Below are 72,089 nucleotides of genomic sequence, written 5' to 3' on the forward strand. Positions count from 1 at the left end.
TATATCTAATATCTTAGAGCCTTTGGCACAGATCAAACCGAAGTAATGGTCAACCAGCACTACCTAATAAGGTTACTGTTATCTGCTCAGGAGTGGAAGGCATATATTTCCCTAGTCTGCACATGTAAGCAGGAATGCAGCTTCATAAATGCATGAATTTCAAGCATTTCTGGAAAAATTTCTTGTTGGCTTCTGAGCCTTTTTTTTTCAAGTTTATTTATGGATACAATTCTTCTTTTTTTTCCTTTTCCTGCTTTAGGGTTGTCTGCAAATGTGAGTTCTGTGGTTCAGAAAAGCAAGCCCTTAGTGAATGGGAACGACACACAGGCTCCAAAATTAAGAATTGGAGGACCAGTATTAGGGTGAAAGATTCCATGCTACCGCTAGAACAATGGGTTTGTACAGAATCTTTTGAGCTTCTTTCTTTATGAATATTTCTTCTTTCTTTTATGGGTAGGTTTGCGTCTCTAGATGGTTACATGCTGCTGTACTTCTAAAAGTATATTACTTGCATTTAGAAAGAATAATCATGAAACATGGGTTCTTACAATCATCTTCAATTGAACATTAGAGCTGCTTTTCAATACCTTCTTCTTTTCTTCTTATATACTTTCGATATTGATTTGTATGTATCTCCAATATGCTCTTGGACTTTGCAGATGATGCAGATAGCAGATTATCATGCACGTGCTGTTTCTACTAAACCACCCAAGCGACCTTTGATTAAAGAGCGAAAGCAGAAGCTGCTTGCTTTCTTGCAAGGTATGTTGCTATTGCAACCTGATCAGTATGTTATCTTGTGCTGCACTGTGGGAATTCCTCACTATTCAAGTCGTTTTATTATAATTTTCGTGACAGAGAGATATGAGCCTGTTTATGCAAAGTGGACAACAGAACGTTGTGCTGTATGTAGATGGGTAGAAGATTGGGACTACAACAAGATTATTATCTGTAACAGGTACTGAGACAATTTCGACTGGGATTCTAGTTAGCATGCACAGAATACTATGTGTCAGTGGAAATGTTTGGTGCTAAAGACACCAGGCAACTTTGAACTGTATTTTAGACACGTTCCTGACACTTTGAGAAATCTTTATCTAATTCTAAAGCAACAAAGCTATCTTAGTCAGGAAAGAAGATTATGGAGTCATTTGAATAATTTAAATACTATGAACTCATTAGGAATTCATTCTTGCTGCAATTATCTGCTTTCATTTACATTACATGATGCAGTTTGCTGAATAAAATTTGATCCCGAAAGAAAAGAAAACAATGTCCTGCTTATATATGTGCTAATTAGAGCAAGGCATTTCTTGTTGGCTGGAGATTTCATTCTAAGATTTAATGTCATTATTTATGCATCTGTCAGATGTCAGATAGCTGTTCATCAAGAATGTTATGGAGCAAGAAACGTGCAGGATTTCACTTCATGGGTTTGCAAAGCATGTGAAACACCAGACATTAAGAGGGAGTGTTGCCTTTGTCCTGTTAAAGGTTTGTTTTTTGGCCAGCTGCAGGGAAACTCTCTTTTCATCTTGGGTTTGAGCCAGTTACAAATAGAGGTTGCTTTTCATTATTTGATCATAGCTTGCTTCTGCATAAAGTGGTTTAAAGCGAGTTCTTTGTGTGCTATTTTTCCAAAAAAAATGTACTATGTACTGATAGTTTTATTAAACTCATATGAGAATTTCTGCAGTTGCTTTTGATTGTAGGTTGTGATTTTTTTCCTTTATCTTATGTCTGTTTTCTCAATTTTTCTTAGGTGGTGCTCTAAAGCCAACTGATGTTGAGACATTATGGGTTCATGTTACATGTGCATGGTTTCAACCTGAAGTTTCGTTTGCAAGTGATGAAAAGATGGAACCTGCTCTTGGGATTTTAAGCATCCCATCAAATTCTTTTGTAAAGGTAGAATATTCGTTCTGATAATTACTGAATTAGAGCTACTCAAGTTTAACTTGTAAGAACCTCATGCATTTCATACTTGACCTAGGAATCCATGTTAGAAGTTTAATTAGCATCATATGAGGACTGGTGGCTTTGAAGCATTATCCAACTTTATGCAACTATGCGGTGAATAGTTGAAGTTGGTCTTTCTGCATTCAATATTTTTGGCATTTTTTTTGCTTGAGCTTTGTGCCTGCTTTATTTTTCTCATTCCTCATTTTAATCAATGACTATATTGAATCGTAAATTGTGAGCTCTTTTATGCCTCTGAAAACATAGCTGATGAAACTGGAATGTGCGTTTTTGAACTCCAGATTTGTGTTATTTGTAAACAAATTCATGGCTCGTGTACTCAATGTTGCAAGTGTTCCACTTATTACCATGCAATGTGTGCTTCAAGGGCAGGGTATCGCATGGAGGTGAGTTGCTCTTGCGCCCTTACTGTCTTGCTAGAAGTACTTGCTGCATACACCTGTTTTACCTTAGGCATGTAAAAGAAAAAAACAATACACTATTTTTCATCTGGGAAAATTTGTTCACAGTTTATTTTGAGTTATTGAGCTTTTCAATTGGCAGGGGTTGTATTATCTCTCTCTCTCTCTCTGGTCAAGCTTCTTGTTATTAAATTATCTCCTTCTAAATTGCAGTTGCACTGCTTGGAGAAAAATGGGAGACAGACAACAAAAATGATTTCATATTGTGCATATCACAGGTACAGAGTCCTTATATTTTATGATTAAACCAACAGCAGTCCCCTTCCAATAATTCTATTTTCAGAGTTAATTTGCACATTAAAGCCTCTGTTGACCGTCATATTTGTCAATAAACGTATTCTAATAACTTTGTGCTTTCTTTCATGGTGCAGGGCTCCAAATCTGGACACAGTATTGATTATACAGACTCCTGTAGGAGTGTTTTCTGCCAAAAACCTTGTTCAAAATAAGAAAAGGGCTGGTACGAGGTTAATTTCATCTAATAGAACAAAACTTGAAGAGGTGTCAACCGAAGAAGCTACTGAATCTGAGTCCCTCTCTGCTGCGAGGTGTCGGGTCTTCAAAAGAGTGAACAACAACAAGAAGGTACCTGAACAAGAGTTTCGCTACCTATTACTTCTATTATGTGTGGATTTATCTTCCTTCCTTCCCTACTTTTTTTCATAAGGATTGTTGATGCATTTATTAAACACAAGAAGGTTAGTTCGGTCGCCCAAATTGTAGCTGGTGCAGCTATAGTATATTCTGGGTACTTTTGGAGGGACGTGGGGTTGGGGATAATTGTCCATCAGATTCTAAGGGTTGTTTGGTGGGCTGATAAGTGATTAATCCTATCTCGTGAGTTTTGAGGCTCCATATCATATGGCTCTTTTGCCCATACTTCCTAGAAGCAGGCACGTTTAGTCATTTTTTTATGAAGGGGATCATACAACGAATAAAGCACACACAAAAAAAAAAATCCATGACATGAGAAAAATCAGAAGTTCAACAAGTAGCTAGATTCGTTTCTTTGTAAAACAATTCACAAGTTATGGAGCGAAATTCATCATGTCCATATGCTTAACAAAGTGCTTGATTGCTGTTAAAAAGAGTGAACAAATGATAATGTAATTATGGAAACCTACTGTGGTATTGTTACTTGGTCTAATTGTTCAATATCAAATTTGTGCTTGAAATATATTCTGGGGCTCTATGTATTGGTATAGTTATGAGTTGCAGGTTAGCAAATAATATGCCATAACTTGTAGGTTCTTCTATTTTTTTAATGGATTTGAGTATTTTTTCAACACCAATAGCTGGTTTAAAGTTTAGATTTTCAAACAAAAATGTGAATTAAGCTCTATTCTGATAAGTTGTGGGCTGTTCATTCACAAGCTCTATGTAATGATCCATATTATGCAACGAATTTACATTTGTTATGGTTTATCCTTCAAATAGTAACAGAATTGATATACCTCATATACAGATGCTACATGAATTAACAAACCTTTTTATTTTGAATTTTCCAAATGATTGCTACAATAAATGTTCTTAGGTCTTGAGATCAAATCTATCCTCACTTTATTTTTTATTATTTGCTAGCGAACAGAAGAAGAAGCCATTTCCCATCGATTGACAAGACCTTGTCATCATCCTTTGGGAGAGATACAAAGTTTGAATGCATTTAGGGTAAAGTTTCTTTTTCCTAGCTTTCAGTATTATATAAGATTTGTTGTCTTCTCATCTTTTTTGACATGGAAAATGAGAGACAAAGCTTGTAGTGATGTGCTTGGTTTATTCTTCAACAGGTGGTAGAGGAGCCTAAAAGTTTTTCTTCTTTCAGAGAAAGGCTTTACTACTTACAGGCAAGTCTCCATCTTTCTGTTAATATAATTACTTTCTAGATTGCCTTCTAACCATCTATTGGGTGTGCATATGATCTCAGAAAACTGAGAATGACCGAGTTTGCTTCGGGAGGTCTGGAATACATGGATGGGGCCTCTTTGCACGAAGAAACATTCAAGAAGGAGAAATGGTATGAATAATTGTCATGAATTAGAAAACCTTGATCATTGGATACGTTTTATGAAATGCAACTCTGAAGTTTCACATATGAATTGCATGTCTGTATAATCATCAAAATACAATCCATCACCGGTACTTGATTGTCTCCAGGTTCTTGAGTATCGTGGTGAACAAGTGAGAGGCAGTATTGCAGATCTTAGGGAGGCACGCTACCGATTAGAAGGCAAAGACTGCTATGTGAGTTATTTTCTTCCTTTACACTTCATACTAAGTAAAGGATGATGGAAGCTGTGTGGTTGTTAGAGAAACCCTAGAATCTGCTTAAGATCATACTAGTTTTCAATATATTGAAAGCAGTCTTCTAAGTTGAACTTGCTTTCCACCCCTTCCCCGCTTTGGTTTTGCCTCTTTTTTCCTCTACATCATTTTTTAGAGTAAAACTGTGGTCTGATTTTCTGTTGCAGCTTTTCAAGATAAGTGAAGAGGTAGTGGTAGATGCCACTGATAAAGGAAACATAGCACGCTTGATAAACCATTCTGTGAGTCACTCTTTTTCTGCATTCTGTCCTTTAATATTCACGCAGTTCATTTCTGCAATGTATATGTGAATCATCAAGAAGATTCTTCCATCGGTGTAAATGATTGGATATTGTGAAATACTCTAGTAAAAGGTCCACAAATTTCATGGAACAATAACATCTTTCTCTATGTTGTGAGTTGGGACACTCTCTAGTTTGTGATTGATTTCACATAATAACATTTCTAATTTCTCAACGTATATATATTTCATCTCTTCTGTGTCAGTTTGGTGACCTTCACTCTTCCTTATCATGATGTAATTTTGCTTGCATCTGTTCCAGTGTATGCCCAATTGCTATGCAAGGATCATGAGTGTGGGTGATAATGAAAGTCGTATTGTCCTCATTGCGAAGACAAATGTATCTGCCGGTGACGAGCTAACGTCTCTCTCTCTCTCTCTGTCTCTGTTGGAGCTCATAAATTTTAAACTGTTCAATTGCTCAGTATTTGTTATTGTATGTGGCAGGTATGATTATTTGTTTGATCCTAACGAGCCTGATGAATTCAAAGTTCCGTGTTTATGTAAAGCTCCAAATTGCAGGAAGTACATGAATTAGGATACAAACACATCAGCCATTGTTACTCCGCAAGGAGCACTAACCCAATCCCATGCCGGCGGGATCTTACAGTCATACTGAATTTGTAATTTTTTTATTCCAAAGGAAAAATTTAATTTTTTGTTTTTTGTTTTTGGCATACTCTGAGCTTTAATAAAAGTTATAGGTTTGCCTGCTGTTTTAGTTCTCAGGCATCGTGTAAATTTACTGACACAATTCCTTATAGTTAAAAGCTAATCAATTATATGATTAACTGAGCTTGTTAATCAGAAAGCTTTGCACCATAATCTGATTTTTACATCTGCTCTTCATTAATTATATATCTCAAAAGGAAACGAAAGGTACAAGAATAACGTAAAGATGAAAGAGCTTCCAATAATGGGTTGACACGAGTTGGTTAATAAAAATTATTTACTGCCACTGTTCACATATCCTTATCCTTTTCTCATGAACTATTATCACTCGCAGGGCTCTAGTTCATAACAAATCCAGCTCAAGGGACTAACCTAGAGAAGAGCTTAGGTTATAGTTTTTCGTGTTCTGTTCTTTATTCGGGCATGGATCGGCTCAATTTAACAAGATCAGCCACGTCAATTAGATTTCACCCGATCCATATTTTTGTTTTATTCAACTTGAAACCTGAATCGAGTGGCGATGCTGAAAAGAACCTGCGCAGGCTCCAATGCAAGTGATTACAAGTTCAATGTGCAGATGCAATCAGATTGTAAAACAGATCGACCTTCTGGAATCAGTATGCATGAAAGATGAATTACCTGATGCAGGAGCAGGAGGCCCTAGTATGGATGTCAAACATGTGATCGTCAAAGCACAGCGAAGGCAAACCAGAAGTACTTGAAGAAAAAAGCATGGAGTTGCAAGTATGCGGCAGATGATATGAAGGGCATGCAAAACCCCTTATCCAGGGAAAACCAAAGAGCAGATTTCCTTTTATTTCCTTGATAAAAAGAGAAGCAACAAAAATTGGAAAAGCAAACGATTACGAAAAACGCGCATTAAAGAACATAGAGAAATTGTCTCAACGTGTACTTTCAGGAGAATGATGTATCCGACTTAAAATTACCAACTCAGACTCATTTGACCCAGGCATCAAAGCCCCGGATGCCTCGGGAGAATCATCCGAAAAAATTAAAGGACCACACATTGTATCACCAGACCCCTGCCCTTCTTCAGCACATTGCAAAGAATTATCATCTAAACCTTTAGCAGGTGAAATGGTATCAGCTTCAGGTGCATAATCAGGGTTTGGGAGGCTGCCCGCCACACCTGAATTGAATGGTTCGGATGGCACCTCATCAATCTTATTACCACTATAAATTTCCACGGGCTTTTCCACACAATCTTGTTGAACGAGAGCTTGATCAGGCAATTCCTGAGAGGAGGTGCAAGCATGAGCATGTTCCTTCAGGCTAGGAGCGGAAACAAGCTCTTCCGGTATCTCCCGGGTATCAGCAATGGCAACCTCTTCAGCTTTGTTCTGATCTAAACTCAATACTGGAACATCTGGCATTTCTTCATTCTGATTTAAAACTAGCTCCTCTGCTTTGTGCACATCATTAATAGGTTCATCCTTCACTTTGGACGTTGAAATAGCATCTATTTTTCCACCATTAACAATTGGCAAGCCACTCAAACCTACTCTCTGCTTCTTGTAGTATTCTATGGCTTTCTGTGAGCAAGGAAACAGAATGTCAGAGTGAAAGAATTGGCACTTCAGAATTAATCTAAAAACTATTCAGAAGCATAATATGAAAAATAAAGTTAATACAAATCAATGCTGTTTGCAGTTAGAAACAGGGTGGGAATGACAATGATATGCAAATATAGCATCACAAAACAAAAACATTTGTCTCCCTCTCACAGTAGAGGAAGTGAAGCCCAAATCCAACCGATCAGCCTTTATACATGGTCCAGTCCTTTGTTTATTACCCTACATCCCACTTCTTTCCCCCGTGTTATCAAATCTCAATTGAAACAGGCATTTTCCTCGTTGCTACATGTAAAAGATGCCATATAGCTGAAGGAAATTTCTGTCTATGAATAATAATTATGCATGGGCTGGAAAAGAAAAAAAAGATATACGAATCGTAATTAGCTGCAAAATCTCATCAACTACATGCCTATACAGTCTTCGCTTTCACTTGCCAAGAAGGAAATCCAAGTAATTTCCAGAAGGGAAAAAAATAACAATCACCATGCCGCTTCAAATGACCCCAATTTGGTCAATGACTGATTTATCAACAAGAACAATTATGAACCTGGGCCTCAAAACACACAGAATTAATCACAAAGAATTAGCTATATAATCCTAATGATTTACCTGAAAAACAGAATCTTTTACAGCAGGAAGAAGTGAAAGACTGAAAATGGAATCAGAACTTTTCGGTACTGCTCTTGCACCATCCTGTCACATCAAAATAGCATAAAGAACATTAAAAACAGAATAAGGTACAGATACACATATATGCGGGTGCATGACAGATGGAGAGTCTACCTTTAAATTTACAAGCATTATAATATCTTCATCTGCATTTGCACTCTGCTCCATGCTTAGCAAACTCATACACTGGCTATACAACTCTGGACTAGCAAGTTCTGTTGAAATGTCCAGCTTAGAAAGATAAGCACGGGCAAAATGAAAACTGTCATCACTACTTTGCGTTCTAGAAGGATCAGGCATCTTCTCATGGGTAGTTTTAGACATAAATTTTGAAGGTTCTTTTGCTGAAGCAACTGCTAATTTTGTTTCAACATTTTCTGCTTGGACCATTTGATGAATGTTTTCATTTTGCAACAGGTGACCTGCTTGTCCAGCCAGAACATTCTCCAGAGGTGCCTGCACTGGAAAATCCTCCTTCACAGAAGTTGCTGGCAAGTCCATATTCAAATCACCATTTTGTGCTTTCCACATGTCCGTGCCAGTTTCCCATCCCTGACCATTCAACTGATGCCTATTCTGATCCCATTCTTGCCCAAATGCATGTGTTTCATCCCTAAACACGCCATTATTTCCATCCCATCCATGCATGGGAGAAGGTCCTGATCCATCCATCATATTATGCCACCCAAGTGGGCGCAAATGACCAGAGAACCTGTCAGCATCAGGTATATGGTAAGGAATCCCAGAGTGATTAATTTCCATTGAAGGCCTGGCACTGAACAGCGGAGGAGATGGAAAATGAGGCATCATTGCTTGAAAACCTCCATGAGCTGGTCCATGTTGGAAAGGCATGTAGCCATTTGGCATTGGTGAAGACCAGTTTGGGGTACCTCTCCAAGCATTTCCTTGGCCTCTTCCCAGACTGGGATCGCTGCCTCTCTTGTAGCGGGTGTTACCTCTACTATCTTCTTCTAGTGAACCCATAAAAGACGGGCTGCCACCTCCACCCCTGAAGATGGATGGAGGAATCAAAGAACTGTTCTGATTAGTTCTATTATAAAAGGATGAATCAGCTGGAGTAGAATCATCTGCTAGAGGCTTCTCCAATGGTAAATCCCGACCTAGTCTGTCTTCAGCAGAAGGCAAATTTCTAGCACTGATGGAACCACTTCTCCTCCTCGCTGATTCTTCAATGTCAAGACTCCGTCTGACACCAGTTCTGTTTGCATATCTGTGCTCAAGGCTTGATGAAGGAGATCTGTCAACCAAGCCCCGGGGTGAAGCTCTAGAACTTGAAGTCCTCTCAATTGACAACTCACCTACATGGCCATCATCCATTTTAATAGGTTTATCAGATGACCTATGCTTGGAAGCTCTCTCTGATGTTGCTGAAAAATCAGCAGCCTCTCTTGAAGAAATTGCTTTCGACCTCTGTTTGGTCACAGCATCCCTGTACTTCAAATCTTCTGCTTTGAAATGCCTATAATAGAACCAATAAAAACCATCATCATCTTCCAGTTCAACTCAAGAAACTACCAAGGGCATTAAAAAGCAATATAAATTCATCTTGAACATTGAAGCAGGTTCCATATAAAAATGATTTAATTAGGAGATTAATTTCAGAAATAGGTCAATGGATGAATGCAAGGTCACTTGTGCACTGAACCACAACAACATTATTCCCATAGTTAAAACCTGTTGATATAAGAAATTTTTAACTGCATACATCGGGTTTTGACCTTTCTACTTGTATTATATTCCCTTCTGGACTGGGACAGGAAAGAATATTGATAGTTCATAGTTCATGATATCAGCCCCACAAGTATGAATCTAACTGTACATGCAAGAGACAGTGAATAGACTTCAGTGAAAAGACATTTATAAATGTTTTGTAAGAAGGATGCAACCTTAACAATGCTGCAAGGAATACCATATGAAAAGACAATGACAGTAGATCGAAGAACGCAACCCAGTCATGTGGTTTCTCAAAATGATAAGAGGATAATATTCAAAGAGACGGGTTCTTTGATATACACAAAACCAATCTACCTACTACTGAAAGTGAGAAGCAAATGACTGCCACTGAAAACAAAACATTCACCTATACAGCATGACCCCTAGGACTTCACAGAAAGATCAAAATATATTTGTTATATTGTTTGCATTTCTTTCATATGTATTAGTGACATGAATATGACTGAAATAATAGTCCTGCAACCATCACCAATATATGGATCTTCAGATTTGTACCAAGTGAAGCAGAGAAGCAGTTCTCATAAACTTAAGAAATCATTGACTTAACCCAAGAACTGGTAGTCTTATATAAACCCTACTTTTGAAGCAGAAATAAAGCACATGTCTGAAAGTTTACAATTTCCACATGATAAAATATCAATTTGGAAAGATTATCCATACAGCATCCTTACATTTTTTTTCACTAATTTAGAAAATATATGCAGTTACCTGTGCTCTTCAACAGCTCCATGTGAACTGGTGTCCGGGGAAGTCCTCCGCCTGTTGCTGCTAACATTATTGTCTAGATGGGCTTGATGTGATTGAGATCTTCCCCTGTCATCTGACTCAACTCTCCCACTGCTCAAAGATTTCTTTTCCACATCAGGATAAGGTGCCTTTGAACCTTTGGATTTAGCATCATTATAGTGATCACGATCCTCAGGAGATCTTTTCCTTCCCCTGCTATCTTTGTATCTGGCACTACAATCATCAATATGTGACCCATCATAGTCAAGATTACGGCCATGGTCTCTATCACGGTCTCGTTCCCTATCTTGGTCCCGATTTCGATCCAAATCCCAATCATGATCTTGGTCACAATCACGATCCCGGTCTCGATCATGTTCTCGCTCCCGATCCCTATCACGATTACGATCATGGTCACGCTCTCTTTCACGGTCATGATCACGATCAGTGTCTTGTGGCTTAGATTTCTTCCGAGCTTCTGAAGCATCCTTCTCATCCCTTATGTGCTTCTCTTCAGACCTGTTGCTAACATAATCTCTTGCACCACGCTCATCTCTTTGCTTATCATCTCCATGCCTATTTTCCCTGTCCACGACCTCATGGTACTTGTCTCTATATCGATCATCCTTGTGCTTCTCGTCCTTCGGTTTTTCTTCCTTAACATCTTCCCTTGAGGATAATCGTTTTCCATTAGCATCTCCAATATCATCATGATGCTTATCCCCATCAGCAGAATCATCTTTCTTTCTCCTAATTCGTCTATCAGACCGGTTCTCTGATTCAGGACTTCGCAATTGATCATTTGCTTCCACAAGACATAAATCAACAGGTAAGCTGGATGTTCAGAAAGAAGAGCCAAGATAAAATAAAAAAAATAAGGCAGATTAAATAAACAGGACCATCATATCCCAACTGCAAGGAGTGTTCAGCCAGCTAAAGCAAAACAATAAGGCTGCTTGTAAAGAGGAAAGGGGGACTAGAAATAAATAAATTATACTACCACGAAAGCTTGAATAATGGAAACAGGTAGCAAACCCCAGAGTAGACACATAGACAATATAATGTATCATCTGCCTTGCAATATATCTCATCTAGACAATCCAAGTAATATTAAAATAAGTGACTGGATAAAGCCTTGCATTATAAAACCATCCAACACCCAATGCAAGATTGTCAATAACATTCACTTCATAATTAAAAAAATAAAAAATAAAAAGGGTTGCAATGACAGCTTCATTAATATAATATATCCAACAAAATAGCACGGAGATATAGCCATATCATGTTCTCCTCCCAAAATTACTTTATTTCCAATCTAAATATCCTCTTTGAATAGAGGATAGGAAAGTCATTGCAACAAAACAACTTGTAAGGCAATTTGAAACCCGTGTGAAGAGTACTGTGACATTGCAATGCCAGGTTATATTGGCATACAGATTTATACAGGAAACAATGTCAAAATACAGGAAAATTTCATATGGTTCCAAAATCTTAATAACTAAAATAAGATGATGCCGATAACAGGTGGAGAAATATCATAAAGAACCAATAAAATCTTATAGTGTTACATTCAATAAACATGAGAACTTTTGCTAGATTGTTCCAATCATAATGACTGTCTATCCCTTTTCAAGGGAATCCAAATGACTAAAACTTGCATGAAATGAGACTTTAGTTCTGGATATGGAGTTGAAGGTTGCACATCAAATACACCAGAAAAACTATGCCAGTTTTTTTTTAAAATTGAGCAAACAGGTATATCTACAGTTATATCAAGCAATCTAATAAAACCCAAAATCCTCCAGCACGTGATAAATATTAAAGTAAAGGACTTGATTAACTTCATCTGAAGTGGTCGGAGTGGAAGTAAATGGCCTTGATACCAAAACAAATGGCCATCAATAATATCTTCAGTGCCACATTCTATAAATAGTTGTAATTGTTTAATGTACAGGACCAGAAAATCAAACAGAATACTTTGTTTATCTTGTCTCCAAGGTAACAACTTCAAATAAAAAGAATGTTTAAAAATGCTATGAATATGTGGTGGAGCATAATGGAGTGTGAAGTGTGAAGTAATCTAATAGAAGAATGAAACAAGTACCAATCTTTCCTTCCATAACATTAAATTACACAATATTATGTTCTACCAAGCATTACATAAGGACACCAAAAGTTGATTGAAGACAAATAACTCTTGAGGCCTCAAATTCAGATAAAAGTATGGAGCATTTACAAGAAAATACCCAGATTGGACAGATACATCTGAAGTACTTGGAATATAAATCAGAAAACCGAATTGAAGATCAACCACTCAATGTTCAATGGATAACTATGTCAGGTCACCTATATCTAAGGTTACAATGAATGGGACGCGAAGTACTGACATACTTTCTCCTACTGTCAACTTTTTCTATCATCAATTAACTAGAAATCATCCACAAAAGACATGAGCATGTCACTTTTTTATCACACGAGCGTCACTCAAATCCTTGCTAATTTTTTAGTAAATAAGAGTTAATTTTTAAATACATTTAAAATATCATAAACCAATTCCAGAAGATGATAGAAATCATCTTCATCAACTAGTAGAATCTAAATCATTTTATCCTATTGAAGACACTTCAACAGACAAGAGTCAAGAAATAAAGGTGATTAAACAAGCACTTCAACAAAGAAAAGAAACCTTGAGGCTAAGTATTAATGAATTGAGCACTCCAAGGCCCAAAAAAAAACCCTAAATTTTCCCTTATTTACTTGAAAAGACAATTTCTTTCAACAATTAATATCAATGATAAGAAGACGTACCTCTAACAATTCAAAAAAGCATTCAAATGGTAAAACAAACAGCAAACAAAATCAACACACAAATTCACAAACATCCACATTTAAAGAACACATTGCAACCATTACAAACCAATCCATTGTTACCTTACCAGTTTTTTCAGTAATTTGTTTTCCTCCACGCGAATACTCTTCAACCTCACTCCTACCCTCCATTCCTTTCTTCTCCTTCTCCCTTACCCTCTCCCTTTCCCTCTCCTCCTTTCTACTACTCTCCCTATGCCTTCCCTCACTCTTCTTCTCCAAACTCTCATCCCTCCTCTTACTCTTCAACTTCTCCTCGCCCCCTTTCTCCTTCCCCTTCTTCTCCCCCCTCTCCTCCTTTCCACCATTCCACCTATCATTACTTTCCTCTACTCTCTCTTTTCTCCTCTTTGACGAAGAGGAAGAATATTCCTCTAAATATTCCCCATTTAAAGATTCCTTATTCTCCTTCAAATCTAACTTCCTCTTCTCGGTCGAAACCCTAACACTGCTATTATTACTGACACTCTCCTCTTTCGCCGCCTTCTTCTCTTTCAAGCTCGAATCTTTCTCCGAATCCGAATACTCTCTCGAGCTATGCTTGCTCGATTTGTGTCGAGAGCTTCTCGGCATCCTTATTAAATCCTCGACTCTCCAAAAACCTCAAATTTAAACCCTGGAAAAATTGATACACTCAATAGAAAATCGAAATTGAAAGGAAAACCCTAATCTTTCAAAATCATCGATTACCAATCTCTAATCGAATCTAAAACCAAACCCTAGTCTTCGAGCTCTCGAATGCTCGAGGAGTAAGTTACAAGCCCTAACTAGAATTGGACAGGAGAGGTTTTTATCGTAAATGAAGGCGCTGAGTGGGTAACGGAGACGACAGATCGTCGGCGGGATGGGGGTGCGAGAAAGGGATTGGAGTTTGTGAAAATTACGAGAGAACCAGGTGGACAGAGGGTGGGTATGGAGTCGGTTAGGGATAAATGTGGAATAATAAAGGTTGATGCCAATTTAAAGAGGAGAGCAAGAACGCATGTGTGTCGTGTTTTCAAACTTTTGAGGGATTTTTGGGTTTTGTTTGAAGAGAGGAGAACTTGGATTGAGATGATTTTATGCAAACTACATTCTAGTCCCTGTAGATGCTTATATTGTTTATTTTAGTTATTCTAGATTGACATTTTCTAATATATCTTATAATTTAAAATCCTAATAATCTTTTCAAATTCACTAGTTAGACACGTTGAATGAGTGACTCGTTGACGGACTAGTGTTTATATTTCGGTTTTAAAAAAGTTTCACGTGAGATAATTAACAAAAACTAAAGTAAGGAAAATTATTTTCGGTTTAGTTTGGATTAATATTTAATAATTATTTTGATTTAGAATTTATTTGTTTCATATAAAATATTTTAAAGAAAAATATTTTATAAATTTTTTTGTATTTATTTTTTGAAAAATATTTTCTTGCATTTGTTTCCTGTAATATATTTTATAGGAAAATTTGTTAATGTAAAATATTTTACAGTCAATTTTTAAACTTAATTCATTTACTGAAAAAGTTTTGTAAAATATTTTATGAATAGTAATTCACTTATATTAAATATCATTTAACTATTTCAACCATTATCTTTATCTCTCAATCACCACCACAATCAATTTTGTTGTTATTACCATTATCTCACCAACATCTAACCACTATTATAATTACTTTGTTATTATATTTTTTATTATCATTATTATTATTAAAAAATATTTATATTTAAAATACTTTATGTAAAAATATTTTTATCCATATTTACACGAAACAAATGTACCCTTAGACATTTTAGCTCACACGAGTTTCTAAATTATGTGTGAAATAAACTACGGTATTAGTTGCTTGGTTAATGAAACAAAAAGAAAAAACAATTCTAATGATGTCATGCAGCAGACATATTACCATTGTGGGAAGGAAAAAACACAACGAATTTATGTACAAAAAGATTTTTGGAGTATCAATTTAGATAAGAAAAGGATTTGGTAAAACATATATAATATGCGTGTCAAAAGCATATATTATAATGAAAAATATTTTTTTATTCAATCATAACAAAATAATTTCTTTTTATTCCATCAACCAATTTGTCTATTGGTTGTCTCTCTGTTTTTTTTTTACAAGTTGAATAAAAAAAATAATGTTCTTTCTCGTCTTCCCAAATCCGATTTCTAGATTAAAGTTAAACAAAATCATGTCTTTTAACAATTTCTTATCATTGTTCCTTCCTTTCCTATTTTGTATCTTTATCTCTCTTTTGAATAATTTAACTGTTTTTTTATTTATTAATATAGGTTTTCAAGTTAACTTGTGTATATCTTGATTAATTTTACAGGTTCTAAAGTTAACGACTATATAAGTTTCCAGCGATCCTAAAATTTATAAAACTTGAATTGATAATTTTTAAAGATCAAATTTAGAATCTGAGCACTTAAACTATACCTATTAAAATTTTTATCCACCTATCATGATTGACCCCCGATGATGCATGGAAAAAAAAAATATTCAGCAGCTTGAGCGGCAGAGGTTTTTCCCCTAGACAAGTACAAGAAGTCAGATAAGTAAAAGTCAAGCCAGGGGAATTCCAAGCCATTCAACAATTCAAGAACAACATATTCGTTTTTCATGTAGGAGTTCCTGCTCCCCTTTGTATACACTTTTTCCTATTCCTTACATTTTTTCAACAATTCAAGAATAAGATATTCATTTACAAAGTAGAAGTACATGCTCTCTTCTTTACATACTCCTCCATACATTATTTCTTTTATATATATATATATTATTTTTTCTTTTATATTTACTAACTTAAATATTAAGGATCTCATATCTCATATTTCATGAAACACTCTAATATTTAAGTTGGTAAATATAAAAGGATAAAATAATAGATAAAAAAGAAAAATAAAACGAATTTGTAGAGACTATGTATCAAGCTGTAATGACTAAAAATTACAGAGTCCAACTTGGTTTTGACTGGCTTTTGTATGGCTAGAACTTGTGTGACATGCATCTTTGCGTGACTAGCTTATGGCTTGACTTTCTATGGCTATATTTGTGCAGCCAAAGTTGAGATCCTCTTGTTTGCCTATTACTAGGTATATTTATACATCGAAGTCTTTGAATTTGTTCATGGAGAATGAGAATGTATCATTGGTGGAGAAAATTGATTTGTTACCATTGCCTAACTATGGTGGTAGTTGATTATTGTTACAAACTGTCATGTCATAGTTATTGTGTTATTTGCGTTATTTGTGAAAAATATTGGTGTTAAATAATGTTACTAGCACCTAAAATGGTACTTGCTCTACAAAAAAAAAAAAACTCGTGTGTATATAGAAAATTTTATGAGCAAGAAAAGTTTATGTGCACAACTCTTAAGAACTTGAAAAAATACACAGTTGGGTTTACTAGGGCAAGATTGGATTGACTGGTCCAATGTCGGGTGTTGGGTTGAAAATTCTAATGGGTTGGAATTTTAGTCATTTGGGCTGCTTAAACAACTAGAAAACTATTCGAGGATCCGTGCTACGCAGTGTGGTCTTTTGTTTCTCGTAACAAATGATGTTTAAGTGCCACAAACATATTTTAAAATAGAAAAAACAATATGTGACTCTGTTCATAAATCTGATTGGATCAAATTTTTTGGTTCTATTTTAATTAGATGATGGACAAAATAAGTAACGACAACAAATGAGTCAAATCTTTTAAAAAAATTGATCACATAACCTCAAGAAAAAAAAATATTTTTTTCAAAAGGATAAAAAAAGATGTAGTTTAATTTCTATTACATTAAATACAAAAGGACAAAATTAGATAAAAAATAATAAAAAAACCCAGTCCGACTCAACTTGAGTTAGCATGACAAACTTGTAATCCATGTAATAAGGGTTGAGCCAACCAAGGTTAACTCACTAAATCCGTAGCCCGGGTTATAAGATTGGGATAACCTGGTAGTGAAGAAAACGAAGAAAATCTCAAAGCCTTTTTTTAAAAAAAAAGATTGTTAAATGATGAAAACTAAAAAGAAAATACGCAATAAAAACATGATTTTCAGGGGAGTGGTGGGGGGGAAGAAAAAAAAATATTGATAGCGACAAACTACACTACTTCTGACCACACGCTCCGTCTCATAATAAAAAGGATGTGACAACACATCTAATGACGTGACAAAAGATGGTTTTTGGCTAGTAGTTAGTGTTGCATAAATGCCTCTTATTTTTTGAGGTATGCTTACACGCGTTAGAACTTTTTATTTTTTATATTTATTAAAATATCAAACTTTCTTTTAACCAACTTCATTATAAGAAAAAAAAAATTAGTGTGAAAAGATAAAATTGTCTTTGAATATCAATTTTAAAACTTTTGATTTTAAGGCGATTTTGGTTGATTTTTTGTTCTTTTAAAATAAGAAAATACTTTCTTACCCCTACACTATATAATAATGGCTGATAAACCTAATGCAAAGATCAAAATACTCTCAATAGCAAATTGCTAGTTTAAAGATTTTTTTATGTGAATAGCACATCGGTCATTATACTATTTATGTGAATACTGCTCTAAGTATGGTGGATCTAAGGGGTTTTAGCTTCTTTTTTTTTTTAATTATTATTATTATTATTATAGAAAAACTGTGCACCATCATCAACTATCCTGTGTCATTTTCTAGTGGTCTCGTGCTCTTATTGAAGGCGTGCTTTCCAGTATTTCTATTTTCTTGGTTGCAGTATTGATGTTTTATATTCCATAAAGCTTCTGCTACAGATTAACATCAAGCTTCCCCATTTTCTGCTAGTCTTGTACTCTTGTTGAAGCTGCATGCTGCGTTTGATTTCAACCCATAAAAGCACAACGCATATTCCTTCCTTGGATTAAAAAAAATAAAGGAATGGTGATTAACTTTTGATAGGACAAAAGGAGGTTTCATCCAGTAAAAGTAATAGAATTAGTAGGATTCTTCTTGTTTTTCTTGAAAACAAAAATCCCAGCTTACATGAGAAAGAGTGATGAAAAAAAAATGAAGAAAGAATTGGTGGAAGAGAGAATGGAGATGGGTTTTCTTATTTTAATTTCCAAATAGGCTAATAATTTTTTCCTTTTTAAGAGTGCGCAATGACTAATTTACTTGATTGTGCTATATTATAAATCAAATTAAAAAAAAATATTGTAAAAAAATGTCTAGATTGCAAGGAATTTTTTAATATTATTAGTAAATCTAATCCGATAAATTAATCTTAAAATTTCTAGACCTGATTTCTTGTCTAATCAAGGTTTAAAATTAAATCATATATGAGTTGTTCTGATATGACCTAATCAATTTGACAGATCAATCCAGTTAACTAGTAAAACCATGATTTGACTTTAAATTTTTTTTCAAAATGATATCTTTTATAAAAAAAATATTGAGACGATGACATATTGAATCAACCCGAACTTGGTTGTTTAACCTGTCAAATTTACGATTTTGGTTATGGGCTCTACTTGGTTTAATAAATCTATTTTTTAAAATAATTTTTTTATTAATTATATGATAACAAAAAATAAATACTTTCAAAATCAAGTATCAACCAAATACCTTGACATTTGTGTTTTATATTTAATTAACTATTTATAGAAAATATTAATAATAGTTTTTAAACCCGATCTAAGGGTCACCTAGCGCAAGTCTTGGATCACAAATCAGGTGGGTTGATCCGAGTTAACTCGAATTAACCTATATTTTTAATTTATGAAAAAAAATAAAAAAAAATCAACAGGTTTTGACCAGGTTTTTCCTAGACTAACTAGGTCATGTGTTAACCTAGGTTTTTTATCGGATCATACTAGATCAATTCTCCCTCTATTTTTATTGAAACTCGACTCGAACTAGAATCCGAGTCATCCTGGTCATGAGTTGTATCAGGTTCTAAAACAATGATATTAATTAAATTAATAAAATTTCAAAAAGGAAATAAGTATTAAAATATGTATTAAGTTAAAAAAATCAGAAAAGATAATAATTAAATTTATATATGAAAATGGAATTAAATTAAATATTAAAATCCCTAATATAATCATCAAGTTCAAAAAATCAACAAGAGTTAATAAACATCGGGGAAATGTAGTAATTAACTTTATAAATAGAAAATAAATTTAAAAATATAAAATATTATTATAGTCATTAAGTTAATAAAGAAAATATATATTTTAATTGAATTAAATATTTCGAAATACAGTTGGTGCTTGTGATTTTATATATAGTTATTGATTTTTTTTTCATCAATAAATGGAGCTTAAGCCCAAGATACAAAGACCATTAACAAAGGTTGGGATCTTCAGCCCAATATGAAAGATTAAATAATATAAAGCTCAAATCCTTTGCTTTACCATAGATGTAGTTGTTCGAAATTGCTCCTCTTGATTTTATTTCATGTGAGCATTTTTGATATGAGAACAATTTAGAACATGTTTGGAAATGTGGTGTAAACCGTGTTTCTAAAAAAATTAATTTTTTATTAAAATTTAATATGATTTGTACGTTTTGGATTGTTTTGATGTATTGATATCAAAAATAATTTTAAAAAAATAAAAAAAATCATTAGCATGCATTTCGGCACAAAAAATTATTTTAAAAGCAACAGCTACCACACTGCCAATCACCCTCTTAATCATCACTAGTTTTAAATAATAATTAAAAAAATCACTCAAATTACAGACAACACTGATCACGTATATTAGTTGTTTCAATATTTTGTAAACCTTTTGAATTTTTTCAAAAGATCTAGAAACCCAAGTTGCGTGCATACATACCATAATCAAAACCAAAGTTGCAATAATATTAATCTCACATTATTTTATCTCATGGGCTCATCACATACCACGTGGAGAGTGAACCCGCGTGCTGGCTGCCCACATATACCTACCTGTTCAAGCTTTTAAATCATTTGAATCTCTCCGATCTTTGTTCACTTCACTTGTACCTTCACGAAGATCAATAGCAGAACTCTGGCTGCTCTCTTCGTTTTGATTCTTGTTCACATTCTTTCATCATCCTCGCTATGTCTTTGCCATGAAGAGAGTAGTCTAATCCCAAGCAAAAGAAGCACATCGAGGAAGCTACTAGCAACGCCATTGAAGTCAATATCTACGAGTGTTACAAGAGAGAGCAAGTTGGGTGATGGAACAATGAAAGAGGCCGAGAAAGCTGTGGAGCAAAGCCTAAGGAAAGCGCCACCAACTTGAATTAAATATGTAATGTAGTTTCTAAGTTTGAAATGTAGTTATTGTAAAGTATTTTTTATATATTTTTTTAATTGAGTTTTGTAAAATTCTATTTGTTTTTGTGTTTTAGAAGCACTTTTGAAAAAAATTAAATTTTTTTATTTGCTTTAAATAGATATATTTTTGGTATTATTAGATCATTTTGATGCATTAATATCAAAAATAATTTTTTTTTAAAAAAATATTTTGATACATTTTTAAGTAAAAATACTTTAGAAAATAATCATAACCATACTTTCATCAAATATTTTATACATATTTTTTGATATATATAATTTCAACTATATTTTTTACCAAACACGTTTCTAAGTCCAACTAACCATATATTTTTTAAATTTATTTTTTTAAACTACAATTACAAAAGATATCTAAAAAACAAATACATTATAAAATGTCTCCCTCTTCCTTTTTGGACTGGTTAAGATAGTGCCAATGAAGATGGACTAAGGCGGTGGCCAAAGATTCGAAACAGAAAATCATATATAAAGCGCATAGCTAAAAGTATACGGTCGTCGGCAAGTACTAAATATACGTACGTTGAAACATACCGCCGTCGGCAAATACATAAAACACAAAGTTAGGAATATACCGTCGTCGGCAAATAAATAAATATATTTACGTTGAAATATACAGGTATAGAACACCCCAAGCTAGAGCCAAGCATATGATCTTAAGATATCGCACGATGAGCTAGCTTGAGAATACAGTGTGCTAGCTCCATTACAAGTCAAAACCAAAGCGTAGGAGTCATCACTAAACACGTATAAAGTTATTTGAAAAGTACCCGCAACCACACTATCGAACACACTTTAAAAGTATACTAAAAAAGCACCTCTTCTTCTGATCAATTGCCCTAACCAATGAAAAACTTCTCAAAGAGACTTAGCAAAACGGATATTCACAAGAGGCTCTCGGTGCCAACAAGGTATCTTGAGTTTCTGTTAGGTCCCAGTCAAAGCCTTTAAGAAAATAAGAAAATACTCTGCTTAAGGTGAGAATAAACCTTGTAATACTTTTCTTCCTCTCAACTTGCTGGAAACAATGATTTAAATACAAATAAAAACTTAACTACTTCGCTAATTAGAAGGACATGGAACGGCTAGTTGACAGAGAAATAGCCCCCACTAATTGACTTATTCCTTCTAACTTTATTGACCAATTCAAAAAAAACAAATTAAACAAAATCAGCAATTGCCCACAGCTGAATCCTCATAATACGTGTCCCAGCTCAACCCTCATATCTTGGATTCTTGATAGGCACCCTATTAGACCTTCGTGGTTTATCATTGCCCCTGTCTTGAATTAGAACCTTGTCCTCAAGGTTGAAGGACAAAAACTTGTCACGCAGCTCCTGTGCATTTTCCCACGTAGCATCCTCCTTTGACAAATGTTCCCATTGGACAAGGAGTTCCTCAACAAAAGTAGACCCTTTCCGTACCCATCGGGTTTCCAACACAGCAATAGGTTTTAAAACAAACTCACCATCATCAGTAATGGGAGGCAGTTCTGCGCTGGTGACCGTGGACTCTCCAACTTGCTTCTTCAGAAGTGAAACATGAAAAACAGGGTGTATTCGAGCATCTGTAGGAAGCTGAAGCTTGTAAGCAACCTTTCCCACCTTTTCCTCAACCTTATAAGGACCATAAAAATGGCTGGCCAACTTCTGAGCTGGTCTCCGAAACAGAGATTGTTGGCGATAAGGATGTAGTTTGAGGAAGACTAAATCCCCCACTTGGAAGTTCACGTCCCGTCTTTTGGAATCAGCCCCCTGCTTCATTCGATTAATTGCAGCCTGCAGATTAATTTTGAGCTGACGTAAAAGAGAAGTACGAGAAATCATAGTCTGATCCACCTCGTGCACTGAAGAGGTCCCAATCTGATAATTCGGGATGCTCGGTGGTGGTCGGCCATAGAGAGCTTGAAAAGGAGACATCCCGATAGAGGAATGGAATGTGGTGTTGTACCAAAATTCAGCCCATGCAAGAAAAGAACACCACTTTCGAGGTTGTTGAGAAACAAAACATCGAAGATACTGCTTAACACACCTGTTAACCACCTCCGATTGACCGTCGGTTTGGGGATGATAAGCGGAACTCATGTGCAGCTTTGTCCCTGACATCTTGAAGAATTCACGCCAAAAATGACTGATGAAGATAGGATCCCGGTCACTAATAATGGACTTCGGCATGCCATGAAGCTTGACAATCCCCTCCACAAATTTCTCAGCAACCATTTTGGCCGTGTAAGGATGTGCTAAAGCCAAAAAATGAGCAGATTTGCTTAAATGGTCCACGACCACAAAAATGGTGCTTTTACCATTAGAAGGTGGTAACCCTTCAATGAAATCCATGGTAATATCGTCCCAGATTTGACAAGGAACTGGCAGCGGTTGTAGAAGCCCGGCTGGAGATAAAGTATCAGCCTTATTCTTTTGGCAAACCGTGCAAGAAGCAACATATTGCTGAACCACTCTATGCATGGATGGCCAATAAAATTGTTGCGCCATTCTTTTGTATGTGCGTAACACCCCCGAATGACCTCCAGAAGGTGAATCATGGAATTCTTGTAATAGAAGCTGGACAAGAGTTGAATGAGGGGGAATGACTACTCGGTTATTGTAACACACCAAACCATTCAACCATTTATAGGGAGCTCCCGGATTGGCAGTAGCAAGTTTGCCAATACGGATCATGTAAGGATGCTGGTTGGCTTCCTCCTTGAGAGTCTGCCACAAAGATGCTTGAGGAACAAATAGTGCATTAAGGCTAGGGCTGCCAATTACTCTTGATAAGGCATCAGCGGCAGAATTCTCCTTTCCCGGCTTATAAGTGATTTCGTAGTCATACCCTACTAATTTGGATACCCATTTCTGCTGTTCTGGGGTGACAATGCGCTGCTCCATCAAGTACTTGAGGCTGCAATGATCAGTGTGTATGAAAAATTTCCTGCCCAGCAAGTACGGACGCCACAACCGAATAGCTTGAACAATGGCAAGCATTTCTTTGGCATATGTGGACCATGACAGTTTAGTGACCCCCAATGCTCGGCTCATGAATGCAATGGGTCTCCCGTGCTGAGTTAACACCGCCCCAATACCAGTACCTGAAGCATCAGTTTCAATGACAAAAGGTTCATTAAAATTAGGCATAGCAAGCGTAGGAGTTGAAGTCATCGCTTGCTTCAAGGCAAGGAATGCCGCATCTGCCTCCTCTGTCCACCGAAATAGCCCCTTCTTCAAAAGGTTTGTGAGTGGTCGGGCAATGATTCCATAATTGCGAACAAACTTCCGGTAGTAACCTGTAAGGCCTAAGAACCCTCGCAATTCAGAAACATTAGTTGGGCAGGGCCAATTAAGCATAGATTGAATTTTGCCCTTGTCGGCCTTCACACCTTGGGACGTCACAATGTGACCCAAATACTCCACCTCTTGTTGCCCAAACACACACTTATTCAATTTGATGAAAAACTGATGATGCCTTAATATTTCAAAAGCTGTTTTAACATGTTCAATATGCATGGTCCAATTGGGGCTATAGATTAGAATATCATCAAAGAAAACTAATACAAATTTGCGAAGGTAAGGACGAAATATGGAATTCATGACAGCCTGAAATGTGGAAGGAGCATTACATAACCCAAACGGCATAACCAAATACTCATAATGACCATTGTGTGTGCGAAAGGCAGTTTTATGGATATCTAAAGGATTGACCCGGACTTGGTGATACCCAGAACGTAAATCAAGTTTAGTAAAGAAAGCAGCCCCATATAATTCATCAAGCATGTCATCAACAGTTGGAATAGGAAATCTATCTTTTATTGTTGCAGCATTTAGGGCTCTATAATCGGTACAAAATCGCCAAGTGCCATCTTTTTTTTTAACTAACAACACAGGAGAAGAAAATGGACTTGTGCTAGATCTAATTAGCCCCAATTTTAACATGTCATGAACTTGCTTTTCAATCTCAGCTTTTTGAAAATAGGCATACCTGTATGGCTGGACATTGATGGGCTCAGTTCCTTCTTTGAGGTTGATGTGGTGGACTATTTCTCTTTGGGGAGGAAGCTGTTGTGGTTCTTGATGAATGTCCGCAAATTCTTGTAACAATTGTTGCATATCAGGTCGGTTCATCTGTGGTGTTTCTTCCCCAGCCGGCTGTAGACACACAGCAAAAATAGAATTGCCCTGCTTCAGCTCCTTTGACAGTGCTTGAACCTGTATCTGCTGAATTGGTTGATTGCCAATTCTTCCAATTGATGATGCTGATTCATCCATGAAAACTTCATCGTCATCCTTTTCCAATCACAAACCACCGTTCCCAACTGTTCTAGCCACTGGACTCCCAACACCATATCCAACCCAATTAGTGGTAACGAATAAAGAGTTAAGGGAAATGGAATACCTTGCAATAAGACGTGCACATTGTCAAATCTCCTCTGACACCTTAACGGAACTCCGTTAGCCACTTTCACAGCAAAGGGTTCAGTGGGCACCACCGGTAAATGCAATATTTCAGCTACCCGTTCATTGATGAAATTGTGGGTTGACCCACTGTCAATAAGCACAATCAATTCATGATGTCCCACTTTGGCCGAGACTCTCATGGTTCTAGCTGTTGACCACCCCGTGAGAGCATGGAGTGAAATTTCAGGTTCCTCATTATCAATCTCATCATCTTCATAACTGCTTTCAAGCAATAACAGCTACGGCCCCTTACATTTGTGCCCCAATACAAACCTTTCATCACAATTGAAGCAAAGGCCTTGAGCACGCCTTTGTTGCATCTCAGACCATGTTAATCGCTTCATAGGTGATGCAGACTGGGTTTTAAAAGGTGAAGAGACGCCAACAGACCTGGTGAATGGACGATTAGAGACGTCAGTGTTCTTGAATGGTCGATTAGAATTATCAGAGGTTCTGTAGAGTGGCCGATGTGGTTTCTCTTGACGAATTATCTGCTCATCTCTCATCCGTGCCAAACTGATGGCTTCTTTCAAGGACTTTGGCTTAAACATCCGAATTCCATCAGCAATTTCAGGCTTGAGACCACCCATAAAAGTACCCACCAAAGCCTTCGGAGTCCACCCTTGCACTCTGTTTCCCAGCCTCTCAAATTCTTTCTGATATTCCCGTAAGGATCCCGTTTGCCTTATTTTTGATAAAGACTCATCAAAATCTTCGCAATCCGTGGGACCAAAACGAGCCCATAATTCTTCCACAAAAATCTCCCATGATACCTCCTTTTTGTCCTCATGATAAGCCTTGCGTAACCACTGCCACCATTGATTTGCTTCGCCTTCCAAATGAAAAGAAGCCAAAGACACTTTTTGTGCTTCCAAAGTGCCCTGGTATTCAAAAAATTGATCAACACGCGTGAGCCATTCAGTTGGGTCAGTACCAAAATACTTGGGAAATTCGAGCTTAGCCAATTTGGAGGAGAACATTGAGCGGCCACCATCTGTGGTGTCACGAGATCGCGCACCAAAGGCTTGTCCACTGCGTTCTTGGACATTGCTAGAGTTCGGCTCTTGCCTTGGAAGCAGTACTTCAGAAATTCTGCTAATAGCAGCCTCTAGCTGTTGTAATTTGTCAGTAACACCCATTTCCATCTTTTTGAAATTGTCTTGAAGTCCCCCAAGAGCTGCTTCTAAATTCTCGATCCTCTCTTTATTGGTAGTCATAGTGTGAAAGCTCTGATACCAATGTTAGGTCCCAGTCAAAGCCTTTAAGAAAATAAGAAAATACTCTGCTTAAGGTGAGAATAAACCTTGTAATACTTTTCTTCCTCTCAACTTGCTGGAAACAATGATTTAAATACAAATAAAAACTTAACTACTTCGCTAATTAGAAGGACATGGAACGGCTAGTTGACAGAGAAATAGCCCCCACTAATTGACTTATTCCTTCTAACTTTATTGACCAATTCAAAAAAAACAAATTAAACAAAATCAGCAATTGCCCACAGCTGAATCCTCATAATACGTGTCCCAGCTCAACCCTCATATCTTGGATTCTTGATAGGCACCCTATTAGACCTTCGTGGTTTATCAGTTTCTCCCATCTTTTACAGGAAGCTACGCGGTAGATTTTCAAGCTATAGATGAAAGGGGCCATGCTTGGACCTTCAAATGTTCCATTCGCAAGAGAAGGCATCCAAAACCAGTTCTTGCTAGGGGTTGGCTTGCATTCGTTGCTAGCAAGAACCTTAAAGTTGGCGACAAGATAAAGTTTTACGAAGAGAAAAACAAAGTCACTGCAACACATGTTTTCAGGGTTCAAGCTGAAAAAAGAAATCAAGATATTTGGTGCTATTCTCGGCTATGCGCCCATGTAGCCCCCTTTCCTTAATTTCATTCTTTTCTTTGTTGAAAAAAACAAAAGCATGGGTGTTGTAGAAGATAAAAAAATAATAATGGAAAGTTAAAAGTTTAAAAATAAAAAGAACTTCGAGAGGAATGTATATTTTTATTAAATATTTTTCTCTAAATTTTTTTAGTTATTCTTTTTTTTATGTATTTTTTTATAATGTTGAATTACAAGCTTTTTTTATAGGCATAAAATCCTAGACAATTAAGAAATTAAATTAATATATATAAAAAATTCTAATTTAAACAAAATTTGTATTACACCAACTAAACCGATTAACTGATTCAACTTATTCTAGCTAATCGACCGGTTCTCAACCAGCAGATCAATTCTTTTGTTTTTCAAAATTAAAATCTAGTTTATTTTCAACCTTTTTTCTTTTCATTTTTGCTTTTGTTATCCGTTCCATTTCCTTGATGAGGATAGTAAGGGATCGTATAAGCAATTAGTAGCTAGCCTGGCCTCAATCTCATGGTAGGTTACATAATGGTTTACGCACTTGGGCAAAAGACATATAAGAGAAGTTTGATCTCAGTTTAAAGACTTCTCAAAATGGAAGCTTGATGATAGTTTGTAATGTTTCAAGTGAAGAAGCTTTAATTAAAAAAAAAAAAGGGCTTTGTAATGATTTACTCTATTAAATATTTTTGATGATTTAGACTGTTGTTGCTGTGACAGGGAGTCTTCGAGGTTTGCTACAGTGGTTAGGCATGTCTTGGATGTATAGTTGGGAATGTGACATAGATGGAATCTTAGACATGGTGGGTGCGTTTGCAATGGCTTGTTTACGAGATGTTTTTGGGATGGTGATGAGTATGTAGTTGATGTTGATGAAATGGGATTACAATTTCATGCAGCTTATGGTATTGGTAAGGACAAATTCTTGACAGAATTGATGTGGATGGGGAGATGGATGGTGTCGGCTAGCTTCATTCCACTTCTTGCTGTTGTTGTTCATGTGCAATGGTGATAGGTGGTAATAGAAGCTCTTTCAAAGGGTTTTTTTTGTGCTGGATTAGGTGTTTTTAGCAGCTCAGATAAGGGCAGTATGTATCGTGTTGTGATAATAGCTCAGGGTAACGTTGTGGGATGGATCTTGTAGCTTTTTGATCGGGTAGTGTTTCGTGTTTTTTAGAGTTAGATGTTCTTATTGCTATTTTGCCTTGCAAATGTGACATTAAGTGATGCTTTAAGGATTTGGTTTATGTTGTGTTGGATTTTACCTGGGTTTTTCCTGCTTGTTCTTGCTGTAGTGATTTCGCTCACATGCTGCTTCTCTTTTTTCTCTCATACTATTGTGTGAGTGCTTTGTAATTGTGAGCTAGCTCACTTTTAGTATCAATGTATCCCTCTTCATGTTAAAAAAAAAAAATTCCTCAAAATGAGGATTTCATCCATCAAATACGTGGGCTATTATTTTTTTTTTGTAAGAAATATCATAATTATAATTCATGGATCATGTTACTTCTAATTTGAACATACTAAAATCCTATTAGAGTGCCTGTAACCATATTAAGCTATTTCTCAATTATTATTTTTTTGAATAAATATCTAGACTCTAAAACATTTTTGTTAGTAAAGAGTCTGTTTGTTTTTATATTTTAATTATATTTGATTTAAAAAATATCAAATATTTATAAAAGAATCATCTCAATTCAATTGTTTAAACTGTTAGGTGAGGTCCCATGATATGATTTATATTATTCTCTAACACACTCCCTCAAATGAAAGCCTTTTGAGCTTAAAACTTGCACAGATTCGCATTACCTTGTGCTTAATTTTTATCAAATAAATGGGGATGATGAGATTCGAACTCGTGACCGCTTAGTATCAAGGCTCTAATATCATGTCAAAGAATCATCTCAATCCAATAGCATAAACTGTTAGGTGAAGTTATAGAATATGATTTATATTATTTTCTAAAATATTCTCCTAACTAATTTCAAGCAAGAATAAATGTAAAAACAAATAATATTGTGTTTACAATTTGGTAATCAAACATTGTGTTCCACAGCCTTCAAGGTGCTGGTTCAGGTTTTTACAGGCGATTTTTTTTCCTAACGTACCATATTCTTTTTTTTCTAGGGTTTTTACAGGCAAGTTGTTAGAAAAATTATTCTGCGTGCAACAGTTTAGGTGCGATTGTTTGAATACTTAAATAGAGAGACTTGATTTTATGTGCAAGATCTAGCTCGACAACACCCTAATTATTAAAAAAAATCATATCAAAAGATTCATAGGATCAAACAAATAATATACAAGGATTGATTTGACTTATTTTTAAAATTTAAGATACCATACAATTAATTTACTCATTAATATATAATTATAGGACCTGGCTCTGATGCACCAACCCAATAATATATCGATTCAAGATCTGGTCAGGGGTTAGTAAAAAACTATTTTTTTATCACACCAATAGTATTTTAATTTTTTTTAAAAAAATTAAAAATTAAATTAACAGAAGTTAACACATGATTAATCTCAGTCCTGCGATCTGTACATTGGACGAAATCAATACTCGTGGTCTTATAACTATGTATTAAAGAGTCGAAAGCCCAGATTACAAAGAAAGAAAAACTAGGTTAATCCGGATCATTGCCAAGCCTAATGGAAGATGTACAAATACAAAGCCCAAATGTTAAACTTAGCCCAGTAGTGGATATCATAATAATAATAATAATAATAATAATAGTATCCGTTGACCACGAAACTGGCTGATGTGCCACGCGGACCAGCCCTGGCCATGAAACCCGCTGGAGCTTGTGTTGAATAATACATGTGGTGAACTTTTTCTTTTTTGTAAAAGAATTGTATGTATGTGAATGGGCTGACGTCACAGATCAAGTGGAAGAGAAAAAACGTGCAGTTGGTAGCTCCTTTGTGCCCAGAGGACTTGAAACGCTTATGGTAGTGAGTGTTTGTTTTTAGTATAATCTGTTTTTTTATATAAAAAACATTAAATTAATTTTTAGATGATTTTCACGTGTTAATATTAAAAAAATAATTTTCATTAAAAAATAACATGTATTAAAATATCAAAAATTTACTAAAAAGGAGTAAGAAACAAGTATTGAATTTGTTGAAAAACTAAAACACACAGAGTGTTAACCTTCCTTTTCTTATTTATGGATATTCAACACTTAAATTCTGCATATTTAATGTTAGACCTTGAAATTCAAACAACAATAAAAAAAAATTGATATTTGAAGATTACATATTCAAACTATCATAATTTAATAAAAATTCTAAATACTAATTCAACAAGAATTATAATTAATTGATTAAACATGGACTCTAAGCACATAAATACCTTTTGATTTAGGAAACCTTTTCCTATCTCAACATCTTTAAAAAATTTCATTACTATAAAAACTAAATCTCATACACTTAAATAAAATTATATATAATATAATAATTGACAATCATATAAAATTTGATATTATTCCAATGATTTTAAGAAACTAAAAAATAACAAAAAATTAGGCCAATTTTAATTTGATTATCCATCAGTACATTTAACTTAATTTAAGTAGATAAAGTATGAATTAGCAAGCACTATTAAAGCATTATAATTTTTCTTCCCAAATTATAATTGTTAAATTCAAACTGTGATATGAAACAATTAAAAGGTTTGATTAACAGTGTGGTTGTGGTTGTTTTTTAAAATATTTTTACTCGAAAATATATTAAAATAATATATTTTTTTATTTTTTAAAAATTATTTTTGATATCAGCACATTAAAATAATTTATAAACACTAAAAAAATACATCATTTAAAATAGATATATCATTTATAAAAAACATAAATGATGAAACTCGATTACATAACCTCACCTTGAAAGACTGTTTTCTTTACATCTAAACCAATTATATTATTAAAAGATTTAAAAGCTATTTGTTTTTACATTTAAAATAGTGTTTGAATCTTAAACGCATACGTACAGACAGATAATACTTAGAATATACGGAATATTATATGTTTCTCTCTCAAAATCTTTCGAATCATTTCATATCCCTATGCCCATGTAGTTTGGAGACTGACAATCTAGCCTGTTGGCGGCTTCTCGAAGCTCTGGAAACTTTTTGTCACGACTCGAGGGAAGCATCAATAAACAAATGGATTTATACCAAAACAATTGGTCACTTGAGGGAGCAGTTTTGACTTTTGCATGAGCTTTCCTGTGAATATTTTATTATATCAAAAGAAAATAATTTATATCTTTTTTTTTTTTACTAAACAATGAATTAATTGAAGAAACATTTCAACCACACAACTTGTACGGTCATGCTTATCACAATAAATAATCAATGAACTTTTTTCATTCAACCAAATAAATCACATTACATCTAATTAATTGCACTCACAAGTTATGATAAAAAAAATTTTAATCTCCTTTTATACCCATATTTTATAGAAAGAAACTACAGACAGTAGTGCTGAATTAGTCAGCACTCCATATATACCATTATTTAATTTCAATAAAAATTGTGATATGTGATGAATACTTTTATAATACTTATAAAATAGAGGTTTTGCCTATTCCATCCCACCTCTTTCAATCGAACATATTCGATCCTTCTGCAATGCCTCGCTAAACCAACCTAATTTCAACTTTGTCTGGGAACACGTTGAAAATCGTGTTTTTTTAAAAATTATTTTTTTATTGAAAATTTATTTTTTTATGTATTTTGAATCGTTTTAATATGCTGATCTAAAAAGTAATTATAAAAAATAAAAAAAATATTATTTTAATGCATTTTAACATGAAAAATATTTTAAAAAACAATCACAACCATACTTTCAAATATGCTTAAAATCTTGTCACAAAATGCAATCTCAATTCATAAATTATAGTTTTTTTTAATTAAGATCTTAGGAGAGAATTTTAAATGAGATTTATATAAAATTATAATGTACGAGTGATTGATTAATTATTTTTAAATTTATAATAAAAAAAACACAACACAGCAACAGAAAAGAAAACGAAGCCTGAATATTGCTGGTAGAAGAAAAAAAAAAACTTGAAGAATTGTATTCCATGTCACTGCAACGTCGTGAGTCTGAAATCATGAATGATGAAGTTGCACTACGCATCTTTATTTGTCCCTGTCATGTGAATGCCATAAATGAGAATTAAGGTGTTGCCATATTGCCGGCTGGACTGGGACCAAAGATCCGAAAACATCATATCAAGCCTAGGTTAAATGATACCGTTACTTAAATTATATTAAACTTAGATAAAAAAAAATCGATTTATTATAGATGTTTGGGTCTCTTGACTAGCATGAGCTTTGAAAAATAATAATAAAATATTTTAGAAGAGAGAAAACTATCTCAGAAAAGGCGTTCTGACTCCTTGTAAAACCCAAGGGCCACTATATAAATAAAGAAGTTCCAAGAGACTTTGCCGCAAAGTAACCTGGAGAAATTTATATAAAACAAGATGCAGCATTAAATTATAGCGACGGGAACACATTTAGTCGGTGGATGGCTATGGACACCTTAGAACATGTCAAAAAGCAACATTAGGGAGTTTTGTAAAATAATGTAGGTGACTTATCGAGGAAGTTTATAGCGATCCAAAAGATTTAAAGTTTTTTAATTTTAAAATCTTACAACCTTTATATATAGAAGGTAATGGGTTGAAAAGTTAGGAGTTTAAACCGAGATTTTTAGAGAAAACTCAAATAAAATAAATTCAAAATTAACTAGAAAAATAAAATAAAAAGCTACAAACATTTTTTTAATCTAATTTGGACATGTTTTTGATTTTGGTAACACTAAAGTCTTGTTTATTTTTGTGTTTTAAAAACATTTTTGAAAAAATTTAATTTTTTTTATTTTGTTTTTTATTTCAAATTAATATTTTTTTTAGTATTTTTAGATCATTTTGATGCGCTGATGTTAAAAATAATTTTTAAAAAATAAAAAAATATTATTTTAATATATTTTCAAATAAAAAATAATCATAACCATACTTTTAATCAGATTCTAATAAGCTATTTTGTCTATTTAATAAGAGGATAAAATTATGTTATTTTTCATTAAAAAAAAGGTCAATTTGATGGGTCGAAATTTCTTCTCCGATTTGTCGCCATAACGTGTACCTCCCACTGCTCATGTTCCGAGTTCACATCTAGGTGAAGTGACTCGCATGGCTTTGTGCTGATTTACCACCTCGAATGCCACCTAGGATGGAACCACATTATTTGTTTTTTTGTCGGATCAACACTGAATATCGTGGCTTGGATCCCCCCTCACTTTTAGGTCATCTTTGCCAGCTCAAACTGGGAACTTGCGTGATTCCATTGAATTCCTTTTAAATAACAATGGATTCTTCTTTTATTCTAATCTTAATTAGTAATATTTCTTTTTCTTTTTCCCCTCTATTAAATTAGTCAACAAGCACACTCGCACGATTCATTTATTTTTTCATATGCAATCTCTCGATGACCATCGTGCCTACAAATAGCACTCCCAAGTAAACCCAGAGTTATAGAGTCGTGCTAAAAGCTTTTTTTTTAAAAAAAAAAAAACAAAGAGACGCAGAAGTCCATTAATCCAAAGCTCCTCTTCTTTCCACTTGGCCTAACAAATGGCAAGCTTCTCAAAGATACTCAGACCGACGGATGTTTACAAGAGACTCTCAGTGCCGACCAAGTATCTCAAGTCTCTCCCATCTTTCGAAGGTGGTCATGCTGTAGATTTTCAAGCAGTTGATGATAAGGGCCATGTTTGGACCTTCAAGTGCTCCGTCCGCAAGAAAGGGCGATACCCTAAACCGGTTCTCGCAAAGGGTTGGCTTCCTTTCGTTGCTAGCAAGAACCTTAAAGCTGGCGACAAGGTCAAGTTTTACAGGGAGAAAAACAAATCCGCTGCAAAACGTGTTTACAAGGTTCAGGTCGCAAAAGAAGTCAGGATATTTGGTGTTATCTTCGGCTATGCTCCGATTCTAGCCCCATAATTATCCCAATGGTCCAGTTGTATATATAGAACACACACGAAGTCAAGATATTTGGTGCTATGTGTGGCTGTGGTCCGATTCCATAATGGTCCTGTTGTATATATAACACATGTTTATAAGGCTCGGGTTGCTGAAGAAGTCAAGATATTTGGTGCTGTTTTTGGCTATGCTCCGATTATAGCCCCGTGATTACCATAATGGTCATACTGTATATAAAGCTTTAGGTGCCATTTAGAATCACTTTCTGGGCACTACTTTATAGTTTTATGGAAACTGTTCATTATTTTCTTAATTTTAAAAAAATATGTGAATAATTTTGTACAGATAATAATACAATATTGTGTTTGGAATCTCATGTTTAAACTTTTAAATTTAAATAAATTTTTAATATAATATCAAAATCTTAATACCCAATCATTAATTATTATTTTTTAAAATATAATTCAGGCCAGGCCATCTTCAACGTGGAAAAGAGTTTCCATCCGTACATTGTAATATTATGATTTGACACTTAAGAAGATAGGATTTAATTTTAATTAATATGTTAATCATAAATTAATTTAAAAACATTTCTTATCATTGAATAAAAAAAATCGAGATTGATAAGGCAACTTCGTTGGATCCAATTCATAATAGTTGATCATTTGGTCTTACATTTGCCACGTACTGACATCTAATGAATGTGTGTTGTATAGTAATAACACATTTGACTAAGAATTGAAAATATTTGGGTTTTGGTACACAAAAGTAAAGTACAAGGACTGATTTGATTTATTTTTGAAATCTGAGGGACCATACAATCAATTTACTCATTACATTGGCGTAAGCCTAAATTACAAAGAAAGAAAAACAAGGCTGCACAGGTAAGTCGAATGGAAGATAAACAAATACAAGGTCAAATGTTAAACTAAGCTCAATAGTGGATATTCTTATCCAAATATTATGGAAGTTAATTTTTAAATTGTTTTTTATTTAAAAATATATTAAAATATTTTTTAAAAAATTATTTTTGATATTAGTACATTAAAATAATCTTTAAATATAAAAAAATAATTTTAAATATAAAAAATTTAAATTTTTAGTAACCTGCTTATACCACAACCCCAAAAATACATTTCATAAAAAAAATAATAATACTGAAACCTGTTGACCATGAAGCTAGCAGATGTCCTAGTGCCACATGGACCAACCTTGACCACGAAACCCGATGGAGCTTGTGTTGTCTAATACTTATATTTAGAATTAAAATATATGTTTTTCAATGGAAACATAATTATAATTAATAGTTATTTTTTAATTTAAAAATGTATTAAAATAATATATATTTTTAATTTTTAAAATTTATTTTTAATAACAGCACATTAAAATAATTAAAAAATATAAAAAATTAATTAAAGAATTATTTTTTAAATTTTTATAAAAATACTTTTTAACCATAAAAATAAACGAAACTCCGTGTGTGGATAACTATAGACTTCTCATGACATTTCAAGAAAAGGATATTAGCAAGTCCTGCAAAATAATGCAGTCAACTTATATTATTTTTTTTTATTAGCAAGAATTGATTTGTACCTCATGCCAACTTATGCTCTGCCCAGTTCTGAGTTCAAACCTACTTGAAGTGAGTCGCATGGCACGTGCCCATCCACCCCGAATGCCACTTAGGATGGAACCACATGGTTTGGTTTTTTAGTCACATCAACACTCTGAAAAACGTACGTTTGTTTGTTTAATTCTTTCTAGAAGCCTACTGGATAGGTAGCCTTCTCTGGACCATCAATTTTCTTTTTTTAGTATAGAAGATATATAATATTATACAAGTATTTTTTTTATATAAAAAATAAAAAACCCGAAAAGCCTCTCGACCAAAAAAAATATCTTTTTAAAGGTAATTTAATAATTATACCATGTATCAAATATGTAAGAAAATATACTAACTAACCCCTCATTTCCAATAATAACTAATAAGTCCCATAAAAAAAACTTTCCCACTCCTAAGTTCATGCTAAGTTTGTCTTTTAAGAGTAAAATTGTAATTTTATTGTGTGGAATTTGTTTAAGTTGCTGCTTATGTTTTTTTTAGATTAAATAGCCGATTGAAAAGCATTATTTTATTTATTTTATTTTTTACCAACTCAAAAGGGGAACTTCGTGATTCCATTGAACTCGTTTTAGGTTATAATGGATTCCGTTTTATTCTAATCCTAGTAAGATTTTTGTCTTTTTTTTCTCTCTCCTCAATTAAGTTAGTCAGCAAGGAGAGTCGCCCGATGCATTTATTTTTCCACTTGCAATCAGCCGATGAGCAAGGTGCCTTCTTGCGCAATCTGCCTCCAAATAGAACTCCCAATTAAACCCAATTTTTATAGAGTCGTGCTGAAATCTTGATTAAAAAAAGAAAGAAAGAAAAAGACACAGAACTCCATTCTAAAGCTCCTTTTCTTTCCACTTGGCCTAACAAGTGGCAAGCTTCTCAAAGATCCTAAACCAGTTCTTGCATAGGGTACTTGGATTGCTTTCGTTGCTAGCAAAAAAAAAAAGAAAAAAGAAAAAAGAAAAAACCTTAAATTTGGCCACAAGGTCAAGTTTTACAAGGTGAAAAACAAATTTGCTGCAAAAAAAGAAGTCCAGATATTTGGTGCTATATTTGGCTATGCTCTGATTCTAGCCCCATTTTAGATCCCCGTAGTACGTGGTCCTATTGTATATAACACATGTTTATAAGGTGCAGGTTGCAAAAGAAGTCAAGATAGTTGGAGCTACTTTTCCCATGTTCCGATCTATTCTTCAAGTTAGGGGTACATGATTGTAGTTGTTTTTAATATATTTTTTTTTGTGTTGAAATATATTAAAATAATATATTTTTTAATTTTTTAAAATTATTTTTGAGATCAGCGTATTAAAACGATCCAAAATATATAAAAAAAATTTAATTTTTTTTAAAAAACAGATACAGCCGCGTTTTCAAACACAGCTTTAATCACCGTAATGATCCTCTTGAATCTTGAAATCCTCCCTCCCTCGATAACTTAATTTTTTGATTGATATAATTATTGATATGAAATCATAATTTTAATTAGTAAGTCTTAAAATCTTAATATTTTATTTAATACTTAATTTTAGATTGAATTATCTTTTTAATAATATGTATACTTTGCAATGTTAACAAGTCTTCTTCAAATTTTTTTCTTGTCTTATCGTTACTCTACGAAACCTTGTTAATTCTATCATCAATAAAAATGTCTGAGTTGCGACCAATTATCAAAATAAACATCAACTTACCATTAACAACATTAATTTTTTTAAAAAATATTATCAAATATCTCCTGAATCTCATCCGCCAACAAGCATACGAATACCTCCAATAGCAAGAATCGCCTATATTTCAATAAGAAACATGAACCCAAGGTAATAAAAATACACCCTTTACCACCAACACTCATGCATGCCAAAACCACCATGTGTTGCACCTAAAGTTACCACAAATCTAGCTTACTAATTCATTCGTTTTTGTATTCTTATTTCAATAAGAAGGTTTGGGCTTGTAGGAGAGCCAATAAGTGCAAAACTCTTCCTTTAGATGATGTCATAACTGTTTTTCTTTCCTAACGGGTCGAATCACCAATAAACAACAAAAGATGAATAAAATTGAGAATATCACTTGATCAAGGGTTAACTTTTTTGGATGAAATTCAAACTCAAACATCAAATTTAATATGATAATGAAGCTTTTAAGATCCAACAACTAAGTTCTTAGAACCAATCTAGACAAATCTCAAAAAATAAATTGTAAGTGAAGAGGTTGTTACATCCACCAATCTCACATGAATCCTATAAGTAATAGTTGGAACCACCAGTTTCACATGGAATAAAAATAAAAATACAAGGTTAATATATATTGCATAAAGATTTTAATAAGATAGTAGAGCCATTAAAAGTTAGAGATTGAATGAAATACAAACTCAGCTGTCAAATTCAAAATAACAGTGAAGCCATGCATTAGGTTTAGAGAGTTAATATAAAATTATTTTTTGATTTTGACTATCATATATATGTGTATTAAGACATATATTTGATTATTACTTTTTAATATTTTTTTGTGCAGACATTAAGGCTTGAATTCGTAAAAAATATTGGGGCAGTGAAGAACATAAAATCAACCAACATCCAAAATGCACATGTGTCCATCTTTGCCAGCAACAAACTTGGATCTGAGTGATCTCCATTTGTCTGCTCCTCAAGATAGCCCTAATACTGATGGGATCAAACTTAGTGCTTCACAATGAATAAGGGTTTCACACACAATAATCGATCGGTACAGGTGATGATTGTGTGGCTATCCTCAATGGAACCGCAAACGTTAAAATTACTCAAGCTTTTTGCGGCCCTGGACATGGAATCAGTGTTCGAAGTATGGGAGGGAATCCCTCTCTTGACAAAAAAGACATTCTAGTGGGATTGGCCGTGAGGAACTGCACTTTTGCAAACACTAGTGATGGTGTAAGAATCAAAACATGGGAATCTCCTCATGAAGGTGTTGCTTCTGGTTTTACTTATGAAGACATTATAATGGATGATGTTCAGCATCCCATCAATATTGATCAACATTATTGCCCTTTTCCTCTTTGTGACACCAGGGTACTTTCAATTTTATTTTTTTAGTTTAACGTGGGTGTCTGAGCCAGCTTGCGCGCATCTCGACTAATCTCACGAGCCTTGAAGTTAACGACCATGTAAGCCTCCAGTGACCATTATATGAGCAACCACATGACTCGAACCTGAGACCACAGAGAGAGCAAACCTCTTGGTCCCAAGCTTTTACTACTGGGCCACCACCTAGATGGTTGGGGTACTTCTAATTTTGATTGGCTTGTTATTAATTAATTTTTTCCCATTTCTTAATTGTGATTAATGCTATTATTATTGAGCTGAGAATGTTAATTACCTTATGCTTTTTTCTTTTTCTTTGCAGACTCCTTCGCATATTCAAATTAAAGATATTACATACAATAACATTAGGGCTAACTTCCAAGCTAAGGACTGCAGTTTCTTTAAACTGCAGCAGTGTCCATCCATGCGAAAATATTGTGCTGAAGGATATCAATCTGGTCTATAAAGGAAAAGAAGGTCCTGCAATTGCACTATGTTCTAACATCCATGCATGGTTCCTCATCTGGCATTCAGAAACCACCCTCATGCATGCTTGCGCTGAGCTTAGTTTCCTCCCCGTGAAGGTAGACTTGTGTTTCAGTAGCCTAATCAATGATAATTTATGGCTACTTAAGTAACCTTTTGACGGTTGAGGACCAAAACTAGCGCAGGTTTCCACTTACCGCATGACCAATATGTTTAATAGTAAAAGCATGTGTTTACTTAAAAAAAAATGTTTTTTTTGTCATTTTTAATTCCAATTTTAAATAAAAATACCGGTCTATTAAGATAAGATTTTATTGTAAACTTCGTTTTGTAGATGACAAAAAATTGCGGTGGGCATTTTTTTTATTAAAATAATAAATTTAAACATAAAACATGACTTAAGTTTCAGAATAGTGTAAATGTTTTTTGGAATTTTGTATTCTTAATTTTTTTTCTCAAATGAGAAATTGTATTTAAGAATAATTCTGAAAATATAAAATAAATAATTAAAAAAATCCATAAAGTGTAAGATAATTTCAATATGCTAAGCATAAAAACGATGGGAAATTAAAATGATACATATCTACTTTAATGATTACTTAAATGTTCAAAAAATTATTCAAAAAAGTTAGCGTCATCAAGAATAAAGCATCTTCTAATTTATTCCAATCCTTTAGGTTAGTAGTTGGTGTGTACGAAAGACATATAACTTTTCATTAACCTTTTATATTATTTTTAATACTTAATTAATCATGAAAAAAAATTTTAATTTGCTTCTATTTAAAATATTAATTATTAGCAGGCCCACTTAGATCTTGTATTATTTGCTAGTAGGCCCATTTAGATCTTGTTTGAGGTTTTGTTTGCATCAAAACTTCAACATGATTTAAATTTATTTATGTATAAAATTATCTTTTTATGTTTTTAAATTGTTTTGATGTGTTGACATTAAAAATAATTTTTAAAACATGAAAAATATGTTATTTTGATTTATTTTTGATTAAAAAATATTTTAAAAAGCAATCACTATTCTACTCTCATACAAGCTCTTAGTATAAAAGTTGATATTTATAAAATATATTGGATGAATTGAATAGCAAGCATATGTGTTATGGTGCATTTAACTACACCATCACATCCCCTTCACATTATTAATAAAAAACACCAATGCTTGAGGTTTTGTATTTTACTTTAGTCCTTCAATCCTTCCTTTTTATACAAGGAAATGCCCTTAGTTATATGTGCTTCTTCTAGGAATTAAAAGTTGCCTCATTAAGTTTTTGTTCCATTTTCCGATATATTATCAAATAAATTTAAAATAGATTAAAAATTAGAGGGTTAAATTTTAACCCCTTTAAGGCACCGTTTGGGAACGCGGCTGCGGCCGCGTTCCCAAAAAATTTGAAAATTTTTTGTTTTTTTTTTTTGCTAAAATTTAATATGGTTTGTACGTTTTGGATCGTTTTGATGTGCTGATGTCAAAAATGATTTTTAAAAAATAAAAAAACATCGTTGGCATGCATTTTGGCACGAAAAGTTATTTGAAAAGCACCCGCAACCACACTGCCAAACACGCTCTAAATCTAAGACCTATAAAGAATAACGGCAAGAAAAACTATTACTAGAAATTGGGAACTACGTACAACATTGTACAAAACAACTAGATATTGGTCCAATGCCTTCCCATATGACCCTTTTGGATGTCTTGTGTTTTTTTATGGTTTAGTCCTATTCAAGCAATATCTATGCCAAAACATGGTACATGTACTAAAGCTAAGTACAACGAAGGTAACAAAGTGATTAATCAAAGTACAGTCAATGTGAAAAGCTAGTGAAGAGAGGGAAGACTAAAAGAAGGCCAATTCAAGCCATTGTGTTCTAACAGAAATAAAATTTTTCTACAAAATGATTCGAGATTATCGGCTTTATATGCTACATTCCTTCCAATTTAATCTATAACACTTTGTTAAGAGGGATTGAAGGAAGGAGAGGTTGACAAGGGCAAATTAAGTGTATTCAAATTAAGTGTATTCAATCATTTAACATGAAGGATACGGAATCAACGAAAAATTGGAGGAATTCCTCGATATTTATTTAAGTTTATTTCTAAAATGTTCATGGTTGATGTTCTTTTAAATACTTGATATTTATTTAAGTTTTAAAGACTGATACATATTAATTATGTTCTTTTTTTTTTATGAAATGAAGTATTTCTTTTCATAAGTTAAGGTATAAGGGATATCTAGAACTAATATTTGCGTGCTTGTCATAAGACATGTACACTAAACTGATCCGCATAAGAATTCTATATGAAAAGATCATCCATGTCTATGAAAAGATTTACATGACAGTTGTATAAATGATACCTAGACTTGAGATCACTAAGTTATATTATATAGAGAATGTTATACTTTGATCATGTTACATATTATCTTAATCGAGGTAATAAAGGGACATTCATTAGGAAATTAGGAAGAATGTTCATCACCCTAAACTATATAAAGGTACTTGAATGATCAAGAGAGAATTCATCATCTTAGGTAAATTAGAAAAAATGTTCTATTTGTGCTCAAATAGAATTGATTGAGAAATCCTTGACTAAGGTAGAATAAGATTTGAACAGAGTTTCATATATTGTTCAAACGATTAATGACTATTATATAGAGAACAAATAAGATTTAACATGTCAAACATACCCAATGCTTTAATGTTAAATCAAAACATTATTGATGAAAGGATATTAATTACACTGAAAAATCGGTCATTGAAAGGTTAAGTCAAACTACTAATAACTTTTCTAATATTAAGGGGATTATGACATGTTGTTAGATAATTCACTTAATCTTCAAATATAAATTAATTAATTGTTAAATTGATAATAGGTTAAATTGTTTACTTCTATTTAATTAGAATTAAGTTTATATTTGGGTCAACATATTAGGAACCTAATGGATCACACACATTAAGAACCATTAGTAAGAAATTAAACTGAGGTGATTTAATTAAGTATGACTTGAAAATATATTTTAAAAATTAAGAACTTGATTGAGTTAATTTATATTTCTAGATTTAGAAAAATCAAGTAAGGACTCGATTTAGTTAATTTATAAAATTATCCTGAATTAATATATGGATATTATTGAAGGGGCAAATTAATATTTTATCAATTTATAGAATTTTTTATATTTTCCTATAAATTGTAAGTTATGACTCTTATTTTTTATGGTTGTCTGTTAGATAGAAGAACTACGTAAAAAGCTAGTATTGTAAGCATAATAATCTCTCTCTTCTAAATAGAGATTTAAGAGATTTCTCATTGGTAGTTTGTATGGATTATTGTTAGAGACCAGACAATTAAACGACTTGTGGTTTGTGATAATCCAACCTTTAAAAAAATATTCAAACTGAAAATGATCAGATTTTCAAATAATAAATCTATAAACAACTTCAGATTTGTCTAACATAATCTTAAAAATTTCCAAATAATTTTATTTTATTATTTTCAATATTCGGATCTCAACATCTATCATGTATAAAAAAGCTGATTTTTAATCTTTTAGTTAGGTGCTTGCTTTCGTGGGGTCGTTTATGCTAACTGGCAGACACTAGCAGTTAATACATCTTGAGAAATTCTACTTAAGCTGACTGACTGCGTAGGAGAAAACACTTTGCCTGACCGACCACAAGAAGAAAGTAGAGCAACAATTGGATGAGGAGTTTGAAATGGGGCTCAGGGTCGGTTGCTAGTGGGAGAAAAAGAAAGAGGACGACACCCCCACTGTGATTGAAGCTTCCGTTAATGACGAAAGCCACGATCACACATCGCATAGCTGTTCATGGCCACCCAACCAGCACAATTTTCCAACCTGCTCAACCCACGTCTCAGAACCCCAAGGGAAATCAAGAACCATTTTAGTTCATGCATGAGTCCTTGGAAGGGACACTTGCAAAGCATTTTTAAAGGTCAATTTCAAGGGTTAACTTTGGATAAGATTAGATTGATTCTAGTTCGTCAACGAAAGAAAGGTTCCTTTCCCATACAATGTGACTTATTTGTCTTTATGTTGGAAAATGAGATGTAATACGTTCAAAAGTCTTGGCGACGTTGCAAATGCAAAACACTACTCTTGAGTTCCAAGTGTAGGAAGCCACCCAGATGGTAGTATCAGTAGCTAGGATGTCACTGTTTCCTTGAAATCTATGCTTGGTTTTCTTTCATTTTCTTTCATGTTCTGTATCTGTTGATCTGTGAATCTTGGGTTCCTTAGTTTATTGGCCCACTCATGGCACTATCTGTTTTTGCTTATCAGATAAAAAAAAAGGTAGGATCTTACTGGTTTTTGAAAAGGCATTTTATGGTGAGCTGAATCGTGGGTTTCAGTTCTTATCATGACTTTAAATGGTGTGAAATATATATTTTCATTTGTGTTTGTTGTTCATCAATGAAATTTAATTTCTATTTGGTAATACACTGTAGAGTATTTTTTAATTGAAATTTTATTAAAATAATTTTTTTAGATTTTTTTTATTGTAATATTAGAACATCAAATTATCGAAAAACACCTAAAAAAATCAATTTAATACCTTTTAAAATAAAAAATAATTTAAAAAGAACTTTAAAAAATAGTTTCATCCACAAAACAAATACTATGCTATTTCTCGTTTGAGGATTCAATTATTTAATCTAATGTAATCAAGTTTACATGCATCGTAATTAAAAAGGTTTTGAAAATAAAGCTTAATAAAACATGTTAATGATCATATATTCACAAGTTATAATTTTATTTCTTTATTTTTTTAATTAAATAAAAAAAATCAGCAGGAGGTAATTTTGGATTCATATAATTTCAAAGGTCAAAAGATTTTCATTTTAAAAGGATGTATTAAAGTATATAAAATCATTTTAAAGATCTCATCTAACAATATTACATTCTTCATTTTGAATAAAAAAATTAAAAGAATTAAGTGAATAAAAACCAAAAAGCAGATTTATGGATTCGTTGTTCCATAAGTTTTTTTAATTAATAAATTTATGTCTCCAAACCATTTCATTAATTTTAGTTAAAAGTTGAAAGATTTCACTCATAATACAAGCAAGGTTATTAAAAACCTACGTCCCAAAGTATTTATAATTAGATAGTTAATCCATTTTATGATTTTATTACCTAAATCCTAACCATAAAGTAAAATTTAATTCAACATTTGTGGTTGTCATGTACTCGTCATAGTGAGACCTACAAATACTAATTTGCCTTAGTGGTTAAGTTCTTGGATTACGTGTCCAGGTGTATAATTTTATGGCTTTCTCTTCATGATTAAGTGCTTTGATTAATATGTGTAGTTCAAAGCGTATGTTTTGGATTTGATATCTAGCATCGCTATATATTTGGACAATATATACAAAATAATAAATAATATAGATTTGTATAAGTCTCATAGAGGACATGTTGGAGGATAATATATTAAATTATTGGGTTAAAATAATTTTTTGACATAATTTTAGAGATTTGATGACCAAACAATCACGAATTTGAATCTCACTATCCTTATTTATTTGATAAAAATTAAACACAAGGTATTATGAGTTTATGTAAGTTTTAAACTCAAAGAACTTTCACTTAAGGAAGTTTTTAAATTAAAATGATTATTTAGCATTTACATGCCTCTTATAAATTCTAAGGTTTACTTTTATGTTGTGTTCCCTGTAAATAAGTGATAACAAAAAAAATATTAAAGAATAGAATATTTATGCCAATTAGATCAAATAATGCATTCCATTTGTGTTTTGAATGTCAAGGATTGGCCAAAGTTGATTTTAAATACACCATGGGTTGGTTTGTTTTAAGTAAAATAGTATTTAAAAGTAGTGATGAAAAAGATGTTGTGGTGAAATAGTAGTAGTGGTGATTTGTGAGATGGTTGTAGTGATAGAAAATCACTATAAAAAAATTAAAAAATGTTGACGGCATATTCTATCGATATATAAGGAAGATTTCATGGTGTTTTACATGATGACAAAAACAACAATGAAATACTATCGTAAAAAACTAGTTTGTCGATTTTTTTTACCGTCTGCATTTCCTTAACTTTCTTTTAATTTTCTAGTAGTATAAATGATGGTAGTGGTTAAAGAGAAGGAGATCATGATGAAATATTAGTGGTAGTGAGGAGAAATGAGGTGGTGGTGAGATGGTGGTGATAATGGAGGGCGATGAGATGGTAGAGAGATGATGGTGAATGAGGAGGAGATAGCGGTGGTGGTGACAGTGAAATAAAAATAGTAATTAAAATAATTGGATGATATTATAAGTGGATGAATTACTATTTATAAAATATTTTACAAAACTTTTAAGCTAAAAATAATTTTTAGTAAATGAATTAAGTTTAAATGATGTCTGTAAAATATTTTTTATTGACCGATTTTTCTGTAAAATATTTTACAAGAAATAAATAAAATAAAATATTTTCTAGAAACAAATATGAAAATTCAAAAAAATATTTTCTTGTAAAATATTTTAACTTAATTTTAATAAATTCTCAGGCCAAAACCTGGGATTTGTTCAGATTTTCTCTAGATAACCAATGCAGACCTCGTACGTCCGAGGCCTACCAACTCTACTCTAGTGACTCTTAATCAATATTATTGGCTCTCATGAACAATAAAATTGTTAAACAAAATCACTGTAGAGAAGAAAGCCAAAAGGTGGATGGAAGACATTTACGTGAAAAAAGTTAAAATGAAACAGTAAATATGAAACAGTAAACTCAGCGTTTTGTACTCTTTTCCTTAATTGTTTGATAACCAAGTAAAATCACGATGTTTATTTTTATTTTATTTTATTTTAAATAGAAAAAGGTCTAAATGAATTCCCTCATACCAGATTTGTCCCAAACAAAGATTAAGATATTTTTTTTTATTCAATATGATATCTCAGGACTGATTTATATGTTAATTAATTTTTTTAAATGATTTTAAGATCTTTCTATTGCATTCATAGTAACTTACCAGAATTAATATTTTTAGTAAAATAATTTTCAATTAAAATAATTTTTTTATATCAACAACTTAAAATTATAATTTTTTTAAAAAATATTAATTTAATATTTTTATATAAAAATAATTAAAAAAACATTTTGAAATGACTCCATCATACTATATTCCAATTTAAATCTTACGAACATATGGGTTATTAGGCGCAACACTTTACATTATTTTTTTTAAATTGGAATATAGTATATTAAAAAATAATATAAAATTATTTTTAATATTTTATTTATTAGTTTAAATTTTAAAGGGAATATGATTTTTTAACTCGGTATTACTTATGAGTTAAAATCTGGACCCTACGTTATAATTAACCTGGAAAGATATGCTAAGAAAAAATAATATAAAAAAGAATACTTCTGGAAACATGTAGAAGCTGCCCACATGGTACCCTTGGTTTACAGCTAACCAGGTGAACGCAGATTCATGTCCCAGACAACGTGGAATGCCACGTAAAAAGTGAATATATCTATTACTTATTGTTTCTGAAATCACTTTTTGGTACCATTAAGGGTCAGGACAAAAAATCGTACGATTTGTTTTTAAATTATTTCTTCTCCCCCTTTTCCTCGATCTTACCACATCCATACAAACACTCGCACGGCTCCGGTCTCTTTCACTTACAAATCGCTCGATGGCAATTCGGTGCAAAATTTAATGAGCTCGAGAGTCGAGACCATATAAATTCCAACCAAACCCAACATAGAGGCCATTGTAATAAGATATTCACTTGGCTTAAAAAACAAGTTAATGGAAAACTTCGCAAAGATACTTAGCAAGACGGATGTCCAAAAGAGACTCTCGGTGCCAACCAAGTATCTCAGCTCTCTCCCATCTTTTAATGGTGATCGTGCTGTAGAGTTTCAAGCTATGGATGAAAGTGGCTGCGTCTGGGCCTTCAAATGTTCCACTCGCAGGAAAAGGCATCCGAAGCCAGTTCTTACAAAGGGCTGGCTCGCATTCGTTGCATGCAAGAATCTTAAAGCTGGTGACAAGGTCGCGTTTTACAAGCTGAAGAACAAATGCAGGTCAGCAACACATGTTTGCAAGGTTCGGGTCTCGAAACAAGTCAAGATTTTTGGCTCTGTTTTTGGCCACTCTCCAATTCGAGCTCCATAACTAGGTGATGTTCGGTTCTCGATCGAATACAAAGCTAAATATACTAATTCAAGGGTTGGGCTCGAGCCCTCCACAAGTAAATACTAGCTTCTATCTCATTAAAGGCTAGCTAGGTAGTACTGGTGTGCATAAATTAATTTGTGCTGATGTTTATTTATGAGGAGGCCCTGCAGCTTGGCTTTATTGTAGCTTCTTACAGTCTCTGCTTGTGCTCAAGCTGCCAAAAAACTTTCATTACTGCTCTTGATTTGTGGTAAGGCAGCGGTTCCTTTTATTGCTTTTCCTTTGCTTATCAAGGATGCGTCTGCTGCTGGTTATGCCTTTCCTTTTGGGCATGGATGTAAAAATCTTATATACAGTTGACAAACTACAGTGATACCAGCAAATGCACGTGCGGCGCTCAATATTATTGAATAGCTAACGTGTTTTCTGACCCCGGTCCGGTTTAAGATCCGGGTTCCGAGTTTTGACCGGATAGTCCGGGTTAATTTTTTTAAAAATCAAAACGATGTCGTTTTAGTTAAAAAAAGTCAACGGGTTGCGACCGGGCCTTGTTGAGTCAACCGGGTCACACCGAGTTTTTCCTTCCCCTATTTTTTCTTCAATCTGGCCCGATCCAAGGCCCGGGTTCCGGGTTTTTTCGAGTCACTGGGTTTTCCGGGTCACCGGGTTTTCCGGGTCAAATTTTTAAAAATCAAAACGACGTCGTTTTAATAAAAAGTCAAAGGATTGCAACCGGGTTTTTGACCGGAACTTGCCGGGTCAACCGAGTCATCGAGTCAACCAGGTCACACCGGGTTTTTCCTTCCCCTATTTTTTCTTCAATCTGGCTTGATTCCAGTCCCGGGTCAGCCGGGTCCCAGATCGACCCACCGGACCGGATTTCAAAACTATAATATGATGACTTTGGTCTACCGATAGCAAATGAGTGTTTATTATGATGACTTTGGTCTACCGATAGCAAATGAGTGTTTATTAACTTGGTGCAAAATTAATTTTTATTTTAAAATGTATTAAAATAATATTTTTAAATTTTAATTTAATATTTTATATTAGTATATCAAAACTATTAAAAACATTAAAAAAAAATTAATTTAATATTTTTTTCATGTAAAATATACTTTTAAAACTTCTCAAAAACAGGTTCAACTACAATGACAAAAATAAAGTTACCAAACTTGATTTGAGGGCCGATTCCGCATAAAACTACAATTGAGGTTAAAATGTTATTTTAAAAACATAAAAAAATAAATTGAATTTTAATTGGGTGCCAAGGTTATCAGTTAAATCAACAAAATCAAATCGAGTCACTCTAAATTGACCTACACTTGGCCTGGTCTTGGGTTGTTGCGGGGTTGGATTTAGCAACAGTGAATTTACAATACAATAACGAACATAGTCAACATAATTAATATAAAAAAAAAGACTGTCAAGGAATTTTGTATCTATAAATGGGAAGAACAATATGGTGTTTGCAATTTTCATCATCTCATGATCTTCATAAACATGTACACGAGAGCTGATCCCCTGACCCCACATGAATGCTGTGACCATCATTAGCAGCCTCGAATTTAAACATGTTCTGCAAAAAACAAAATAATCGATAAATCAAATATCCCGAAAGGTGTTTGGGTGTCAACTTTTACGGTGGTTGGAGTAGCAGTAGTTTTATTGAGGGTGGCGGCGCCAAATTCATCAATTAACGTCTCCTCAAGCAAGCTTGCCATTAGAAGGCTTGGTAAAAACCCCTTAAAAATGAATGCTTTCCTCCATTTTTTACCTCATATTTTTTTAGCCAAATTAATCGTTTGTTCGGCCGGAGGAGGACGCTCGGTCTTTCCCTCCGACTATGCATCAATTTAGAAGATGTTAATCCGAACAGAGAGCTTGCTTACATTTGGACCATTCCAAGATCGATCAGTCAGTCAGTACACTAAAAAATTAGCCCTTAGAAAAAGGCCCGTTTAACTTTAGGCCTTGGACTCAAACCAACAAAAGCATTGGGTCCAATCGATATAAAGGCCATGGCTGGTTCTATTGGCCCAGGAAGTTGTTCATCTAAGGATTTTTTTTTTAATGATTTTAAAAACACATTCTCCCAGTACTTTGATGATCAACAAACGATAACCATAATGAAATTAAATCAATTTTCTAGTTTGGAATTTAAAAGAAAATGTTGATATGAATTTCAATTGCTAAAAAATAGCAAAAAAATAAATCAGAGTGAAGACAATAATTCTTTTAGGATTAATATTAAAAATAATATTTTAAAAATACACTTAACAGCACAAATCATTATCTTCTTTTTTTTTGTCAAAAGACTCACAGTGTCTCTTTTTCCAACCCCCACTCTAGCAGCTTCTTGCAGACAGGGGCACTGGGACGATGGTCCTGGTGTCCTGTGTGTGGAATATTCCTGCTGGAGTTGATTTTAACTCTTTTGTTTTTATTACTAATATTTCTCTTCGGGTTATGTCAAGTCTTGGATTTTCAACCTTGATTCTCTCATGGGGTGAAGCTTCATTGTTCTCATCCTCGATGTTTCAATATTTTATTTTAAATATAAAAATTTTATCAAAATATTATTGAATTCAAATAAAATATAAAATTAAATTCAATTTAATACACGATTGAATTCCAAATATATCATCGAATATCTAAACTAAGAGACTGTTTAGAATCATGTTTGCATTAGAATATTAATAAAAAAAATATTAATAAATATACCCTCAATCTCCCGTTTAATTATTTGTTTTTTTTTTATTAAAACATAATGATTTTTAACTTCTTGTTATGTTGATGATCAAAGCATCGTCACCAATAGTTTTTGTTAGAAAAAAAATTCAAACTTGAGATCTGGAAGGAGTAAATCCTGAAATCTCTAGTTGATATCCGTTGGATCAGCCTCTTGAGATTGATCTAAGGAGTTTGAAGAAGAGTTTTGTTTTTGTTTTTTTTTTAATTCAAAAAAGAAAGAAAAAAAAAGGGATCAAACCCAGAAAAATAGAAAAGCATGTAAATTTAGGCCAGTTTATGCCACGTCTGCACTCTTCATCCTGGTGTGTGACCTGGTTCCAAAATTGAATAAAGAAACACACAATTGGCAGATGACGCATCATTTGCGTGTGACAATGTGTCGTCATCACTGCAACTTCTAAAGACATTTTATGGCTGAGAAATGGAGGCAACCGCCTTTGACCCCCCCAAACCCCCCCCCCCCCCCTCCCCTCCCCTTTTTTTCTATTATTTTTTATTCAAAACACCTCAAAATCAACCTATAAGCAACTTAAAAAACACTAATTTGAAACCTTAAAATTATTTTAATTCACTTGAAAACATAAAAATATCAAATCAAAATCAAATTATGAATTATTAATATGGCTTTAAATGTATCTTTTCCAACAATATAAGAATTAGTAAAATAACTAAATGGTTGACCCACATTACATTCTATATCAAATCAATTATTTTAGAGTAAAGAAAATAGATGGTGCTAATGTATTCTTCAATAAGAAAACAATTTAAACAATAAAACTTTTGGAGATCAAATCTACTATCCTAGGCAATTTCAATGTGAAATTACATCTTAGTAGAACAACCCTCATCCAATGGAATATGTTGAAACCAATATCAACTATTTTGGTGATTAGAATCAGTGTCAACAAATGGTATCTCTTTGTACCATTGAAATCTAATGACTTTCTCTCTCCACTCTTAAACTAGAGACTGAAAATTAAAGGACTGAAATTTTGGACCAAAATAGAATTTTTGAAAAACTAAAGTTACTAAAAAAGGTTGATTGAAAATTAAGAAGACCAAAGTTAACATTTTGAGTTAATTTTGAAACGGCTAGCAACACTTTCTTTTTTTAGCACTAGAATCTTGTGATCTTTTCTCTCCAATCTATAATTAGAGATTGAAAAATAAAAGAAATAAGATTTTAGATCAAAAAGGAATTTTTGAAAAACTAAAGGAACTAAAAATAGGTTAAGCGCAAAATTAGAGGATTAAAGTTAACATTTTGAGTTAATTATAAAATGGCAATCAAGTTTTTATGTGTTTTATAGTTTAGTTCTTTGTCTTTAAATTTTTTCATTTCGTAACAAATTTAAAGTAATTGGCCTTCGATATAATTTAAAGTAGTTAGAGAATCAAAATATCAAAAAAGAAAAGAAAAGGAAAAGTCTGAAAATGTAAGAGTATAAACAAATTAATTTTTTTATTTTGTAATGTAATATAATTACTAAAAAAGATATAAAAATCACAGAGAATATTCTGGAATGAATTATTCCTAGAGAACCTTGTACATCATTCATAGTATGGTCTACGACCTTTACTTCAAGATTGCAGTTAATGGATCTCCTCAAGAGGTGTGATTTTCTTCTTAAATAAATATCCGCACAAAGTTCCTTAAAGACCCCCGAAGATCAAGTCAGTATGAGGTATTTTTATGTGGCAAAAGACATTGATGAAGATATTAATGAGCTTTTATGAAGATAGAAAAGAGGAAGGGAAAGAAGATGTGGAATTAAGAAAGAAGAAAAAAAAAAGAAGAACAAGAAGAAGAAAATGTGTTTATGTCTCAGAGTATAGGGTTTCAAACCCCTTTCTGTATATTCATGCCCTCTTTTTTATTTCCAGACTTGACCTGCTTCATGCAATATAGAAGGGGCAAAAATGTAATCTTATATTAGTAAGATAATATTATTTTACTGCCCGTACCATCACATCTAATTAATATAAACATGAACCAGTTATTCGTATTTAATAGGATATGACGAGTATTATAATTATTCAGACCTAGAGTATGAGAGATTCAGTGTGGAGTTACCTTTCAGTTATGCAACGAACCTAAAGGGCATTGAGTTTAACTCACACTGAGCCCGGGAGGAATCGGGTTCAACTTGTGACTATATTCAAGAATGGTCAAGGACAAACATGCCATAACCCAATATGGAGTTGAGCGCAGTCATATTCTTGACCCAACAGGGGGTTAGACGTGAACGCCCCATAGCTCAATGTGAAGCTTGGTGTGGATGCATCCTGACCCAACATAGGGTTGAGTGAGGACATGTCCTTGGCCCAACGCGGGGTTGGGCACGGACATGCCATGTCGTATTCTATGACTGCATATTAAAAAAGACATAACTCTATTTTGAGTTATGAATTCGTGAGATGACCTTTAAATATAGAAGGTTAAAGAAACCATGACCATCAATTACAATATAACTAGTCGAACTAATCTCATGTAGAACAACTCAGTGGGATCAAAATTGTCCAAAACTATATTAAGAAATGTGAAGCTTGACGACTTTCTCTGTCAGCACTTCCTCCCTCTTTCTATAATATTGGGATCGAGGATTAAAAATGAAATAGACATGAAACAAGTGGATTCAAGTGTTAAAAAACCATGAATTGTCTCAAATATATATAGTTGAAGGAGAGAATTGGTTCATCAGGTAAGTACGAGCGCATCGTTTCTAAATTTAAATGGTTAGGATTAAATTTATCCATCTAGTGGCTGCCATTAATCTTGATACTAGCAATTAAGTCATTGCCTTTGGGTTAAAACCGAAGGCATTCAAATCGGCTCCATACTAACGAAGAGATTAAACTAACAATTAATTGAAACTAATTCAAGCACTAAAACCTAGCTTACCTTCGATAATGACCCATTTCGACCGTGCCGCCTATCATTCCATGGATAAATTGTGTACTTAAGGGAAAAAAATAACATGATGAAATGTTTCAGTCAAATATTATAGTTTAATGATATTGCAGTTTATAAATGTGATATTTTAATAATATTGTATTTTAAAATTATAATATTTGCTTAAATATTATTATTGTGAACTGCAATATTAATTATAGTTTTTTCTATATGAGTTCAAATTTTAAAAAAACACAATACTTACTAAATTTTACATTTTAAAAGCGTGATAATATCAAAATATACTATTTCATTGATTTTAAAAAAAAAACTATGGTATTACATCGCAATTTTATATTTACTGTGATAATTTTACAAATAAAACCCCCCATTCCATCCCTTTCAAAACAAATTTTCTTGGTTGATAGTGATAGACCGCATGTATTACTGGGTCTTTGATAGAAGTCTTTGGTTTCGGCGTTTTATAGTTTCTCCGTGTGAATTGCGAAGCAAAGATAACGTTGCTAATGAAGTTGGGACAAGAGATAAGAAGAAATTGTGAGAAAGCGGGCCGGATGTCAGCTGTGGCACAGAAGCGGTGGTGGCTGGATTCGACTTATGATTGAAAGTAAGTTGGATTATTTAATTAATAATACCCCCAACCGCATGTATTCCTGGGTCTTTGATAGAAGTCTTTGGTGCATGTTGGCGTTTTATAGTTTCTCCGTCTGGATTGCGAAGCAAAGATAACGTTGCTAATTAGGTTTGAACAAGAGATAAGAAGAAATTGTGAGAAAGCGGGATGTCAGCTGTGGCCCAGAAGCGGTGGTGGCTGGATTCGACTTAACGCGAAGTTTAAGTTGTTGTTTTTTTATTAAAAAAAATAAAAAGATCATTCTTTGACGACTAGCAAGTTTTTTAGTGAGAAAAACAGAGAGTGAAAATGTATTGATGGCCCGGCTTGGACTTAAATTGTAAAATTATTCTGTAAAAGAAAGAAAAAAAAATGATTTATCTCATAGTCGTGGGGAAAAAAGATAACAAGTTAAAAAAAAAAGTCATCCCTTCCTCCTGATAACAAGTTAAAAAATTGATTTATGCTTTTGATTGTGGTGAACTATCAAGTTTGTAACGAGATCCATCCTCTTGATATATGTTCATGGGTTTCTGCTCTTTTGTTTATTTTTCATCTTTGCAAGTTAAAATTTTGAGGCCACTGCTCACGAGAGTTACTCTCCTAAATGCTGCAAGCTAATTCACATTAAGTGTGTTCTTGAGATGATTCAGAAAAAGGAGGTGGAAAGGTCAAAGAACACGTGATACAATCAATAAATTTCATTAATTAATAGTCTTACTAATTATGGATTCGGGTGGACATATTACATTAAATAAATAGAGGTTGAGGGTTTCTTGGGATTGTCGAGTGGTTTTTTTTTAAAAATATTTTAAAAAACTAACTAAATAATATAAAAAGAAAGGGTATTAGGCAATGATAAAAAATACATTTTTAAAAAAAATCTCTTACTAAGTTTTGCTGAGATACCTCGCTGATGGGTCAACCAAACAGGTCAATTGGATTTTTGTTCATGCTAATCTTTTACTTTATCTGAATTAGTCCAGTCACCGGGTCTTAGGCTAATCCGAGTTTAATAATTATGGATCAAAGTGCTGAAACAATTTTAATTTTAATATGGTCCTTGAAGCTTCAAGAAATTTTAATTTAATCATAGTCTGGGGGAAAAAGAAAACAAGTTATAAGACTCATCCCTTCCTCTCTCTAAGTTTACAAGATATATACAATAGCAAGATAGATTAAAAAAAAATAGAGAAATTTAAAAGAATATCGATCCTTCATACTCTTGCAATAAACCTAAAATGAACATTCCAATTAATTCTTGGTATTGTGTTATAAGATGTTTTTTAATTAAAAATATATTAAATAATGATTTTTTTAATATCATTAAATTAAAATCTTAAAAAAATATATAAAAACATATTAATTTAATATTTTTTAGTAAAAAATCAATTTAAAATGCAGATTGTAACGCAAAAATATATACTATAAATCAATTCTTAAATATCCTAATTTCAAAATCTAAGAAAACCACCAAAAAAACCATATTTTCTTTTTTGCTACAACAAGTAAACCACAAAAAACTCAATAAAGAATTAATTTTTATTAACTACATTGATGTAAGTAATTACTAGTTGAAGATAGTATTTTATATATAAAAAATGCTTTTAGCTGGTTAACCTCTTACCGAAACTCTAGCTTCACTTGCGAGGACTAAATTCCAGAATTATATCAGTTTAAGAGAGAAAATAAAAGCAAAATTACTTTAAGGGAGCTCATAAAAAAACATAGACCTGATTGGACTATCAAGTGACAAGATCGCATCTCTGATATATATATATATATATATATATATATATATAACTTTTTTCATGGATTTCTAAGACAGTGTTAAATACTTTTATATTATATGAACCATATTTTATTAAAGACACCAAAATTATGATTAAAAGTAAGTTGGACTTTTTAATTAATAATTCAATTTTATTATTGTTATTGTTATTGTTTTTGTTTTTTAAAATGAATAGGCCAACTTACTTTCAATTATAATTTTGGTGTCTTTAATAAAATATGGTTCATATAATATAAAAGTATTTAACACTATCTTAAAAATCCATGAAAAAAGTTATATATATATATATAAGTTAATTAATAATTCAATTTTATTATTGTTATTGTTTTTTAAAATGAATAGTCCAACTTACTTTCAATCATAATTTTGGTGTCTTTAATAAAATATGGTTCATATAATATAAAAGTATTTAACATTGTCTTAAAAATCCATGAAAAAAGTGTAAAAATAAATTTAAAAATCATATCAAATAAATCAATTTATCCTTACTTTACAGTTTAGTTAGGGTGAAGTAAACGGTGGGAACTGGGATTTATTCTAATATAGTAATCTTTTTCTGTACAAAATCTGAAATTTGGTTTTAAAATGTAACAGAAATTCTGCTGGTCCCTTTCTGGTGCATCTCCTATGGCCTTCTATTGTCACATCTTACACACCGACTATTTTAATTTAATATTCTTGACTTAATTGACTTGTCATCTATCCCCAGTCTATATAAAATAGTTGCCCATAGCGCAAGAAATCACGCAAAAACAAAGTAGAAATGGCAGAGTTCTCAAAGTTGCTAACCAAGACGGATATTCACAAGAGACTCTCAATGCCTACTAAGTTTTTCAAGCCTCTCCCATCTCTTAAAGGCAGCCATGTCCGAGATTTTCCAGCAATAGATGAGAGTGGCTTCGGCTGGACCTTTCAATGCTCTACTCGCAAGAAAGGACACCCAAAGCCAGTTCTCTCAAAGGGCTGGCTTGCATTCGTTCGCCACAAGGAACTTAAAGCTGGTGACAGGGTCAAGTTTTTCAAGGAGAAAGACCAAAGTAGTACTGCAACACCTTTCTACAGGATTGAAGCTGAAAAGGAAATCAAGATATTTGGGGTTATCTTTGGGTATTCACCTATTGTAGCCCCATTTCCATGAATGAAAACTCTAATTTTAGCTAGAAAATTGGCAACAAGCTAGGTAGCTAGCCTTGCATTAGTTTATGGCTGGTAATATATATAGTTGCCAACGCATATGTAATGTACTATAGGTGATGATGTTTTCGTATTTTCAAGAACTAGAAGCCCTATCAGAGAAGCCTGGATAAGATGACTGCATTCTTTCCAAGACTTCTCGAGCAGGGAAGCCGTCGGAATTGTGTGAGCCTTTTCTTGTCCTTGCTACAGTATTGTTGAAGACACTGTAGCTTCTTTCTTCTCTTCTATCTTTTTTTCTGAAGGAAGACTTTTCTGTTTACTTGGTTTAGTAAATTGATATTTTCATTTTTGTGATTTCACTTTCACAATTGCCTTGTGGTTTTTTTTTTCCCCTTACCTGAAGTAACCACAAAAATTGCTGATATGGAGCCGCCAGGTGACATGGCTAACACTTTTGACACATAAGAATATTGCACATTGGATTAATTAGCGAGTCAGTCATTATTAATTGATCGAAGGAGAGAAGGATCGGCCTAGATTTTAACAAACAGCTAGCGTTGTTTTAGAGGAAGATTAACATTTTTTTGTTAAAAATTTGTAAAATTTTCAGATGAAAATTTAATAACGATTCTAAATTTTTTTTAATAATCTAGATATTATTTTAAAAAAAACTTCTGTATGCGCTGATTACGTAGTTTACCATAAGGAAGCTGAAATCTTCATCTATTATTGGGCTTGCAAAACGTAAAATGTCAAAAGAAATAGTCAATCCATAGATCTTGACTATATGCACACATGCATGAACAAGGAAGGGGGGCTCTTTAGTCTTCCATGCCGCAAAAGTAAAGTTATCGGAATATTTACGTTGGATTACAGTCACTCCAGAGAGGTCGACACTATATGCATACATGCATGAGTATTGAATTGAACACAAAAAACTCATTACGATTTTGTTTTATTTATTCATTAGTTTTAAATTTTTAATCAGATGAGAAAAAGAATGATCGCGCGATTGTTTTTGGCCCTTTAATTTTCCTCGGATGCTTTGCGCGTTGGAGAGAAAATCTATGGTCCTAGATTTTCGTTAGCTGGCCGTTCTTCGTTTCTTGAATGCTCCCCAACTGTTTGTGAAAAAAGTCAATGAGACATTTACTTGGTTCTTATATCACCAAAGCCATTAGAGTTAGGCATGCTCTCTAGAAAACCAACGAATATCTCAGCTGAGGAAGCAGATCTTTTGACTCGATGGAACAAAAGGGCAAAGGTGGATATTTAGGACAACAACCTACTGTTGATGCTGCGAGTTTAGAAGGACTGAGTGACGCACAAGAAGTTACTGGTGGTTACATATGTAAGGACACTCTTTGTTTTGTGCTTCTTATTTGGATAAGAAGATGGCTGCAGATGGTTTGAGGGAAGAATATATTACTGATGATGAGGAGGATGACTGTGCGCTAATCAAATTATCTGTTGAGGAAAAACAGCAGATTAGGGAACCTTGTATGGTGTCAAACTTTAATAATCAGTCATGGGGAGGAGAGTTAGATACAAGTTTTTTTACTGAAAAGACTCTAAACTTTGTGGAAGATTCAGGGTTCTTTAGTCATAGATTTGGAAAACGATTTCTTCCTGGCAAAATTTTCCAGTGCTAATGATCATGACTACATCTTTTTGAGGGTCCTTGGATGGTGGCAGACCATTATCTCACAGTAAACAATGGCTTCCCAATTTTGATCCGAATGAAGCCATGATTGATAAAATTGCTGTGTGGGTGAGACTTCCAGATTTGGCTATGGAGTATCACGATAATTCTGTTTTGTGGAAAATTGGGGGACACTATTGGTAAGACACTGAAGGTGGACAAGGCAACCTCAATTGCACCAGTGGAAATTTTGCTAGAATATGTGTGGAAGTAGACCTTATGAAACCTCTACTGTCAAAATTCAAATAGACGAGGAGGCCTCGTAGAATTGTCCATGAAGGTCTGCACCTTATTTGCTTTCAATGTGGTCAGTATGGGCACAAGAAGGAAGCCTGCCCTCATAAGTAGCAATACAATGAGCCTCAAAATGAAGGATGCGTATCAGGCAGCATGTGACCTCGAGCTTGGTGAAATGGCCGACCAGAATCAATCACTGTAATGTCAGTTTTTCTACAATGAGATCTACAAGAACACATGGAGTCATTTATAAAGCTAATAAAATTACTTTGTGTTTTCTCTTTAAATGAGGGATTGTTAGATATTAATAGAGAAATCTTAGTCTAAAAAGAAATCCTTAATATAAAAGGATTTGTGTTGAACAATTTAATTAAAATCATTATTTTACTAGTTAATTAGAATCCTTGTGTTACTAGAATTTAGAATCCTTGTTAGAATAGGATAGTAGTTTAAGATTATAATCTTCCAATAAATATAAATACCTCGTATTCATAATATTTTAAATGTACTGTAAGAGTGTGAATCAATAAATAAATACTTGGGAGGTTTAAGTATTTGTGTGTTTTGTTTCCAACCATTGTTATAAGAGTTTTTCAACAATTGCAAGCTGCGATTTTGGTTCTAGCGAACGATGATTCATGTGATTGTCACGAGGGCAGGTAGGGACTTGGATGATATCAAAGAGCTTTACTAAAAAAGAAATAGTGTGCCGCTTGATCAGGCTGTTGCAAAGGACACTTATAGGGATTGCAAGACTTCCCTCCTATCTTTGCCAGAAAATGAGGATCAATTTCGTTCTTCTTTCAACATTTCAGAGTTTTCAGTCACGATTCAATAACGATTTATGTAAGAACTTTTTTTTTCTGTTAGACTTTGGTTTGTATGATCATGTTCTTAAGTTCTATGTTACGTTTTATGCAATCTGAGTGTTTCTCTAAGCGGCTACCTGTTGGCCTACTTAGTAAGTTTTATTGATGCAATATAGGCTTCCATTTGAATCATATTTTCTATGAAATATAACTTTTTTTTTTATCAGCATTTATAATTTAACTCAAGCATCAATCTTCTACGAATAGCATTGTCACCCTACGTCTAATCTTCATTTTGGGATAGGTAAGTTATGGAAAAAGTTTTTAAAGGGCTTCAATTGTGAACAAGACGTCAGAATACTCATCCCTCCACCGCACATAATAAAACACCTATTTTATATTCTTGTTCTTTTTATTTATTATCAGTTGGGCAATTAAATTAAAAAACTAATTTTAATATCTGAGAATTTATTTTAAAGGTAACACAAACCCACAATTTCAACTCAATTTATTATTAGCAATGAAAAAGCCAAGAGTTCATTAAATTTTTTCTTCGTTTCATCTTTGATGCTATCTATAAGAACCTAAATAAAAAGCTTGTTATTTCCCTCTCACTCCTTTTCACTCTCCTAAAAATCCTTTTTGTGGCAAACAAAACTCTAGGACATGAGAAAGTTACTGATCTTCTCACAAGAACTCCAGCTTTTTTGGGTCTCCAACAATTATCTCAACAAGTATAGATGCTTAATGATGTTGTTACCATCATCCAACAACATCTTGAAACCCTTTAATCTCTACAACATCAAACTCTAAGTAACTCCATAATTGATTATCAAGGTTATTTGCAACAATTTATATGAAAAAAAAAACTAGAGCAAAAAAGAAGAAGAAGTATGTACACTCCATAATGATTAATCGTGTATATGTTGTCTCCAAGTCTGCATTTTCTCTAACATATCCATTAATCTCCATGGCCCCGTAGTAATTGGGCTTATCTCTAAGTAACTCCATGCTCTTGTGTCCAACAAGAAGCCTCTTATCTAACATGTCTCCATGGGCTGAAACATCTTGAAAGCAAATTTATACAAAAATCTCCAAGTGACCAACAAACTCCACCTTCACGTAAAACTAGTAATTGGGCTTGCAAAACGTAAATGTAAAAAGAAATAGTCACTTACGTTGACTTTATGCACACATGCATGAACAAGGAATGGGACTGTGGGAGTGTGGGACTCTTTAGTCTTCCGTATGCAAAAGTAAAGTATTTGAAATATTGACATTTGATTATAGTTCTATTCTTATCACATTTGATTAATTTATGGAGTGAATTATGACTCATTTGTTTATGATCTGATTCATGTTAAGATATAAAGACTTATAATTCAACAGTTCCCCCATACCGTCTGTTTCATCTCATCTATGAGCAGCCAATTTTATTTTTTTTAAAAAAAAAAAGTGGGAATAATTTAAGGATGGCAGATACTTGTATTGTCTCGTTTATAAAAAAGAAAAAGAAAAGGACACTTGTATTGTCTTCTTCTGCAATGAATATGCTTTTGATTGTGGTGAACTATCAAGTTTGCAACGATCCATCCTCTTGATCGATGTTCATGGCAACTGCTCTTTTGTTCATTTTTCATCTTTGCAAGTTATAATTTTGAGGCCAACGCTCACAAGAGTTACTCTCCCAAATGCGCCAAGCTAATTTACATAAGTGTGTTCTTGAGATGATTCAAAAAAGGAGGAGAAAGGGTCAAAGAACACGTGATACAATCAATAAATTTCATTAATAGTTTTACTAATGGATTCGGGTGGATATATTACATTAAATAAATAAAGGTTGGGGATGCTTGGAAATACTGGGGAAGTTGTTATTTTTTAAAATACTATTTTTTTAGAAATGCATCAATTTTTTTTAGAAATTAATTTTTAATATTATCACATAAAAAATTAAAAAAAAACATTAAAAAATTAATTTAAAATAAAAAATTTAAAATTTTATGAAAAAGACTTCAAACAAGCATGTAAATTACATTTAAATTGATTGATGAAAAAACTTGATTAATTAATTAATATAGTACAAGTATAGTGTGAATGATGGTTAAAATAATTTTTATTTAAAAATATATTAAAATATATTTTTATATTTTTTATATTAATATTTAAAAAATATCAACTTAATATTTTTTTATATTAAAAACATTTTAAAAAAAATCTAAAAACACAAACAAAAACTATGCAAAATACACATTAATGGGAGATTGATTTTGACAACTTTACTTCGCCACGTCATCATGTTATAAGTATAATTTTTAAGGTACAGTGATTTGCAGGTCCAATATATGCGATTCTAAAACTTATAGCATGATGTGGCTAAATAAAGTTGCCGAAATCAATCGCCAAAAGGACTTAATTGTAGTATTAACCATTGAGAATCAAGTTCTTCTATCAATTTAAGTGTAGATTTAGTTCGCGACCTGCCTCAATTTCTTTAATATATAACGTCCGCCCGAATCCATCAGTAAACTATTAACCAAGTTTACATTATGAGTAATAGACTTTATTTTACATTATGTTTTTTATTTGTTTTCAATGAGAATAATATTGTATTGCATTCTTTTTATTATTATTAACATGGATATACAAATTAGTTTGTGCGTGTTTCGATTAATCCTACAAGTCTTGAAATTAATGACCATGTAAGCTTCTAATAACCATGAAAGTACTCAATATTGTATTGCATTCTTTTTATTAGGCATAATGTGTATATTTCTAAATTAATTTGAAATTTCTTTATTATTATATAAACTTTGTTAAATTATTTTAGTTTTATAGACATGGATAAAAAAAGAGAAGTAAGAGCAAGCAATTTAGGTGAACAAACCACATGTCTCATCTGCTTCATGGAATCTTAGTCGAGGAAGCTTTGAAACCAAAATAGGTCATCATCAACCTTCGGTCCAATTCTTTTGCACTAGTGGCTAAAGCAATAAACAAGAGGAATGAAAAATTATATCAAAGCTTTGTGCAAAAAATGGTTTTGGATGGGATGATGAGTTGAAGAAGACGACGAAGAATATGTTCATGATGAAGAAGTGAGGTATGACAAATAAGATAGTTGTTTGTTCTTTATAATGTTATTAAATTATATTTTTTATATATAATTGTTGTTATATTCACTACAAGATTTAATAGTTTTACCGATGGAATTTTTCCGTCGGTGTAAGACACATATTCCATCGGTAATTATATTACCGACGGAATCAAAGACGGAAATGATCCGTCAGTGAATCGTTCGTCGGTAATGTTTTGTCCGTCGGTAAATCCGTTGGTAATAGAATTACCGACGGATTTACTGACGGAACAGACGCGTCGGTAATAATTTTTTATTACCAACGGAATTACCGAAGGATTTACCGATGGAATTACCGACGGAAATTCCGTCGGTAATTATTGAAAAATATTTAAAAAAAAATTCATTTTATAAAATTATAAAATAATTAAATTAACATAAATTAACACTGTATAATATATACTCAAAATGCTTGGAAAAAAGAATAAGAAAATCAATTCAAACAAATTTGCAACAAATAAATAAAATACAAAAATAAATTCAACTAAAAAAATTCATATGAAAAAAATGAAGTTGCAATTGCTAAAAATTTAAAAATCCTATAAATAAATCTACTAAAAATTGATCTCATATGAAAAAAAAATCTCACAACAACATTTATACAATTATTAAGAACAAAAACAATTAAAAATAAAATAAAAAACAAATATAGTGAAAAAAATCATGAAAAAAGAAGAAAAAAGAAAAAATCTTACCTTAATGTAGTTGCAAGTGAAGCTAAGGAGAGAAAAAAAATTTCATTAAGCATATTAATTAAAAAAAAACTAAGAGGATAAAAGAAGAAAGAAGAAGATGACATACCAAAGCATGGAGGAAAAGAGATGACATACCAAAGCATGGAGGAAAAAACTAAGAGAATAAAAGAAGAAAGAAGAAGATGACATACCAAAGCATGGAGGAAAAAACTAAGAGAATAAAAGAAGAAAGAAGAAGATGACATACCAAAGCATGGAGGAAAAGAGAAGGAGATGAGGAGAGAAAAGAAGAGAAAGAAATAGATAAGAAATGATATTTTTTACATAAAGTGAAGAAGAAGAAGAAGACATATCTTAATGATGTTTTTTACATATAGTGAAGAAGAAGTAGAAGAACAAGAAGAAGAAGAATAATAATAAGAAACAGGTCTGTCTCTTGTGAAATAAGGGCATTCAGGCTTTTTATTGGGACGTTTTACCGACGGATTTACTGACGGATAATTAAATATTAATATTTTTTAATTATTCCGTCGGTAATTCCATCGGTAATATTTAATTTAAATTTTCAATTTCGTAAATTTTTTTCAGAAACCGCCAAAAAATTACCGATGATTTTTCAATCCGTCGGTGATTTCGTCTGTAATATTTAAATGAAAATTTTAAATTAATTGAATTTTTTCAGAAAACCGCCAAATAACATCGACGACTTTTCAATCCGTAGGTGATTTACTCTCTGGAAAATATCGACGGAATTTTCCGTCGGTGATTCCCTTTGTAATTAACATGATGAACAGTGTTCACAATTTACCAACAAATTTACCGACGGAATAAATTCCGTCAGTAATTTCATTGGTAAAAATGACATGTCATCATTTTTTTTTGCTTTGTTTTAATTTTTTTTCCCACGGTAATTCTCTCGGTATATACCGAGGGAATATTTTCATCGGTAAAATCCCTCGGAAATTTACCGACAGAAATATTCCCTCGGTATTTCCGTTTGTATTTATCAATTTTCTGGTAGTGATTTTTCTCGTATCCAGGTACATTCTATGAAAGATAAAAATACATAAAAAAATGTTTATTGTTGTTGAAAATCGGGTTATTTTACAAAGTCTTTTGCCGACAACCTTATTTAGAAATAATGAAATAGATTAAAAAGATGTAGTTATGAAGAGATGGATGGAGGGAAAGAAGGTTCTTCACTCATCAATACTTTATCACCAAAAAAAATTGCTATTTGTACAAAACAAATAGACTACCACTATTCTATTAAACAATCTCAATTTTTCTTTTATTTTTTTCTTCTATTTTGAATTTTTTTAATAATTTTAAATTATATTAAAAGTTATGTTTGTTTTTATATTTTAAATGTTTTTGAAAAAAATAAATTATTTTATTTTATTTTAAATTAATATTTTTTTATGTTTTAAAATTATTTATTAAAATAATATATTTTTTTATATTAAAATTTTAATTTTAATATCAGCACAGTCTCTAACCCAGAACCTTCTATGCAAACCTTTTAACTTGATGTGATGCCTGCCTTGCCTTTTGGTTGCTTAGTGACAACTTGCCAATCGCTCTGGCTGGGTGACAAATCGTGCGATCCCCGATCTACTCATTTTTCAAAGCATAAAAAAGAGTCACTATGGGATTTCGTAGTTGCTTAACTTTTTTTTTTTTTTTTTCAAAGCATAAAAGGTCACTAACGGTTGCCTAACTATGAGCTACATTTAACTTAATAGAACGTACATTCTATCTAATAATAGCCATTAAAGAGATATTTGTAAATATAATTACGGTTATTTTTAAATATTTTTATTTAAAAATATATTAAAATTAATTTTTTATTTTTAAAAAATTATTTTTAATATAAACATTTCAAAACAATTTGAAAATATAAAAAATTAATTTTAAATAAAAAAATTCAAAAAAATCATAAAATATAATTTTTATCCGAACCAAACAGCCCTAAATCATAATTGTACCTTCTAACATGTGTTCAGAACTAATATGGGTATTTGTTTTTTTTTTAAAAAATACTTTTTTAAAAAAAATGCATGAAGAAATGCATATTTCTTGAAGATTTTTATCGAAACCCAAACAGCCGTTAAATCATAGTTGTAGCTTCGAACATATTTTTTAAAATGCATGAAGAAATGTTCGTTGTTGAGAATGATATGTGTATGAAGGTCAAGCATTATCATAATTCACATGCATGGTGCCAGGCTTTTTATTTGATAAGGACTACACAATTCTCTCTGGGATTAGATTATTCTTAGCAGTGTATCTTAGCTACAATTCACTCATAAAATGAGGATACATCTACATCAATTCATCAGCAAAATTACAACATTCTTATTTATCATGATTTTATAATTGAGTTATAGTGTAAATACAAAATTCAAGATAATTTAATCCTAGATTAGATGAGAGAAACGGAGCAATGTATTCCACCAGCATGCTAGCTAGACCATCTCGGCATTTAATGTCTGGGATTTGAATGAACGTGCTTGTTTAATTAATGTAAGGATATGTAGAAGGGGTATCTTAAGAAGATTAATTGATAATGGGGCATATTAAGAAAATTATCGTCTATTGGTCAATCATTTTAATAGGAGAGGGGAGGTCTCTCATCCCACAAAAAAACACACAAAGGTGAGTCTCAGTCTCCATCCCACAAAAAAACACACAAAGGTGAGTCTCAGTCTCCATCCCACAAAAAGGTGAGGTGAGTCTCAGTCTCCATCCCACAAAAAGGTGAGTCTCTCCCATCCCACCCACAAAAAAACACCGAGTAGGTGAGTGTAAAGGTGCGTACATGACAAAAAAAAAAAAAGAGCAAAGAGCCGCGAAGAGCCGGGAGCGAGTGCGAAGAGCCGGGAGCTGAGAGTGAAGAGCCGAGAAAAAGCGAGAGCCGGGAGCGAGAGCGAGGAGCCGAGAGCGACAGCCGGCAGCCGGGAGCGAGAGCGAAGAGCCGAGAGCGACAGCCGGGAGCGGGGAGCGAAGAGCCGAGAAAAAGCGACAGCCGCGAGCGACAGCGAAGAGCACAGAGCAAAGAGCCGAGAGCGAAAGCGACAGCAAAGAGCACCGAGCAAAGAGCCGAGAAAAAGCGAAGAGCGAAAGCGACAGCGAAGAGCACCCAGCGAAGAGCCGAGAAAATATAAATACAAGGGAAAGATCACAAGTAACAGAAATTTGAAGCCATTCTTGGAAGAGGATACGTAATATCTTCTTTTTGCTTGGCCTAAAATGACAACCTTCTCTAAGAAACTTGGCAAGACAGACACCAGCAAAACACTGTCAGTGCCTACGAAGTATCTCAAGTCTCTCCCATCTTTCAAAGGTGGACATGCCGTGGAATTTCAAGCAATAGATGAGAGTGGCTTCGTCTGGACCTTTCAGTGTTCTATTCGCAAGAAAGGACACCCGAAGCCAGTTCTTTCAAAGGGCTGGCGTGCATTCGTCCGCAACAAGAAGCTTAAAGTTGGCGACAAGATCAAATTTTCCTCGAACCAAACCGCTGCAACACCCTTTTACAGGGTTCAAGCTGAAAAGGAAGTTAAGATATTTGGTGCTATCTTTGGCTATTCACCCATCATAGCCACATTTCCATGAATGAAATATATATATTAATTAGTAAATACTATTATATGGGCAAGAAGAAGCAATTAACTGGGTCTCTATCTCATGGAAGACTGCAGTGCTATAATATATAGTTGAATTTGCTTATGTTATATATATATATATATATGCACCATAAGTGATGCTATTTATGTATTTGCCAGAGCTAGAAGCCTGTCAGAGAAGCTTAATAAGCACTGTAAGATGGCTTTATTCACTTCAAGACTTCTCAAGCAGGGTCAGCCGTTGGAATGTAAATTGTGCAAGCCTGGTGGTGTGCTTGCTACAGTGTCTTCAAGGCACCGTGGCTTCTGTCTTTTCATCTTTAATGAAATAAATCTTGCCCTTTTACTCGGTTTGTAAATGGAACTTTTCATTTATGTGATTTCACTGTGCACAAATCTCTTGATATTTACTTCATAAAGCTCCAGTAGCAACGAACGTTTCCTGCAATAACCACAGGATTTGGTAATATTGGTCTTGGGTTCAATTTATTAACATATGTTTGGAATTGAGTACGAGTGCATCCCATGTAAGAGATGGCCAGATTAGTCCTTCAGGTTTGCTACGATAGTTAGATTAATCCCTTCAAGCATGGTGGGCATTTGAATGCAACTCCTCTTCCTCCTAATACTACTCCTAATTAACCTCCATGACATGGCTATTAATTTGGACACAAAAGTGATAACGGTGAACTTAAGGAGTCCAATAATTATTCTTCAGGAAATAAATGTAAATGCAGACATAGCTGCTCCATAATCTCCAAGTAAACTAAAAAATTAAAAAAGAAAAAAAGATAGCACAGCCAAAGTAAGTTTGTTAACTGTACATTTTGCCCCTCTAGTTTACAATAATTGAACCCACGCAGGACTAGCAGCCTGGAGTCCCACATGTTCCACAGACGAGCTTAGACAAGTCAAAGATCTCATGAGGAAGAGATGAATCTAGCCGCCGCCCGCATCCCTTTCAAGTAATGTTATGAACTCCGGATTGGACCTATTGGTTCGGCCCAAAACTCGATAGCCCAGCCATCTAACTAGATTGGAACATGTTAGAATGGTAAGGAAAAAAAATTGTAACTTGCGAACACTTTCTAAAATTATGCATTTATTTATATTTTATATATTACAAATTATATTTAAATTATATTACAATCGATCTAACTAACGGATCCATTGGCTTGATCAAATAATTGTCTATATTAGGTTTAATAATATTGCTAAGTATATATAGAAAGCTACATTGCTTGGCGTGAACATATTCTGATTTAGTTGGTCCCCGACAGTCGTTGTCACCTCACTGTCTTCCCCGGCCCGACTGTCTCTCCTGCCTTGTTCTGTGCATTTGATTTTTCCTTGTTCTTTGGCTTGCATTGCTCATGTCGATCGAGTCCGTTCTGTACCTTTTCATTTTATTTCTCCTCTGTTTACTTTTGAGCATGGAAAATGATATACTTACTTTTAACAACGTTCCTAAAAAAATTTCATGATCTTTTTTTTTTTTTTGACACGTTCAAAAAAATGAGAATGTTCCAAGTAAGGGCTTTGCAGTATTCCAAACTCCTGGCACACGTTCATGCATGATGCCTTTTTTCTGCAATTGAATTGTTGGGTTTCTTAGTCAATTTGATAAATAATTATTTTAATTAAATATTTAATGGGTTTGGTTGGTTGGAAGGAAAGAAAAATTCCAAGCAAAATTTCCCATTAATTAATTATACATTCCATAAGTGCCAGTGAATTTATGAAATATAAATCCTGATTCATGCAATTATTTTAATTCTTATTTTTATTGAAAATTAAATATTAATTGTATATTACACAAAAAGATAATTAAAAGTACTTACTTGGGGTTCTTTTAACGTGATGTGATGCCATTTGGTAGATCGTCTCATTTTTCAAATCATAAAAAAAGATTATGGGATTATGTACTTGTTGAACTTTTTTTATGATTTCAAAGCATAAAAGGTTGGTTGCCTAACTTTATTAGAATATTCTAGCTAATAATAATAATAATAGTTGATAGTACAGTAATGCTTTTTTAAAATAATTTTATTCAAAAATATATTTAAATAATATTTTTTAAAAATTTATTTTTAACATTAATATATTAAAATAATATGAAAATATAAATAAAAAAATTTAAAAATCATAAAACATGATTTGCATCGCAATTCCAAAAAATCTTTAGAACATACTTGTAGCTTTCAACGCATGTTTAAAACTAATGTGTGTATGCTAATATTTGTTTTAAAAATATAGTATCAATGAAGTACAATATTAATATTGTTAATATAAATGGATATGTGATTTGTTAATTAACAAATTAAACGATTGGATTGTATATACTTTAGAGGAATAAACATATGAAGTTTCCAATCAGCTGGAGCTTGTCTTCCATCATTTTCGTGTGAGTACACGAGGCTATTAAATATTTTTTTATTTAAAATGCATCAAATAATATAATATTTTTTTTAATTTTTTTTATACCTAAAACCATAGAGAATATCTAAAAAAAGAAGTTAATTTGAAATTTAGATAGTAAGAAAAAACATTTTAAAAAGAATTTTTAAAAATAATCACTCACCACTCCACACACAAGGCGAAGCAAGCGTAAATTAAAATAAACAGAAAACACATATAAATTCCTTGTAATTATAATTATAATTTTGAATCCGATCTATGATTAATATGATATAATAATCGATTCACAAGTAAAATGATTTAATCCGGATGAATCCAAAAAAAATCCAACGCAATAGTTGGGAACCGTTTCATAGTCTTTAGCTTCAGCTGTTCTTGATTGAAGTTTCAGCTGATTCTCGAAGAAACAACTCAGTGGCGCTGGAGACGAGCAGCTAGATTGATTTTATTGATGTCTTTGTTGAGATTCTCTTGATCTGACCTGCTGGGAATTCGAGTATAGTTGTTATTATTGTTATGAGAAGGTGAATTCTATTAGAAGATGAGAATTGAAAGTGTGTGGATTATAGATTTAAGAGATTAGGTTTTTTCATTTCTATCTTCATTGTGCAGTTTTACGGTAAAAGGTAAAACGATGTCATTTTGCTTTTATATATATATATATATATATATATATATATATATATATATATATATATATATATATATATATAATAGTTGGGTCTCAACTGGGTTTATCTGGATCATCTGAGTCTAAAGAGTCGACCGGGTTTTGCTTTATAGCCAGGTCTTAGCTGGGTTTACCCGGATCATCCAGGTCTAAAGTGTCGACCTGATTTTATCGAGCCAAATTTCAACTGGTTTTTTTAGATCCGGTCCAATTTCAAATCTTGATAAACCTGTCAAACTAGATCGGATTTTAAAACCATGTTTGAAACAACTCTTGATATATATAAAAAAACAAATTAAATCATAAAAGTAGGGTCCATGATGGATCACATAACATCTACTGCTCCTTGATAATCCGATGAAGTAAAACAATCGATTGGTTACAACTATCGGAGACCATTGTCACACTATCTATCTTCACCCTCTTATCCAGCTGATAATAAATTGGACAGATTGAAAAATTGATAAATAAAATAAAAAGAAATGGTGAATTAAAGTAGCAGCTAAAAGTTCAGTGAAATAACATCACGGTTCTGAACGTTATATTTAATTAAATTTCATTTTTTTTAATTATGATATTAATTAAATATTTTGGTAAGTAATTACAATAAAATTTTAATTCACAACAGTAACTACAATTAAATTTAGAATAAATCGGTTGGTTTATTATGGTCAGTTAAATCAATAGACTAATTAACACTAAAAATTAGAAAACAATTATTATGTGAAGAATATTTTTTTTGAGATTTTAATTTGAATATATTTTGTAATCTATAAGTTGAATAAAGATACATATTTTAACTTATAAAATATATTTTTAAAAAAATATTTATAAGATTATGATTTTTGTGTAAAATGTCCAATCAATTTATACAATTAGATTAATTTATAGATTGATTAATTAGCTAGAGGATTGGTTATAAAGTTACATATTAAATTATCGAACTTCAAAAGCGTGATAATTTATTATTTTATTTAAAAATAAAAATAATTAGTAAATATTATGAAAAATATGCTATTTCATGAAATAATTTTTAATTGATGCCGACAAAAGAAGAGTTAAAGGGTTTCCAGAAAAACTGTAGCTCATGTGAATTAATTAAATTTCATAACAGTTAAATAAAAAAAAGGGATCCTTTTTTAATTATACAATTTTAATATCTTTATACTGAAAGATTAATTTTTAAATAATTTTTAAAAAACCTCATTTTATTATACTAATTTGATGAATTTAAATAAAAAAAGCTCCCATTACAAAATCGGATGTCTTCCTCTTTTAAAGGTAATTTAAAATTGAGTTTTTTTAAAACAAATTACTTAAAATTATTTTTTAATAATTTTGAATGATTTTAATGTATTTTTAAATAAAAAATATTATTTTAAAAAATTACAAACCCCTCAAAACCTCTCTTAAAGGAGCTTGAGGCTGTTCAAACAGTAGACAATGTGCACATACGACAAGCCCCCATTCTTGTTCTTTTTGCTTGGCCTAAAGTGACAACCTTCTCTAAGATCCCTCGCAAGACAGACACTAGCAAAACACTGTCAGTGCCTATTTTAACTTATAAAAATATATACATATTTTTTAAAAATATTCATAAAATTATGGTTTTTGCATAAAATATTCTAACCAATTTATATCATTAAATTAATTTACAGACGGATTAATCTAGATGATTAGTTGTAAAGTTACATATTAATTTATCAAGCTTCAAGTTAAAGCGCAACAATTATATTATTTTATTTAAAAATAACAATAATTAGTAAATATAATGTTTTTAAAACTCAATCAAATAAAAATATCCTATTTTATAAAATATTTTTTAATTGATGCTGACAAAAGTTTCCAGAAAAATTGTAGCTCATGTGAATTAATTAAATTTCATATCAGTTAAATAATAAAAAAACATGGGATCCTTTTTTAATTGTACAAGCCAGTCCTTACACGGGGTTGGAAGGCATTCATCAACAGCAAGAAACTTGAAACTGGCGACAAGGTCAGTTTTATTAAATGTAAGAATCGAGCTACCGCAAAAACCTCTTACAGAGTTCGTGCTGAAAAGGAAATCAAGATCTTCGGAGCTATTATTGGGTATGCTCCATTGTACCCCATTTCCTGTATTGACTCTGTAGCATAAGCTAGTAAATAATAGAATGGCAAGAAGTATTAGCCGGGCCCCTTGTTCACTGGATCGAGTCTCATTTGTACTTTTCCATTTTATTACTGCTCTGTTTACTTTTGAGCATGAAGTATACATGGCCATCCATTTTTTCTTGCCTCAACTATTTTCTTCTGTAGTTTTTCATTTTTGCTTTGTCAATGAGGTTGACTCTGTGAGTTACGAAATTTAATCTAGCTAACTCAGTGACTTGAATATCCG

General features: G+C 32.8%; 2 protein-coding genes across 2 annotated transcripts in view; one reads left to right on the forward strand and one right to left on the reverse strand.

Moving 5' to 3' along the window:
* Positions 1-5,784, forward strand: part of LOC133678720 (histone-lysine N-methyltransferase ATX5-like) — a 9,662-nt gene extending 3,878 nt beyond the window's left edge. Inside the window, exons 8-23 of the mRNA XM_062101184.1 lie at positions 32-124; positions 260-395; positions 660-762; positions 859-958; positions 1,370-1,494; positions 1,763-1,908; positions 2,262-2,366; positions 2,595-2,659; positions 2,813-3,026; positions 4,023-4,109; positions 4,229-4,285; positions 4,366-4,455; positions 4,596-4,682; positions 4,910-4,984; positions 5,306-5,406; positions 5,491-5,784. Coding sequence (XP_061957168.1) covers positions 32-124; positions 260-395; positions 660-762; positions 859-958; positions 1,370-1,494; positions 1,763-1,908; positions 2,262-2,366; positions 2,595-2,659; positions 2,813-3,026; positions 4,023-4,109; positions 4,229-4,285; positions 4,366-4,455; positions 4,596-4,682; positions 4,910-4,984; positions 5,306-5,406; positions 5,491-5,581 — 1,675 coding nt within the window. The 3' untranslated portion in view covers positions 5,582-5,784. The remainder of the gene's footprint in view (positions 1-31; positions 125-259; positions 396-659; positions 763-858; positions 959-1,369; positions 1,495-1,762; positions 1,909-2,261; positions 2,367-2,594; positions 2,660-2,812; positions 3,027-4,022; positions 4,110-4,228; positions 4,286-4,365; positions 4,456-4,595; positions 4,683-4,909; positions 4,985-5,305; positions 5,407-5,490) is intronic.
* Positions 5,785-6,496: 712 nt separating this feature from the next.
* LOC133678235 (uncharacterized) lies at positions 6,497-14,343 on the reverse strand. Its single transcript, XM_062100492.1, has 5 exons — positions 13,397-14,343; positions 10,443-11,265; positions 8,094-9,459; positions 7,920-8,003; positions 6,497-7,268 (listed from the first exon to the last, which is right to left on the reverse strand). The coding sequence occupies exons 1-5, from the start codon at positions 13,899-13,901 to the stop codon at positions 6,618-6,620; spliced, it is 3,429 nt and encodes a 1,142-aa protein (XP_061956476.1). The 5' UTR covers positions 13,902-14,343; the 3' UTR covers positions 6,497-6,617.
* Between the last annotated feature and the right edge of the window lie 57,746 nt (positions 14,344-72,089).

The sequence above is a fragment of the Populus nigra genome, chromosome 18, assembly GCF_951802175.1.
Source record: "Populus nigra chromosome 18, ddPopNigr1.1, whole genome shotgun sequence".
Classification (NCBI taxonomy): domain Eukaryota; kingdom Viridiplantae; phylum Streptophyta; class Magnoliopsida; order Malpighiales; family Salicaceae; genus Populus; species Populus nigra.

Excerpts from the sequence above, each read along its gene's own strand:
- LOC133678235 (XM_062100492.1), bottom strand. The coding sequence starts at position 13,901 with ATGCCGAGAAGCTCTCGACACAAATCGAGCAAGCATAGCTCGAGAGAG. Across the intron at positions 11,266-13,396 it reads ACAAATTACTGAAAAAACTG|CAAATGATCAATTGCGAAGT; the intron begins GTAAGGTAACAA and ends GTCTTGTGGAAG. Across the intron at positions 7,269-7,919 it reads TAAAAGATTCTGTTTTTCAG|AAAGCCATAGAATACTACAA; the intron begins GTAAATCATTAG and ends CCTTGCTCACAG.